This window comes from Equus quagga, chromosome 13 (genome assembly GCF_021613505.1).
Source record: "Equus quagga isolate Etosha38 chromosome 13, UCLA_HA_Equagga_1.0, whole genome shotgun sequence".
NCBI classification, from domain to species: Eukaryota; Metazoa; Chordata; class Mammalia; order Perissodactyla; family Equidae; genus Equus; species Equus quagga.
In genome coordinates, this window is record NC_060279.1 from 102,866,523 (window position 1) to 102,938,611 (window position 72,089).

Genomic DNA, 72,089 nt, shown 5'->3' on the forward strand with positions numbered 1-72,089 from the left:
TATGACAACCAACAGATGGGTGGTGGGGTTCTCTGATTGGGAAATGAAACCATGCTGTGTGGGTGAGAGCACTGAATCTTTACCACCAGACCATCAGTTTAAGGTTACAAACGTTAAAATAGGGAGAGTAGCCTGGAATATCTAGGTGGATCCAATCTAATTACACGAGCCCTTAAAAGCAGAGACCTTTCTCTGGCTGATGTCGGGTTCAAAGCATGAGGACTCAACACTGTTGCTAGCTGTGAGACAGAGGGGGCCACGCGCCGGAGGCAGCCAAGGACCGGAGAGAGGCCTCTAGGAGAGAAGGGTGGCCCCTGGCTGACAACCAGCAGGGAAATGGAATGTCCTTCCTATAAGTGCCTGGAACTGTATCCTGCCAAAACCCGAGTGAGCTTGCAAGAGGACCCCGAGTCCCAGATGAGAGCCACAGCCTCCGTGGGTACCTTGATTTTAGCCTGGTGACACGCTGAGCGGGAACCTGGCCATGCCCTGCCAGACTTCTGACCTATGAAACTGTGGGATGAGAAATGGGTGTTGTTTTAAGCTGATAAATTTGTGGTAATCTGTTATGCAGCAATAGAAAACTAATGCAACAGTACAGAGAGTTCCTGTATATGCTTCACTCGGCTTCCCCTAGTGTTAACATTGTACATACCATACATAGTGCAAGGGTCAAAACCAGGAAACCGGCACTGGTACAGTACTGCTAACTATAGACTTCGTTTGAATTTCATCAGCGTTTCCACTCATGTCCTTTTTCTGTTCCGGGATCCCATCTAGGACACCACAGTGCCTTTAACCATGTTGCCTTCATCTCTTGCAGTCTGCGGCAGCTCCTCAGTCTTTCATGACCTTGACACTTTCGAAGAGTTCTGACTAGTTATTTTGTAGAATATAACTTGATTTGAGTTTGTTAGATGTTCCTATATGATTGCAATGAAGTTACGTACCATTGGCAAGAATACCACAGAAATGTGATTTTCTTGGTGCATCATATCCAGGGGTTCGTGATCTCGATATGTCTTATTACTGGCTTTGTTAACCTTGATCACTTGGGTAAGGTTGTGTCAGCTACGTTTCTATACTATACAGTTACTATCTTTCTCTTTGTATTGATGGATATCTTTTTTTTTTTTTGAAGATTGGCACTGAGCTAACAACTGTTGCCAATCTTTTTTTTTTCTTTCTGCTTTTTCTCCCCAAATCCCCCCAGTATATAGTTGTATATTTTAGTTGTGGGTCCTTCTAGTTGTAGTATGTGGGACGCCGCCTCAACATGGCCTGATGAGTGGTGCCATGTCCGCGCCCAGGATCCGAACCAGCGAAATCCTGGGCCACCGTAGAGGAGCGTGCGAACTCAACCACTCAGCCATGGGGCCGGCCCAAATGGATATCTTTGAGACTACACAAATCCTGTTCTCTTTAAACTTTTGCCCACTGTTTTTAGCATCCATGGGTGGATTTTTTCAACAATAAGAAGGGGGATGGAAGGACTCTTAATAGTTTCATTAATATCCTTCTATCTCCCTCCCATGTTTGTGTGGTGAATACATGTTTGTATAATATATGTAAATATATATATATAAATAAAACAAATAGGATACTCTACATGCTATTTTGTAACCAGCTGTTTACTTAGCAAAGTATCAGGAATATTTTTCCTTCTCAATAAATATTTTTTGGAACATGAGTTCTGAAAGTAGTTAGTAGTAGCAGTTAGATAGCAATTCATTTTATGGCTCTGTTATTTTGCTAGCCAGTTTACAGTTTTTGGATGATTGGTTTAAATTATTTCCTATTATAACAGGGTGTAGTGAATATTTTTGTACACACATCTTTGCACACATCTTGCTATTTCCTGAGGATGGTTTTCTTGAAGTTGAATTGTTGGCTCAAAAGGTTTGCACATTTTAAAAACATTTGCTACACATTGTAAATTTTCTTCTCTCTGACCAAAAATGCAGATGTGTAGCAGATCCTCCCATCCCTCTTATTTCTAGCAGTGTTTTATATCAGGATTTCAGCATTCTTGCTCCTGGTGTAATAATTTAGTAATAATTATATTCTACAGAGCCAGCTCTCCGTTTCCAGAACCAATGACTGTGAGGGGAGGCACAGGTCACTGCGACACCAGCCTGTGGAGTGCTGCGGGGCAGCAAGAGGCTCAGCTCAGCCTGAGGCTGGTATTAGGAGTCTTCTCTGAGTAAGTTCAAGCTCGCGGTCAGTGGGCTGCCCATTGGTCCTCAATATCTGGTGGCATCAGAATCACCTGGGAGACTTATTAAAATGTAGATTTCTGGGTTCAAATCCAGATCTGAAGATCAGAATCCTTGGGGGAGGGTCCCAGGCATCTGCATTTTTCATTAGGGATGTCAAAAGTAGGTGGTCCTTGGGGCCACACTTTGAGAAACACCACTTTTGGCGGTAAGCAACCTTAGAAGATGATTCTTTGGAGGCTCTGGGAGGAATAAACTATGTGAACTTGTGCCTTAATTTTCACCGTGTGCTAAAGCAGGCTTTCTCTAGCCTTCCTCTCACAGTTATCCATTTTTCAGTTAGTTCTTCTTTTTTTCTGTCCAGGCTCTTTTTTGAGAAAGTATACTTCTCCAAAATAGAAGCACTTTCTTTGTATCAAATAAATGATCATATCACTCTCACTATTTCATCTCTCCTCCACCTCTCTTGCTTCGGCGACCAGGCTGTAGTATGGCTGCCCTTCATGTGTGGGATTTCCCAGGATGCTGGCAGCAGCCCTGCAGGGTAAGGGGAGCGGTATTAGGAGCCATTGCATTTGTAAAGATTAAAAACAGGCTTAGAGCGGGGAAGTAATAATAATAATTACATTCATCGAGTCTGTTGTGTCCCAGCACCCCCGCAGAGTGGAAACTAATATCCTTAGGCCGGAGGAGGTAATGAGATTGACCTAAGTGAGCCGGTAAGAATCAGAGCTGAAGTTCACATCACGGCCTGGTCCCCACCAGGTTCTCCTTGCAGTTTATCAAGCCCGCTGCTCCTTAATGGCAGGACTGGGATGAAAACTCAGAAGTGCTGGCTCTTGGTCCAGTACAATTGCCCTGAACCACAACATCTGCAGGTGTATTTAACACAATCCTATTGTGTGTGTGTGTGTAGTGGGGGTGGGGGGCAGGGTGCACAGGGCTCTGGGGTCTTGGTTCTTGGTTCTTGACGCAGTTTCTGTCTGCAGGTGGGTTTACTTATAGTGTGTGCATATCGTGGGGAGGGGTAGTGGGCGACTTATTTGTCCTCGGCTCTTACAGTGTCTTGGTCCCCTAACTACACTCCAATCAAGGTGAGAACATCCACTCAGAAGCATCATATTTTTGGAAGCTGTTCATACCTCGTATATGAATGGACTGTAGAGGCAGGGCTGGTGTGGAGGAAACGAACCTTCACGATTGATGTTGAGAGCTGCATTACCTACTCCTGAATTTCCAGGCTGTTACATAGCTGCTTATGTGAACGTGATGCATTTTAAGGTGTAATATTTAAAATGTCCTTGACATTAAGTCATAGTTCTGCTCTTAACGTACTTTATGGGGAAGTTGAGATGTGATTTCATTCACACAGATTATTAGGCTCATCTCCTTAAATGCGACTAGCTTCTTAAAGTAATGGATTGGATGTGTACAAGGATAATTTCAGTGTAAGTAGCTCCTAAACTGTGCAGCTGAGAGCAGAGAGAGTGGGGAGTACAGTGTAATTACTTTATGTAAGGAAGGTTCATCATTTCTCTTATCTCATAGTAAAGACTGAGTATCTACATGAAGTATAACATAAACACGTAAGAACTCTTTTCATTAGATAATATACTGAGAGCAGCAGGTCCTTAAAATGACTCAGTTTCTCTGGATTCAGAGTTGGGGGAAGAAAGCCATGGATTTCTCTGAGATGACTCTTTAACAACTTCTCTTTTTCCCCGAAACTTCACATGCCTTCTCTCTCAGTCTCACTTTCCACAGTCAGGGAGAGCCCGTGGACTTCCCCTCACCACATCCACACCATGACGGCCTCCCTCCAGGCTTACTTGGCCTTTTTCCCTCCCGTTAGTTTGGGAACCCGCTTCCTTTGCCTCCTCCGGCACCCTACTCCGGTTTCTCACTCTTCTGTACCATCGAGTTTTCGCTATCTACTGGATCACTCCCATCAGCACGCACATTTGCTATAATGTCACCCACTTTAAAGTTTAAGAAAAGCTTGTTTACGCTATGTCATTCTCTATTGATGACTTTTTTCTCTCCTCCCTTTGTGGCAAAGCTCCTTGAAGAAGTTGTCCTCTTCTCTCTTGAATGCACACAGTCAGGCTTTCAGCCGCCCCCTCCCCTCCACTGAAGTGGCCCTTGCCAAGGTCGTTGATGACCCTGTGTTATTAAATCCGGTGGTCATTTCTCAGACCTCATCTTACGCGACCAGCCTGTGGCATCTGACACGTCACTCCCGCCTTCTTCAAAGTCTTTATAAACCCTTGCTTCAGATAACACCCCGTCTCGGCTCACTTCCTTCATCACTGTTCGCTCCTCTCCAGTGTCCTTTGCTGGTTATTCCTCATCTCCCTAACCTCTAAATGTCGGCTACCCCACAACTCAGTCTTGGAGCGCCTCCTCTGTATTCCTATTCTTCACATTACTGCTTCCCAAACTTTTTCACATCGGGGCCTGCACGGAAGATGACTGCTTGTTTTGTCACATTGGGGTCAGTAAGGCTGCCCATGGCTTGAGGTGATCAATCCAGAGGCTCTTGCAACCCCAGACTGCCACATCTTGAGTCACCTGTATATTTTTATACAGAGAAATGTCAGCAGAAATCTCTTCATTCGATGATTCCATCTGCTTCCTCTTCCAGACTTTAGATGGCATCTACACTCTGATCTCCAGATGTGTATCTTTAGCTGAGATCTCTCTCCTAAAGCTCAGACTTGAATATCCAGCTGCCTCTACATCCCATTTGGATGTCTGGTAGTCTGTTAGCGTGACCTCAAAATGTATCAAGATTCTGACCGCTTTCCATCTCCATGGTCCATCCTTGTTCTAAGGATCATCATCTTGTGGATTTAATACAGTAGTGACCCCACTAGCCTCTTTGCTCTAGCCTTTGTGCTCCTACTACCTATTTGCAATACAGCACTCCGAATTATTATTTTAAATAGAAGTCAAATCAGGTCACTGCTGTGTTCAAAACTCACCAGTGATTTCCTATCTTAGCGTAAAGCCAGAGTTTTTACAATGGGCTACAAGACCCTGCACGATCTGGCTCCCTCCTCGCTCTCTGACCCTCATCTCGTCTCTCTTTACTTATACCGGCAGTCACCCCAGGACTTCTGCATATGGCTCATTGGCCTGACTGTGTCAGATGGTCACCTCTGACCTCAAGGCTGGGAATTCTGGTAAATAAGTATTTCCATATTTCCAGCCTGTACTGTAGAGCAAGGTAAGGGAGAAGGGAGCTGGACTCAGTGTTGAGTGAAGTAAATGACAGCATGTGAGTGGTGTCCTAGGTGGTATCAAGAGGCATTGTCTGGGAACAATCTATAAAATGTGGTGGCTGTTTGGATGTGGAGGGAAAATTACAGCGCAATTCTAAGGTGTGTGGCCTGAGTAACTGAGAAAGTAATGATAAAATTCACAGAAATACGAACATGCAGAATACTGCCTTGTTTTGGGAAAAAGATGAGTTTGGTTAAAACCTATCGAGTTTGAGGGATTGGCAGGTATAAAAAAGCTACTGATTTTTTACGTTGGTGTTGGATCCAGTCATCTTACTGGTACTGATGGTTGGTTTTTCAGTTGATTGTCATGGACTTTTTAGGTAAGACAATCACAGTATCTGCAAATGATGATAATTTTTCACTTTCATGCCACTTTTTATATTAGAATAGTTTTTAAGGCATTGTCTCTTCTACTTTACAGTGTTGTGGTAAGAAGTCATTCTGATCCTTAATCCTTTCGTGTGTTATTTTTTCCTCTCTGTAAGCTGTTATGATTTTCTCTTTATCCCTGGAGTTCTAAAATTGTGTGACTTGGTGTGAGTCTTTTTTTTCCTTCCAATTATTCATTGAGATGGGTACTCAGATGGGTCTTTTCAGTTTAGAGATCTGTGTTTCCTGAATTATGATATCCTTCCTCAGCGGTCTCTCATTTCACTTTCTGGAACTCCTCTCATTTGAATGCTAAACCTCATGAACTGATTTTCAATCTTTCTCTGATTCTCGATGTTTCCTTCTCTCTCCTCTTCTGGAAAGTTTCCTTGACTTCTTTCTTTTTATTAAATCTCTCCTACTGAATCGTTGAATTGTTGATCTCCAGGAGCTTTTCTTATTTTTTGAGTGTCATTTCCCTATAATTCCTAATCTTGTTTCATGGATGAAATATCTTTTCTCTCTGAGGACATTAGTTATAATTAAAATTTTTTTTTCTGCTCCATGAGTTATATTTTTTTCTTGGCTTCTTTCTTTCCCAGGTTTCATTTTTTACACTTTTCATTCAAAGTTAATACTTCTGCAAGGTTCACTGTAGAAAACAGCATCCCCTGCCACCTCTCCCTCTGTCTCATTCCTCTTCTTCCTCTACCCCAGGCAAACACTTTCAGTTCTTTCAGCTGATACTCTAAATACCCTACCTGCATTGCTACTTCTTGAGTTTTCAGCTTTAGGCACTATCTTTTTCATTGGAGAGTGAGAATTAACCCTCCTTCCTATCTCTGCCGCCATAAACATGCTCTCCCGTCATTTCTCTATGCTTCCAGTGTTATCAGGTCATTATTGAGCATGAACACTATTCTTCATTGCCTACTGCAAATTGGGTTCATTGTCTTTTCTTATTGATTTGTCAGAGGTCTTCATGTCGCTGGGGCATCATTCCTCTGTTAGTCGTCTGTGTTGCTGAGAGCTCCCATTCTGAGCCTGTCTTTTCACTTTGTTGATGGTGCCTCTGTCATACAGAGCTTTAAATTCTAATGTAATCACACTCAGCAGTCTTCTTCTTTGTGGTTCATGCTTTCCCCCCTCTTGTTAAAGAAATTACCTTGAGGTTATGACACTATTTTCCTATATTCCTTCTAAAAATTTAAAATCTTGCTTTTCACATTTAGAACTTTAATTCACCTGCAAAATTAATTTTCTGTAAGATGTGAGGTAAGGATAAAGTTTTTATTATTTTCCATGTGGGTTATCTGTTGTCCCAACACCATTTATTAAATAGTGCTTCTTTTCTCCGCTGATTTTTAATGCCCCCTCAATCATTTGCCAAGTTCACACACGTTTGTCTTGTACTCTTTTTATTGTATTCCATCAGTCTACTGCTTCAATAACACTATAACACAATATCATAGTTTAAACGGAAGTCTTGATATCTGGATGTCCTGGTTCTTCTTCAATAATTTCTTGGCTATTCTTAGCCTTTTGCTGTTCCTTATGAATTTTAGGATCAGCTTACCAAGCTCCATGAAAATCTCTTTTGGGATTTTGATTTAGAATTGCTTTGCAGGGGCCGGCACGGTGGCGCAGCGGTTAAGTGTGCACCTTCCGCTTTGGCGGCCCGGGATCGCCGGTTCGGATCCCGGGTGCAGACATGGCACCACTTGGCACATCATGCTGTGGTAGGCGTCCCATGTATAAAGTAGAGGAAGATGGGTGTAGATGTGAGCTCAGGGCCACTCTTCCTCAGCGAAAAGAGGAGGATTGGCAGCAGTTAGCTCAGGGCTAATCTTCCTCAAAAAAAGAAAAAAAAAAAAAAAGAATTGCATTGCATTTATATATTAGATTAGAGAATTATCTTATTTTGGCTATGGTATTAAGTATTCTCATCCATGAATGTGGCATCTATTTTCCACTTATTTAAGTTTTCTTTAATGTCTTTCAATGACATCTTACACCTCTCTCCATAGAAGCCTTACACATATTTTGCTAGGTTTGTTTGTTTATATGTTTATTACTACTGTAAAGTGATATTTTTTAAGTAAAAATTTCTGATTATTGTAGGCGAGTAGGGATGAAATTGATTTTTGTATATTGCTTTTGTATATAGCAAAACTTTGCTGAATTCTTTCTTTATTTTTTGCTGAGGGAGATTCACCCTGAGCTAACATCTGCCTCCAATCTTCCTCTTTTTGTATGACCGCTGACAGATATGTGGTGTAGACCATGCTTGAGAACCAGGCCTGGGCCGCCGAAGCCGAGTGCACTGAACTTAACCACTAGGCTACTTGGGCTGGCCCTGCTGAATTCTTATTCTAGTAATTTATGAGTAGATTTTCTTGGATTTACTATCTAGACAATTTTATCGCACATGATTAATGACAGTTTTGACTTCTTTTCCAGTCTCTGTTCCTCTTACTTCTCTTCTATGTTTTACTCTGCTGACTAATATCTTCAGTACAGCGTTGGGGAGAAATGAGGACGCACGTGTCTTTGTTGCTGCTTATTAAGGAAATGCTAATATTTGAATTCTAGTATTTTGTTTGGTAGATTTCTTTTCTGTTCTCACTTTGCTAAAGAGTTTTTGTTATCAAAGGGTCTTGAATTTTACCAAACGCTTATGTGTGTGTGTGCATGCATGTGCCCACATATGAAAGCATCATACTTTTTATCCTTCAATCTGTTATGTGGTGAATCACATGATCCTAGTTAGTTTTTATTTTTAAAAATATGTTCCTGGGTTTGGTAGTATTTTATGAGAGTGGCCTATAATTTTGCTTTCTATTATTGCCTTCTCTTATGTCAATATAAAAGTTATGCTAGTTTCATAAAATGGACTAAGTATGTTTCCTTTCTTTTTTTTTTTTAACAGAAGAGGTTGATAAAGTTAGAATAATCTATTCCTTGACTGATAGAATTTACCTTCAAAATGATTTTGGACATTCTTTAATTTTTATTTTTTTCCTCGTGGGTTTAATTTTAATGACAGATTAAACTTCTTTAATACTGGTAGGACTGTATAAATTTTCTTTTTCTTTCTGGAAAAGTTATATTTCTCTGTTAAAATATCTGTCTCATGTAATTTCCAGAGATATTGACATTTAATTGCAGATAATAGCTTCTCCAAATTTTTTGAATCTCTACTTTTTTCCTAATATTATTTGTGCCTGTTTGGTTTTTTTAGTTAGTTGTCAGAAGTTTATCCATTTTACCAACTTTTGATTTTGTTGATCCTCTCTGTTATAGTTTTTTCTATTATATTATTACATATATTGTTATTTTTAGGTGTGATAATGGTATTAAAATTTTATATTTTAAAAAGATCTCTTAGAGAGTATTTTTGGATGAAAAGATATAAATTCTGGAATTGATTTAAAATAACCCCATGTATATTTACGGTCAGGGGAATGATTGAAGGTTCTAGACAAAGCAACATTGGCCACTTGTTGATAATTGTTGAAGCTGAGTGTCAGGTAATAAAAATTAATACTATAATCCTCTCTACTTTTGTGTTTGAAAATTTCTGCAATAAAAATATTAAAATATATAACATTTATTTCTTTTTCACTTAAAATTATTCTGATATTCTTTTTTTTAACTTTGGTGAGAAACTTAGTTTATGAATTTTCAGTCTTTTTTTTCTTTCCTACTGTAAGCATTTAAGGCTAAAAGTTTTCCTAAGTATAACTTATCTGCATCCTGCAAGTTTTTAAAGTAGAGGTGTGTTTTACACACAGTGAAATGCACAGATCCTAAGTATACGGTCTGATCAGCTTAGATAAATTCATATATTCTTATAACCTACACAGTATCAAGTTATAGAACATTTTCACCAACCAAGAAAGTTCCTTCATGCTCCTTCCTGGTCAAACCTCCCTTCCCAGAACTGTCTACTGTTCTGGATTTTGTCACCGTTGATGACTTCTACCTGTTCTTTTTTTTTTTTCCGAGGAAGATTAGCCCTGAGCTAACATCTGCTGACAATCCTGCCCTTTTTGCTGAGGAAGACTGGCCCCGAGCTAACATCCGTGCCCATCTTCCTCTACTTTATATGTGGGACGCCTGCCACAGCGCGGCTTGACAAGCGGTGCCATGTCCGCACCTGGGATCCGAACTGGCGAACAACAGCAGCTGAAGTGGAACATGTGAACTTCACTGCTGGGCCAAGAGGCCGGCCCCAGACTTTTACCTGTTCTTGAAGTTCATATAAATGGAGTATAGAACGTGTACTCTGTTATCTCTGGCTTCTTTTCATCCAGCACAATGTTTTTGATCTTCCTCTGCATTGTGAGTATCAGTAGTTCATTCCTTTATATCGTTGACTAATAGTCCCTCGGATGGATGAACCGTGGTTTATTTGTGACTTCTATTGAGGAACACCTGGGTTGTTCCATGTCTTGGCTATTATGAATCCAGCTGTTGCTAACATTCTTATACTAGTTTTCATGTGGACATATGTTTTTATTTCTCATTTCTCTTGGATAAATATCTAGGAGTGGAATGATTAGGTCACTGAGTAGGTGTATGTTTAACTTTTTAAGAAACTGCTGAACAGTTTCCCAAAGTGTGTGTGCATTTTACACTCTTTCTGGCGAAGTATTAGAGATCTGGTTGTTCCATATCCTCTCCAGCACTTAAAAATTTTAACCATTCTTATAGGAGGAGTGGTGGTGTCCCACTGTGGTTCTGAGTTGCATTTCTTTATGAAGAATAATGTTAAGCACCTTTCCATGTGCTCATCGGCCATTCACACATCTTCTTTGTAAAGTGTCTATTTTTTGGAGGTGAGGACACGACTGCTGTTTGATCCAAGAACTGGACCCAGGCAATCCAAGGCTCCTCCCCTCGCCGGGTCCTTGGAGTGTATGCTCCGCCCACTGTTCCCACAGCTGGCGCTGTTTCAAGGACGCAGCCTTTGAGAGAGTAAAGTGTCGTTGAGACCATCTGGACTGTGCATGTGACTCAACCCTGTTAAGTCCTCTGTGTAAACTTTTAAGATTCTGGCGGGCGGGTGTGGATATCTATGTACTCATCTTGGGGGGGCGGAGACAAGCCCCTGTGTAAGTTCCCTTGCTTGTTAACGCTGCCACCTGCCTGCCTCTTTCTTCTGTCTCTTTTGCCCTCCGTGCACAGTGGCCAGTTTGTGAACCAACACTATTTAGTCTTTTGCTCATTTTTTCCAATTGGGTTGTTTATCTTTTTATTAGTGATTTGTAGGAGTTCTTTCATGTATCTTCTGGATACAAATCCTGTCAGATATATGTGTTATGAATTTTTTCTTCCAGTCTGTGGCTTGCTTTTTCTTTCTTTTAATGGTGACTTTTGAATAGGAGAAGTTATTGATTTTGGTGATATCCAGTTTAGCAATTATTTTATTTTATGTTTTGTGTTTTCTTTGTCCTTTTTTTTTTTTTGAGGAAGATTAGCCCTGAGCTAACATCTGTTGCCAATCCTCCTCCTTTTGCTGAGGAAGATTGGCCCTGAGCTAACATCCGTGCCCATCTTCCTCTACTTTATATGTGGGATACTTACCACAGCATGGCTTGCCAAGCAGTGCCATGTCTGCACCCGGGATCGAAACTGGTGAACCCCGGGCCACCGAAGTGGAACGTGCAAACTTAACTGCTGCACCACTGGGGCGGCCTGTTTTCTGTGTCCTTGTAAGAAATCTTTGCCTGCCCCAAGCTTGCCAAGATATTCTCTTCTTCTTTTTGTTTTTCCTGAGGAAGATTCACCCTGATCTAATATCTGTGCCAGTCTTCCTCTGTTTTGTATGTGGCTTGGTGCCACAGCATGGCTGCTACGAGTGGTGTAGGTCCGCACCTGGGAACTGAACCGGGGCCGCTCAAGTTGAGTGTGTGGAACTTAACCACTAAGCCGTGAGGCTGGCCCCTCTTATTTCTTTTAGAAGGTTTATGGTTATAACTCTTTCATTTTGTTCTATAATCAACCTGTTTTATCTGAAAATCTCTTTATTTTGACTTCATTCTTTAAGGATATTTTCTCTGGATACCGAATTCTGGGTTGGCAGGTTTTTCTTGTTTCTTTTTTTTGTTTGTTTAGCACTTTGAAGATGTTGTCTGCCTGTCTTCTGATCTCTATAGTTTCTGATGAGAAGGGAGTGGTATTCAAATTATTGTTCCACTTTTTTTCTGGCTGCTTTCAAGATTTTCTCTTTATTCTTGGTTTCACCATTTTGACCCTGATATGTGTGGGGATGTTTTCTGTTTCGTTTTGTTTTGTTGTATTTATTCTACTTGTGCTTTGCTGAACTTCTTCAATATTGAATTTGTCTCTTTTACCAAGTTTGGGAAAGTTTCAACCATTATTTCTTCCAGTATTTATTTTGACCCTTTCTCTTTCTCCTTGCCTCTGACACTTCAATCACACATATGCTCGTCATTTTTCAAGTGTTTCACAGGCCCTGAGGCCCCACACGTGTGCCTCAGAGAGGGCGTCTGGTGATTCTCCTGCCCTGTGTCTGGTTTTCTCGTATATGTTTAGTAAAGGCCCATGGAGTGGAGCCGGCCGTAGGTGTGGACTCTTTGTGTCTGGGAGCCGTTTGGGATTCTAGTCCATCATACTCACCTTTGTTTAATCTCTAGAAATTCGTTACAAGCTAATGCTTTTCTTACCCGTCTGTGACAGCCTCCCCTGCCTCCCCCTGCTGTACCGAGGTTAGAGGCAACCATGCTTGTCTGCTTTTGGATTTTATTTCATTAGTTTCATTGCCTCCTCAGCTCTCTGATGTCCTAGCAAAGACTGCGATTTTGTGGTTGGCCACCTTTCTCTTGTTGTCAGGGTGGGAGCGGCATTCTCTTGCAACTTTCTGCATCCTAAGTGGAAGCGGAAGTATCCGACTGGTTTTGACATGCTGTATTTTAACTAAAAAATTTTTTTCCATTCTAAACACTTTCTAATTTCTGTGATTAGTTTTTCTCTGACTTCTGTGTATTTCTGGTATTTTTAAATTTACAAATATACAGATTTTTAAAGTTATTATTTTTATTATTGATTCCTAACTTAACTACATTTTGATGAGGTTAAGGCAGGTCTGCTTTGGAGTGTTTAGTATTTGCTATGATTTGCCTCGTACCTTTGGTCGGTTTTCATAATTGCCACATGTGAATGAAAAGAGTATGTCTTCTTTAGCTATGGGTTCATTAGGTCAAACTGTTGTTCAAATGTTCTTTCCAAATCTTCATTAATTTTTGTCCTCTTCATTGTAAATTGCCGAGAAAGGCATATTAAACTCTCCTACCCTTTATAATTCTATTTTTTTAAAGATTTTTATTTTTCCTTTTTCTCCCCAAAACCCCCCAGTATGTAGTTGTATATTTTAGTTGTGGGTCCTTCTAGTTGTGGCATATGAGAAGCCGCCTCAGCATGGCTTGATGAGTGGTGCCATGTCCATGCCCAGGATCTGAACCTGCAAAACCCTGGGCCACCGAAGTGGAGTGCACAAACTTAACCACTCGGCCCTGGGGCTAGCCCTGTAATTCTTTAATTTTGCTTTATATATCGTAAGCCACATAATTAGGTGTGTACAAGTTTCAAATTGCACCTCTCACTGCAGCATGGCGACCCACTTTAATGTCACATGGTGGTTTTGTCTTCAAGGTTTTTCAATCTCAGTTTACACTCCTCACTCTGGTTTCCTCTTTGTCTCTGGCATGTAGGAATTCCCCTGTTTTTCTGTTGAACTCTGTCATAGACTAAGCTCTCCCCTCCCATTTTGTCTAGGATGTCAGAGTGTGTGTATGTGTGTGTGTGTGTGCATGTGTGTGCGTGTGTGTGCGTGTGTGTGTGTGGTTGCAGCTGCTGGGCTTGCTGCATGAAGTCTGTTTACCCTCTGGCCCCACCCTCCATCAGGGTCTCTCCAGCCTCTCCTTTCATCATGACCTTTAACCTTCCTCTCCCTTTGCTAACTGCTTTGTTTTCATGTCCCCATTCACATTCCCCAGCAAGGGACCCTGATTGGCCTGGCTTATCATTTTGCTCCAGATCCCACCATCAGAGACCTGGCCGGCCCAGGAGTTAGCTGGCCCTTGGGACATGTGCCCATTCCCAATTCGATTGGGTCTGTATGCTGAGTGGTTCCACGTACAGAGGGCTGTGGAATGGCAAACTGGCCAATTTGGTCCTTCTGTCTGTGGGCTGTTGGTGAACTGGTCCTCGTTGGTCGTCACCTTCAGCTTCTGTAGCAAGGAGTGTCTGTCCAGAAGCTGCTACTGCATCAAAGTGTAGTGTGGTGCCTCAGTGCATTTGCAGAGCCCCGTCTGGAAGCCAGGGCCTTTTGCTAGGCTCTGAGGAAGCCTTGAGATTCACGTCTAGGGAGCACTGATCAGTGCCCTGGCCTCTCAGGCCAGCTCAGTGCTCATTATCAGGCCTTCTCCCCATCGCTCCTGGCTCCTACCCCAAAGTTCCTTTATCAGAGTTGGAACCTGTTAGGTCATGTTGGAAAACTGTTCTGTAGTGTGCTGCTGGGCAAAGTCTATAAAGCAGAGCATGGGAAACGGGCTCTTATGATTTTTTGTGTAAGAGAAGTCTTGCCTGTCTGGGACCAGCGAGGTCTTTAGTCTTATTTCATAGCTATGCTGATCTTAAGAACTGGTCCAAGTGTGGGAAACTTTCCCCATTAGAAATACTAGGATCTATTATTTATTTCAACTCTAAGAACGTCTGGGAGCAAGTCTTGGATGTGCATCTCATTTATGCATTCGTCAGCATCCTTGGTGAGTGACAGGAGGTTCACTAACGTCACAGAGCAATGGGTTGTCAGAACTGGAACGAGTCTCAGGAATCTCCTCCAACCTTCTCACTTTACCATGACATAACTGAGCTCCAGAGAGGGGACGGGGCCAGCCCGCTGTCCCCCATCAGCTGGTGGCAGAGATAGGACAAGGACCTGGTCCCTCGACCCTCCCAGCCCGTGGCCGCCTTGCTCGTGTCTCACACTGCTCAAAGGCAGAGCGCTAAATCATGCTTGAGGTTTGAATATTGTTTTGTCAGAGTTGATTTAGGATCTGCAGTGAAGGAATGTCTAGAAATCAAAGCGTCGGAAGACCTGTGGTCCCTTGATGTGCAACTGTCGACAGGGGGAAATGACTTGAGTAGGGGCGGGATCTGAGCACAGGGCCTTCGGGCTGCGTGGGGAATTATAAATGCTGCCCGAAGCCTCGTGTTGTCTGCTCCGAGTGAGGGCAAAGGTACCCACACCTTGTTTTCAAAGTTAGGGGTTTTCCTTCCCCCTCATAGTCAGTCCATCTCCTGCCTTCTTCCCTTCTTCCACCGCTTCTTACATCCCATTAACCCCTCGTTTCTGTAATCTTTGTTTCTTTCTCTACTAACCTCTGACATAAAGTATTAATTTTTGGCATTTTTCCCCTTTCTTTGAAGTGCTCCTTCTGGCTACAAAAACTTCCAATTAAGTTTTTTAAATAAAAGATAGAAGTTAAAAGCAGCCGCTGCCTGGGGTTAGCAGGATGGAAACTTGTAGTTGCTCGAAGCTGCACTTCAAAAAGAGAAAACTCAATTTTCAAAGTGTAGAAGTTTATTCATAAAATACACTGTGTTCAAAAAGTGACTGTGGATACTGTCGGCTGTGGAGGAGTCAAACTGCAGGTCACCTGTTCTGTTGTATTTATTTACCGAATATTCGTTTTCTGTGTAATGTTTTTATTCTAGATAAAAGTCAGGGGAAATTTTTGAGCATCTGGATTCCTGTTTATTCTGTTCTCAGTAATGTTAACTTACTATGGAGATTCACATCTTTATTAACTAAAGAACTTACAAAGTGCTTACATATATTTCCTTTTGTGTGCCTTTTATTGGTATGTATTTATGCATACATACAAAAGATACATGAATGTATTTCAAACTTCTCTTTTTTTTTTAAAAACAATTTCTCTGGTTCTTAAGTTCCACTTATCATAGATGCCCCAGAAAGTGTGGCTGAATTCTGAGAGAATCACAAGTGGTTTACTTTTACGAGAGCAGCCTCCTACAGGGGCAGGATTCCGGGGTGCGGGAGCGCTCCGATCGCCAGGAGGAACCGTCTGCCCGACTCTCTCTCCCTCTGGCTCCGGGCTATTGTAGCCAGAAGGTTCTAGCCACTTGTTTAACTCAGCATTCAGAGGCCCCAGCAAATCAAAAGTGTAAGCTTCCTAGAATAACTGGAGCTGACCAGCAACATGGACAAAAGAAGGGAAACTTCTGAAAAATCACTTAAAAATTTTTCTTCTTCTAAATTCAGGGAGGAGAAAAATAATCACCACTAAATGCATTATTTTTTAAAGTGCAGGCTGTTTCATGTTGGTAGATAATGAAAGCAATGTAAAGGCTCATGACCTGCGTTAAAAAGAAAGGAGCAAATAGAAAATACAAAGATGTGGCCCAGTGACAGTGAGTATTGTCCTATGACTCTACATATGTGTCTGTGTGTCAATCACCCTATGACTCTTTACATATGTGTCTGTGTGTCGATCACTCCATGACTCTTTACATATGTGTCTGTGTGTCGATCACTCCATGACTCTTTACATATGTGTCTGTGTGTCGATCACTCCATGACTCTTTACATATGTGTCTGTGTGTCAGTCATTCCATGACTTTTTGTATATGTGTCTGTGTGTGTGTCTATCGTTCCATGACTCTTTTCATGTGTCTGTGTGTGTCTATCATCCCATGACTCTTTACGTCCGTGTCTGTGTGTGGGTATCTCTGTACACACATACACACTGGAACATGATGCAAAACGTATTTCTTACCAAGGGTTGACCTGAAAGACGTCTGAGAAGCAGACTGGCTTAAAGGGTGTGGAGCTTCTCCTGTATGCCATGCCCTGCCCTCTGGGTAGGACTTCCCTGTTCACCACAGGAGCCCCACTTTTCACCTATGGTCTGCAGGGCCTGCTGACATTGTGTCTTTTGAGGGACACTACCATCTTTTCCTCGTTTCCTTATCTGTGTGCTAACGTGACCATTCTTTTCTAGATCTGCCTCTGGAGCTCCAAGCCCATCTGCCTTTCCCCATGTCCATATCCACCCTCTCTAGTCAAGCCGCTGTCATCTGTCATCTGGGAGACTGCCTCCTGTAGGGGTTGCGGACTGAGTGAGGAAAATGGCATGACCACAAGGTGGCGGTAGCGCACACAAGCTTTATTGGGCGGTGGTTTGACAGCTCCCACCTGAGGAAGCCGCTCTGGGTGCCAGTCGTCCAGAGGCCGGAGCCGGGGGTTGCTGTTCGGACGCAGACGCGGGCAGGGAGACTTCCGGGGGAGGGCGGGTTCAGTGTCTAGGTGGCGTCCCTCAGCAGCACTGCGGGGAGCCTCTGGGTCAAGCGCTCTGAAGGCCAGTAGCGGCTTGAAGTCTGGTGACCATAAGGCTGTGTCTTACCCATGGCCTTCAGATGCTGGGTGTCGTTTTGTGGACTATGCAAGGCAGGGAGGCCCTAAATGGCTAAAAATCTGCTTCTTTGGGCTACTTTTAAACGATCCGATGTGTAAAAATTTGAGCTTGGTGCCAGGGGTCTTTTGAGCTGCTGGGTCTCAGCCTGCAGTGAGGAAATACACAAGCTGGGGGCCGCTGTGCAGAGGCCATCTTTGGCTCGTTTATCTTACCACCTCAGTCCATTCTCCACGCAGAAACCTGAGCCGTCTTTCAAAAAGGCAAATCAGGCCTTGTCCCTCCAGTGCTCTCTTCTTGTTTCCCTTTGCCTGTTTTATCGGTGCCCACCCCTTTCTTTAGCCTTTCGCAACCCGTTTGGTTCGCTTGTGTCTTGTATACGGTGTATAGTTGGGTCTTTCTTTGTGAGCCAAATTGGAAATCTTTTTCTTTTAATAAATTAGTTAATCCTCTCAATGGACTTAAGCCCATTCACATTAATTAATGGCATCAACTCTGTCATATTATTTTATAATTACTTGTGTATTGTATTTTCTGTATTTTTTCTTCTGCTTGATACTTTCTTTGTTTAAATTTATTTGGATATTTCGGAAGGTTGATATTTTTCTTCTAGTAATTACCTCTGTACTCGATATTTTTACAAAACCCAAAACATGTGATTAGGATATGTTTTCTTATTTAACCTTTTAATATCAGGTTTGTTATTTTTAAAAAAACTTGATTGACACATAGTTCACGTACCATACAATTGACTCATTTAAAGTATGTAATTCGGTGGTTTTTAGTATATTCACAGATATGTGCAACCATCACCACAATGAATTTTAAAACATTTTCATCATCACAAAAAGAAATCCTATGCTCTTTAGCTATCACCCCCTGCCTCTCCAGCGTCCTCCTCCAGCTGTGGACAACCCCTAATCTACTTTCTGTCTCTCTCTATTTTCCTGCTCCGGACATTTCATATGAATGGAATCATATAATATGCAGTCTTTGTGTCTGGCTTCTTTCACTTAGCATAATGTTTTCAAAGTTCATCCATGGTGTAGCATGAGTCAGTCCTTCGTTCCATTTTATGGCCAAATAATATTCCATTGTATGGATACACTGCATTTTATTTATCTATTTGTCAGTTGATGGAAATTTGGGTTGTTTCCACCTTTGGCTATTATGAATAATGCTGCTATAAGCATTCATGTACAAGTTTTATGTAATATGTGTTTTCATTTCTCTTGAGTGGATGCCTAGGAATTGCTAGGTTACGTGGTGGGTGGTCTACATTAACCATTTTGAGAAAATACCAAACTGTTTTTCAAGGTGGCTGCACCGTTTTACATTCCTACCCGCAGTATATGAAGGTTCTGATTTCAACCACATCTTCACAAATGCTTGTTATCATCTGTCTTTTTGACTATAGCCAGCGAGTGGGTGTCAAATGGTATCTCATTGTGGTTTTGATTTGCGCTTTCCTGATCACTAATGGTGAACATCTTTTCATGTGTTTATTGGTCATTTATGTATCTTTCCTGGGTAGATGACTATTCAAGTTCTTTGTCCATTTTAAATTGGGTTGTCTTCTTACTATTGATTTGTAAGAGTTCTTTATATATTTTGGGTACAAGTCCCTTATCAGATTTTCAAATACTTTCTTCCATTCCGTGGGTTGTCTATTCACTTTCCTGATAGTGTCCTTTGAAGCACAAAAGATTTTAATTTTTATGAAATCCAATTTATCTATTTTTCCCTTTTATTGCTTATACTTTTAGTGTCATATCTCAGTAGGCTTTGCCTAACCCCAAATCATAAAGATTTATGCTTATGTTTTCTTCCAAAAGTTTTATAGTTTTAGCTTTTACATTTAAGTCTCTGATTCATTTTGATTTAATTTTTGTGTATGGTGTAAGGAAGGGGTTCATTTTTATTCTTTTGTGTGTGTATATTTGGTTGTTTCAACACGATTTATTGAAAATACTGTTCTTTCCCTTTCTACTGTCTTGGCACCTTTGTCAAATATCAATTGACTATAAATATGGGGGTTTACTTCTGAGTTCTCAATTGTATTTCTGGATTTTCAATCGATCTATATGTCTATATGCCAATACCACACCGTCCTGAGTACTGTAGCTTTGTACCAAAGTTTGAAATGGGGATGTGTGAGTCCTCCAACTTTGTTCTTCTTTTTCAAGGTTGTTTGGAGTATTCTGGGACTTTCCATTTCCATGTGCCTTTTAGGATAGCTTGTCAATGCTGCAAAAGGAAAGCAGCTGGAGTTTTCATAGAGATTGCATTGAATCTGTAGAACAATTTGGGCGAATTTGCTCCCATCCTGCTGCAAAATGGGTTCCCCAGCAGCAGATCCGGAGACATGGATTTATGTGCAAGTGAGATATTATTAAGGAACTGCTCCCAAGGGACACTAGTAAGGGATTGTGGGAAGCAGAACATGGAATAGCAGGAAGGCAAGCAAGAGTGCGTCTCAGGCCAGAGCCCCACAATGGATGGGCTTCAGCCTGGTCTGACAGGGGCATTCGTGCTTGTTTTTGTGTTTGCCTCAGAGTTGTGTGAACTTAGGTAAGGGAGTAGGGGGGCCTTCCTGCTCCTGCATCGGTCTTATTAAAGGCCCTGAGGTCGATGGAAGCTCCCAGGCACTCATCACTCTGCCAGTGAACCATGTGATTTTGGCAACCAAGGGCAGCCCTCTAAGCAAGAGGCACAGGTGCTGCCATGGGGATCAAAGGCACATTACAGCTGAAGGTGTGTGAAGAAGCAGTATAAGGGAGTCTGAGGGACCTGGGCATCCTCCTCCACAAGAGAGAATGCGGACTGAGAAGAAAGAGGCCCAAGAGGAGACACGAAGGAGAGGCCAGTGGGGGCAGAGGGAAAGCCCAGAGGGTACTTCAGGAGAGGTCTGCTGCCCTGCGTGGTGCCTAGTGTGGCATCCAGCGCTGATGCTGGGCCTTCTGACTTGGGGGACTGGGTGGGCGGGAGGACGGGGACTCAGGAGGGGTGCTGGTTTGGATTGGGATGTTGATGCATTGACTTCATTTTTATCTATTGGTTAAGAAAGACAAGGTATTTATACTCAATCCCTAAAACTTCTTAATTTGCAATGAAATAACCCCAAAAGAAAAATATCCCACAGCATCCAGAGATGCTCCTACTGTTTAAAAAAATAGATTAAGTTTCACTCTTCTCTGTGAGCTTTGTTTAAAATCACAGTAGCAAACCCATATGTCTTGATTCCTTATGATTTATCTTAGGTGACAGTCTGACTTAGTAAATGATTATAGGAGCCCTACTCTGTGTTAAGCATAGGCGATGAAGCATACTCCCCGTCCTTGAGGAGGTGGCAGGGTGGCAGGGAATTAGATGTGCTTGCAAAGCCCCATCACACAGAGAAAGAGTAGGGGAGCCACTCTACTGTGGCCTTTACAGACGGCTTCACAGAGGCCTTGGCTCTGAGCCTCAACTGAGGAGCAGGGGTTTGCTGATCCACAGGTGAGGGAGAGGCCATTGGGCAAGACAGTGGAGGCAGTGAGCAAGATGCTGAGTGTCAGTGGCAAGGGGGCAGGGTGAGATAAATCTAGAAAAGTATGCAACGGCCAGGTGGAGAGCTTGGTGTATCTTTCAAGGAGCGGGATCTACAGAAGTGGCAGTACAATGAGGGCCCGCACGGCATCTCGTACCTCTTGTACTCAGTAGGCTCTCCCCAGTATTTGCTGATTAATTAGCCCTTATGTAAGTTCCTTGTTCTGGCTCTTCTGATTGAAGCTTGATCCTCACATTGAGCGGAAGGAATATGGGGGAGGAACCAGGCATCATGCCTAGTGCCTGAAAACAGCGTATTTGTGGGATGTGTTCAGTTGTTATTGCCCTAATTATTTATTCTCAAAAGTTACCTTTTGTGCTTTAAAATATATTAAATGAAAACCTTTCTTATTTTATAATTGATATTTTAACATTTTAAAATTCCAATTTTTTTCTAATTGGTGATTTAAATAGAAAAAAATTCTCACCAGTTGAACCCTCATTTTCCTTTTGTCTTCCCTTTTTCTGTATTCCAATTTTCTATTTTGCCCATTTTTATAAGTTAATTTCCTTCTATAATATTTTCCCTTTTTGAAATCTTCTGCTTCTCATGGTTGATGCTTTTTTCTCTATTAAAAAGTGTGACTTCATTTTGCTCATCCAAATAACATAATAACAGCAGCCCTTTTCCCTTTTTCTGGTGGGTGAGGTGAGGTAGGAGGAGACCATGCCGCTGTCCACCCGCTGGTCGGGCAGGAGAGTATTGCTGCAGATTGAGGCGTGCAGCTGTGGTTTCATGAGAAATCGCTCAAAATGAAACTTTGACCCCAGGCCTTGAGTTGATCTAGTTTACAGGTTGCGAAGACTCATAGGCCTTCAATGCTTGACAGAGTAAGTGTGAGCATTGCTTATAGTTATTTCAGAATCTTCGGAAAATATTTTTATACTTTTAGAATATTATTACATTAACTTTTTTATTCTTAGTTATGTTTTTATCCACTGTTTTTCATGTCACCAGTTTTATAACTCTGGGGATGGTTTCTAGAAACTTTGTGACAGCAGCTAGTTCTTTTTTCAAATAACTTGGAGTTCCTAAAAAGAACACTTGCCTTTTTTTTTTTTTTATTAAGTTTAGCACCCGAGCTAGTGTCTGTTGCCAATCTTCTTCTTTTTTTTTTCCTTCTTCTTCTTCTCCCCAAAGACCCCTGGCACATAGTTGTATATTCTAGTTTTAGGTCTTTCTGGTTCTGCCATGTGGGACGCCTCCTCAGCACGGCTTGATGAGCGGTGCCATGTTCGCACCCAGGATCCGAACTGGCAAAACCCTGGGCCACTGAAGCAGAGCACATGAACTGAACCACTCGGCCATGGGGCCGGCCCTGAACACCTGCCTTATTTAGGAGGAATTATACTTTATGTCACATTATTTGTAATCTAAGTATCTGAAATTCTTGCAGTCCCCCACCCCACCCAGTGTGGATGGATGCGCTGAAGCCATTTGGAAGGACGGGGCTGAGAAAAAGAAGCTGTGGAGCCCTGGCACACCTGTGAGGTCACGGGGGAGAGACGTGTTCAGATGCATCATCTGGTATCATGTTGACTTTCTGTGTTCTGAAAATGTACGTTTGTTTCTATATTAATTGAAGATAAGCGTCAGAACAATCCAGTTCTCCACTGTGTTCAATGAAGTTTTTGGTAGAATCTGTTCACGTGAGGGTGGGATGAGGGAAATGTGTGCTGTGACGGGTTGAGGTGCCCACACCTCTGGAAGGGGTCTGGGTGTGACCCCACCTTTACACACCTGGAGGTTGGAAAATTGTCCCTGTGTAGATCCTCTGTGGCTCCCAGTGCGAATCTCCTGGAGGGGCCTGTATTAGTTAGCAGGTCAGTGTTTCCTCCTTGCGAGTGGCTTCTTTTCATAAGGTTGTCCCCTTTGTATTTGCAGGGAACAAAGATGAGAGAGATTGAGGAGAACTCTGGTTCCAATCACCCCTTGCTCATTCGGTGGCCGTTTTTCCCATCCCAGAGCTGTTTGTTGGGGATTGACTCCCAGTCACTGACATGATTTTCCAGTTTATTCTGAAAGTGTGAATCAGGAAGAACTGAATCTAAATACACTTTAAAAATATTTGAAGCTAAACGTGTATGTGGGTCTAGTATTAGTAAATATTTTTGTCTTTGTGTATATATATATATATATATAAAACTAATTGTGTTCTTAGGAGTTACGTAGTAGTCTTGGTTCATAACATTTTTAAAGTAAGACTTGGAAACATTTGTTCTTCAAACATTTACTGGATGTGTGTTACGTGCTGGATGGCGCATACAGGCTTCGGCGTCAGGGAGATGTGAATTCACGTCCTGGGTCTTCATTTGCCAGCTCTTGTGGCTTCGGGCAGATCGCTTAACCATCCTGAGTCGTGGTGGATAACGTAGGCTTCCTGATGCGTAGCTTGTGGGATGTTGGAAGGATTAAATAAAATACTACATATGAAACAGAGCTAGATTTCTAGTAGGCACTCACTCATTGTTAGTTTTTCCTTCCCCTGAAGGATTTCAAACTTTAAAAATGACTCCTTTTATAAATTTAAAAATCAGACCACTTACCAGTATTTTTAAAAATTAGTTACATAAAATAAGTTTTGCTCTCAATAATTTTTAAGTTTTTAGAAACACACGTGCACACACATACACTCATGTGCATTACATAACTGAGTTCTTCTGATTGATTCTGAGTTGGAAAACCCCTTTGATATGAAAAAATATAGTTGCAAATACTCATTTTCCCAAATATTTATTGTATTTGTGATTGTTATATAAGTATAATTGGCAGACGAATCCCGCCAATATTTGCTTAAGATATGAAGGAAAAAACTGTGTTCCTCTGACTTTGGAAATAACTTAGAGCAAGACCTCAAGGTGCGGGGTTTACCGTTCTAGTAAACTGAGGCAGGCTGTGCTAGGAATTTCGTTGTCCTTCCCGACTGGAAGCACAGGGGAGATCTTAAAGTGTGACATTGGCAGGCTTCGTGTTCTTTACACTTCCTTGCTGCCTGGGGAGGCAGAGGATTTCGCAGTTTTTCCTACCTTCGTCACCATTTCATAATTCCTAATTTACCAAACTTGCTCTCTTTTTATAAATCTATGTCAACATAATGTGACATATTCCTGATAAACTCTGCAAATGTCTTTGCTTACTTATTGATTGACCCACCTGAGTCCCTCCTTTCCTTCTGCAGTCTGCATTCTGTGGGTGAGCTCTCCAGATGCTGAAACCTGGACGCTCTCTCGGGGTTCTGATTCCTGCTGCTCTTGAAGTTGCCAGGCGTTTTTCTGAGAGCCCCGAGCACTGCGTGCTGTGCAACTCCCGATAGAAGTGTCTTTGAGTCTGGAGAGGGTGGAAATTGTAAGAAAGCAAACCACTGAGTTAGGAGTTTTTACTTCAGGCTAATGCTAAATTATAAACTCAAAGTTCAGGCCTACGCATGGACTATCCTTGATAATTCTCTATGTGAATTGCCTGTAAGACATTTTTCTTTTGCCCAAAAGAATGACTACAGTTTCATAATTTCACTTAAAGTTACATAAAGTAAAACTTGGAATATTTTTCAGTATGTCACAGTACCATTTAGGATAAGAAGCAGGAAAATAATGGAAAAATGAGAATATCCTGGGCTTTATCTGGGAGCCTACTTCAGAATTAAAGCTTTTGGGAAAAAAAGAGAGTATACAAATCATTTATTTTGAGGCTATGTTGATAGGTGTTTATAAGATCATGATATTTTTCTGGTGAGTTGTTGTTAAGTAACAATAATGCTTTTGGCCTTAAGTCTCATTTTCTCTTATGTTATACTAGCTCTGTGTGGGTGTTTGGTTGGAATTTCTTTTCCTATCTCTTTACTTTCGTTCTCTCTTTGTATTCTTAGATGTCTCTCTCTCTCTTTAAAAATTAACATTTCTTTTTTTTTAGTACAGCTTTACATTTACAGAAAAATGACAAAGGTCGTACAGAGTTCCCATATACTCTGCACCCAGTTTCCCATTATTAACATCTTACGTTAGTGTATTACATTTGTTACACTTACCGAGCCAATATTGATATTATTAACTCAAGTCCATACTTGAATTAGCTGACCTTAGTTTTGACCCAATGTCCTTTTTCTGTCCCAGAATCCCATCCAGGACACCACTTGACGTTTAGTTGTATGTCTTTGTAGACTCCTCTTGGTTGTGATAGTTTCTCAGATTTTCCTTCTTTTTGATGACTGTGACAGTTTTGAGGAGTCCCAGTCAGGTATTTTGCAGAATATCCCTCCACTGGGATTTTTCCGATGTTTTTTCATAATTGGAATGGTGGGTTTTAGGGAGGAAGATCACGGAGGTAAAATGCCATTTTCATCATGTCATATCAAAGTGTATACTCTCAATATGACATCACTGTTGATGCTGACCTTGATCGCCTGGCTGAGGTGATGTTTGTCCGGGTTCTCCACTGTAAAGTTACTTTGTCCACCCTCCTGTCCATCCATTCCTTATTGTCGTCTTTGGAAGGAAGTCCCTGTGTTCAGCCCACATCTAAGGAGTGGACAGTTATTCTGCACCTCTTTGAGGGCGGAGTGTCTACGTAAATTATTTTAACTTCTTCTGCATTGGAAGATTGTCTTCTCTTCCATTTATTTACTTAATCACTTGTTTATATCAGTATAGACTCTTGGATATTTATTCCATACTTTGAGCTGCAATCCAATCTACTTAATTTTGTTGCTTAAGTTGTTCCGTCTTTGGCCACTGGGAGCTCTTTCAGTTGTCTCCTGTGTGTCTTGGACATGCTCCTATTGATGTAGGCTTTTTTTTTTTTTCCTGCCCCAGCCCTGGAGTCAGCCATTTCTCCAAGGAGTCCTGGTTCCTTCTGCTGGAGACTGGTATTAGAAACCAAGATCTGGGTGCTGGGTGTGCTCATTGCTACTGGGATGTCATTGCTTCTAGGCCCTCTCACCTGCCAGAGCAAAGAATTTTGTGTGTATAAATATGTCTCTTTTGAAACAGCATATAAAGGAATTTTTTTCTTAAAAAAAAATCCAGTCTGAGGACTCTGTCTTTTCTATGCAACTGTAGTCGGTTTACATGTGTTATGAATCCTGATGGCAGCAGGAGCTCTGGGATGCCCTGCCTCACCGTAGTTATCCCTGCCGCCACCTACATCTCTCTGCCTGGAGTTTTCTCTAACAGCTGAAGTCTGCTCAGCCACGAGCAGTCTACGGTGAAGGTGTGTGGGAATGAATACCCGGCAGCGTCTCTCAACCAGTGACTGATAAATATGCACCCCAGCTTCTTCGCTCCTTTTTCACTCTCAGCTCTAGTTCCACACTGGACTCTACGCAGCTCTCAGAAACCTCCAGTGGGACTAAGCTGCGCTTATCCACGATGGGAACCTGCTTCATGATGCTTGTGACTGTCTTCCTTTCCCTGTCTCACTTTCCCATTCCCCAACCAGTATTTCTTGGGATCACTTCCCAGATAAACTACTTGCACTTGAATCTTTGTTTCAACTTCTGCTCCTGAGGGAACCCAAACTAACCCATGGACACCTTTGGATGTGTTTCTATGTTGTAATGCTTCCTCTGCGTAATCATGCTGCTCTCGCCCTGCTCCCTTCCTGGCGCTATTCATCTAGTTTTCTGTGTTTTCTCCCTATCCTGCCAATGGTTTGGAAGTTTTACATTCTATTTCTCTTCCTTTTTAGGTTACTTTTATCTTTTTAACATGCTTAGTAAGCAATATCTATGCTTTCCTACAGAATAATATAAGGACTTTAGGAAACTTTTAAGCTGGTTTCCTCCTATCGTTCATACCATTGAGTAGGTTTTAAATTCCACCTTCTTTTAATTACCTCTTCTTGCCCCAAGTTGGACATTACTTTTAAAAAATATGTTGTTATAGTCAATATTTATTTAGATATGTTTGTGAATTTCTTTGCTAACTATTCTTCTTGCATCAGCCTTTGGAGTGTACTTTCCTTCCCAAAGTGCAGCCCTTACTAATTCTTCCAGCAAATGTCCATGAGTCATACACTTCCTCAATATTTGTTTAGAAATGTCATTACTTCACTCTCACTCTTGATAATTTCACAATTATCTCACAGATAATTCAGCAAAGTACAGAATGCTAGATTGAATTGTTTTCCCTAAATACTTTCATACTTCCAACCACTGATTTTGATATCTATAATTTTGATGAGAAGTGTGCTGCTGGTCAGATAATTTTTTTTTGAGGGAAATCTGAATTTTCTTCATGGTAGATTTTTAAGATTATATTTTTATATTCAATATGTTTTCCAGTTTAACTAGGTTTTTTTTTTCCTGGGGAAGATTAACCCTAAGCTAACATCTTGTTGCAAATTTTCCTCTTTTTTTTTTTTTGCTTGAGGAAGATTAGGCCTGAGCTAACATCTGTGCCAATCTCCCTCTATTTTGTATGTGGGTCACCACCACAGCATGGCTGATGAGTGGTGTAGGTCTGCATCCAGGATCCAAACCTGTGAACCCGAGCCACTGAAGCAGAGCATGCTGAACTTAACCACTAGGCCATGGGGCTGGCCCCTTAACTAGGATTTTTGTGTGTGTGTGTGTGTGTGTGTGAGGAAGATTGGTCCTCAGCTAGCATCCATTGCCAATTTTCCTCTTTTTGCTAACATTTGTGGCAGTCTTCCTCTATTTTGTATGTGGGATGCCATCACATCATGACTTAATGACCAGTGTGTAGGTTGGTGCCTGGGATCCATACCTACGAACCCTGGGCCGCTGAAGCAGAGTGTGTGAACTTAACCACTACACCTCTGGGCGGGCCCCTTAACTAGGATTTTTTGATGGGCTTTGTTTTTCCTTATCTTACCTAGCAGTAAGGACTCATAACTTCATCATTTCAGCCATTGTACTTGAAATATTGCCTTCTCTCATCTCTGTGAATTCTTAATTTGTGGCTTTTCTATTAGATATATGTTAGATCTTATCATTTTATTTTTTATTACTTTTCTGCACTCTCTCTGTCTTTATCTCCCCCTGCCATATGCTGGGTGATTTTTTTGTATGTTTCCAGTTTGTTTATTCCTTCTTTAGCTTTGTCCAACCTATTTAATCCAATCACCAACTTTTAAATTTTAATGACTATATTATTATTTCTAGAAGTTTCATTTGTTTTTTTAAAATCGACCTATTTTTTTGTAAAAAAAATGGATCTCTCTTTTTTAAAGAAGTATCTCCTTAAATATTTTTAAATGTATTTATCATATAGGGTTTACCCCTCTCCCCCATGGTGACTTGTTTTCTTGTGCACTATGTAATCTTTTATGGTGAGTTTATCTTCCATGGGAGCTGCTTTTTGAAAACGTAAGTGATGGAGTGTGTTCTGGGCTTGGAGGCCTCTGCGGGGTGGTGGCGTGTTGGCCGTGGTGGAGCTTTAGAGTTCCAGTGACCCTGGAAAGTCTGTGTGCTGGTCACTCCTCCTGGAGGTCCCGCACCACTCCAGAAGTGCCAGTTCGGACCTGCATCTGTCTATGGCACAGACCTACGGCTTATATTTCCTGGGAATTGTTTTTTCTCTTCATTACTCTTGGTTCAGGGTGAATGGCATGCTTCCATTGAGGCTTCTCTGTCTGGGGTTGGAGAGGGATCTTTTTTTGATCTACTTATCATGGAAGAGGGAGCCTGTGGAGGCCTAGGGTGTCATGCAGGGGAGCAAATTCCAGCCCCCTGCCTCAAGTGATCCTAAGGCCATACTTCCTATCCATGTTCCCTTAAAGCCCAATGTTGCATCTGAAAGTCACTTTCAGTTCAGCTCCTTCTTCCAAGCCTAGCTTTGAGTTTCCTCTATTTTTGGCACTTGGACATTTCCATCTTTGTTTTGAGCTTCATTTTGTGTTAAAACATTTAAATTATATTTTATCCATTTTTTTGTTCACTTACTTAACATAAATTTATGGAGCACTTTTTTTGTGTCCAATTACTGTTCTGCATACTGGGAATACATAAATGGTGAACAGAAGAGTGGCATGATCATAACATTTTACAAGGATTAATCTGTCTGCTTCATAGGTAATTGACGGTAGGAAAGCAAAAATAAAAGCAAGGAGAAGAATTATGTGCTATCGTAATAAGCCAGGCAAGAGATGGTGGTGGTTTGACCAGGGTGGTAGTGGTAGAGGAGGAGAGAAGTGGTCAGATTCTGATTATAGTTTGAGGGAGGGACAACATGATTTGTTGATGATTTGGAGGTGGATGTGAGAGAAAGAGAGGAGTCAAAGAGGACTTCAAAGTTTCCGACTAGAGTCCCTGGAAAAACTGATTGCTAACATAGGGAGGGCAGCAAGAGGAGCAGATGGAGGGGAGTGGAAAATAAGGAATTCAGTTTTGAACAGGTTAAGTTTGAAGTGTCTATTACACATCCAAGGGGACATGATGAGTAGGCTATTGAATATACAAGACAGGGGAGAAGAGGTGGAAATGAGAGGTAGACATTTGGAGGGTACTTATACATAGATGGAATTCAAAGTCCTGAGATGAGAAGCAGGTATAGCTGGAGAAGAAAAATATGCAAGGACTGACCTCTTGGGCACTCCAGTGTTAAGGGGTATTTATAATAGACTGGGAGGGTTTTATCTGTTTTAGCCTAGTATGTCATGTTGCCATGAGTCCTCAATGCATTTAAATTAGTATTTTTTGTGCCTGGAACTATTTCATGCAAAAATTTTTGATGCTGTTATAAATGGTATTTCAAATTTTTAAAATCTCCAGTTGGTTATTGCTAGTACACAGAAATACAATTAATTGTTGAGTATTAAACCTGTATTCTGAGACCTTTCTAAAATGATGTATTAATTCTAGTAGCTTTTTTGTAGATTCCTTAGGATTTTACATACATGATTATGTTGATGGTGAGTATAGATGGTTTTACTTCTTTTCTAATATGTATGTGTTTTATTTCATTTCCTTGCCTTATTGCACTGGCTGGGACCTCTAGTACAATGTTGAATAGAAATGGTAAAAGTGGACATCCTTGCCTGTTCCTGATCTTTGGGGGGAAGTGTTCAGTCTTTCTTCATTTCATAAATGAAGGTTTTTCATAAATGCTCTTTATCAGATTGAGGAAGTTTCTCTGTATTCCTAGTTTGCTGAGGCTCTTTTTCTTAAATGGATATCAAATTCTGTCTAATGCTTTTCCTGCATCTATTGAGATGATCATATGATTTGTTTTCTTTTATTTTGCGAACATGGTGAATTACATTGATTGATTTTTGAAAAATAAGCTTCCCTGCCCTCTTGAAAAAACTCCATTTGGTTATGATTATTCTCCTTTATATATATTGCTGAATTTGCTATCACTTTCTTAAAGATCTCTATGTCTATGTTTATGAACGATATTGGCCTGTAATTTTATTTTCTTGTAATGTCTCTGTCTGATTTTGGTATAAGGGTAATGTTGGCCACGTAAAATGAATTTTAAAATTGTTTCCTCTAACTTTGTTTTCTGAAAGAGTTTGTGTAAGATTTCTTCTTTTAAAAAAGTCTGGACTTCAGTTTTCTTTGAGGAACAGTTTTTAAACACAAATTCAATTTTTAAAAAATAGATATAGGTCTACTCAGATTTTGTTTCTTCTTGTGACACTTTTGGTACTTTGTGACTTTCAAAGAAATTATCTTTTTCTTCTAAGTTGTCAAATTTATTGGTATAAACTTGTTCATGATATTCCTTTACTATGCTTTTAATAACTTTAGGATCTATAGTAATGTCACCTCTTTTATTCCTGATATTGGTAATGTATTTCCTCTCTTGATTTCTTGATCAGCCTAGCTAGCAGCTTATCTCTTTTATTAATCTTTTCAAAGAACAAGTTTTTTTGTTTCATTAATTTTTTTTGTATTATCTGTTTTCTATTTCATTGATTTCTGTTCTTATTTTTGTTATTTCCTTCCTTTTACTTACTTTGGGTTTAATTTGTTCATCTATTTCTATTTCTAGCTTCTTAAGATAGAAGCTTAGAGAATTTGTTTTAAACCTTTCTTCTTTTCCAATATAAGCATTTAAAGTTATGAAAATTTCCCTAAGCACTGTTTTAGCTCCATCCCACAAATTTTGGTACATTATGTTTTCATTATAATTCAGTTTGAAATATTTTCTAATTTCTCTTGTGATTTCTTGCTTGACTCATGGGTCATTTAGAACTGTGTTTAATTTCCAAATAGTTTGGAATTTTTCAAATATCCTTTTGTTTTTTATTTCTCATTTAATTAAGTTGTGGTCAGAGAATATGTTCTGTATATTTCCAATCTTTTTACATTTGTTGAGACTTGTTTTATGGCAGCATATGAACTATCCTGTTAATTTTCCATGTGTAATTGAAAAGATTGAATATTCTACAGTTGTTTGGTGTAGTGTTCTATAAATATCAGTTAGTTTGAGTTCATTGATAGTATTCAGATTTTCCATATCCTTAAAAGTTTTATCTGTTTGTTCTATCAATTACTGAGAGAGGAATGTTTAATTTCCAACTGTAATAGGGGATTTGCATATTTTTTCTTTGTCTGTTGGTTTTTGTTCTATGTATTTGGACATACATAGTTGTTAGTTGCATACTGGTTCAAGAGTGTTTTGTCTTCTTGATGATCTTACCTTTTTGTCATTATGAAATGTTAATCTTTATCTCTGGTAACATTCCATATTCTGATCTCTACGTTACTTGATTTTAATATTGCCATTCCAGTCTTCTTATGCTTAGTGTTTTCATGGAGTATCTTTTCTCATCATTTTTCAACCTGTGTCTTTATATTTAAAGGGAATTTCTTGTAGACAGTATATAGTTGCCTTTTATCCTTTCTAACAACCTCTCACTTTTATTTGGTGTGTTTATGTCATTTCATCTGATAGAATTATTGATATGACTCATTCAAATCTACCATCTTGCTAATTGTTTTCTATTTATCTCATCTGTTTTCTTATCCTTTTTCTTTTTTCCTCTTTTCCTACTTTCTTTTGGATTATTTAAAAATATTCCATTTTAACTTTTTTATTGACTTATAAGCTCACCTCTTTTTTTGTTTTTAGTGTTTGCTCTAGAGTTTACAATATACAACTTTGCTGTATTACTGTCTACTTTAAATGTTACACCACCTCACATATGATATAAGAATCTTAAACCAATACTTCTATTCCCCACTTCTCATTTTTCAGCTATTTTTATTATTTTACGTGTTACTTCTGCATATTTTATAAACTACACAATATATTGTTATTACTTTTGCTTTTAAAGGTCAATTAGCTTTTACAGAAATTGAACAAGAAAAATCTTTTATGTTTATTCAAATATTTACCATTTCTGATTATCTCCATTTTGCCTTGTAGATTTGAGTTTCCATCTGGAATCATTTTCCTTCAGCTTGAATAATCTCCTTTACTATTTTCCATACTGTAGGTCTCTGGCAACCAATTCTCTTAGGTTTTGTTTGTCTGAAAAAAATATTTGTTTTCTTTTTTGAATGATTTTTTGGGTGGGAATTTTGAATGATATTTTCTAGGTTGATTTATTTTTAGCACTTTAAAGATGGGATGTCGTTGTCTTCCAGCTTAGCGTTGTTTCTGAAGACAAGTAGGTGATAATGCTTGCCTTTGTTTCTCTGTCCGTAATGGATCTTTTCTCTGAGTGCTCTTAGGGTTTTCTCTTATTGTTTTTCATAATTTGATTATGATGATTCTATGCATTGTTTTCTCTGTGTTTTTCATACTTAGAGTTTGTTGAAATTCTTGTGTCTGTGGGTTTATAGTTTCAGAAAATCTAAGAAATTTCCCACTATTTTTTCTGCCTACATTCCTTCTTTTAATTACATATACATCAGAATATGTCATAGTATCTGAGAAGGTCACAGAGGCTCTGTTAATTTTTTTGGCTTTATTACTCTGTGCTTCGGTTTGGATAGTTTCTACTACTTTGTCTGTAAGTTTACAGATCCTTTCTCCTACAGTATCTAGTTTGCTCTTGAGCCCACCCTAGTGAATATTCCCTTTCAGATATTCTATTTTTCATCTATAGATGTTCCATTTTTTTCTTTTAAATTTTTATTTTCATCATGTTGAGGTTTTCCTTTAAATCTTTGGACATATTTATAGTATCTCAATTTTTTACTTTTATTTTTTTGAGATTCATAATAGTTTACATCATTGTGAAATTTCAGTTGTACATTTTTTCTTGTCTGTCACTGCATAAGTGCTCCCTTTCACCCCTTGTGGCCACCCTCCACCCGCTTCCCCTGGTAGCCACTGAAATTTTCTTTGTCCATGTGTTTGTTTATATTGCACATATAAGTGAAATCATGTGGTGTTTGTCTTTCTTAGTCTGGCTTATTTCACTTAGCATAATACCCTCCAGGTCCACCCATGTTGTTGCAAATGGGATGATATTGTCTTTTTTATGGCTGAGTAGTATTCCGTTGTGTATATATATCACATCTTCTTTATCCAATCATTGGTTGATGGGCACTTGGATTGTTTCCACGTCTTGGCTATTGTGAATAGTGCTGCAATGGACATAGGGATGCATATGTTGCTTTGGGTTGTTGATTTCAAGTTGTTTAGGTAGATACCCAGTAGTGGGATAGCTGGGTCATATGGTATCTCTATTTTTAGTTTTTTGAGGAATCTCCATACTGTTTTCCGTAGTAGCTGCATCAGTTTGCATTCCCACCAGCAGTGTATGAGCGTTCCCTTTTCTCTATCCTCTCCAACATTTGTTGTTTTTGGTCTTCGTAATTACAGCCATTCCGACTGGTGTAAGGTGCTATCTCATTGTAGTTTTGATTTGCGTTTCCCTAATGATTACTGATGTTGAGCATCTTTTCATGTGCCTGTTGACCATCTGTATATCTTCCTTTGAAAAAGGTCTGTTCATATCCCCTGCCCACTTTTTCATTGAGTTGTTAGTTTTTTTTGTTGTTGAGTTGTGTGAGTTCTTTATATATTTTGGGTATCAACCCCTTGTCTGATAAATGATTTGCAAATATTTTCTCCCAGTTGGTGGGTTGTCTTTCCATTTTGTTGATGGTTTCCTTTGCTTTGTAGAAGCTTTTTAGTTTGATGTAGTTCCATTTGTTAACTTTTCTTTTGTTTACCTTACCTGAGTAGACATGGTATTAAAAAAGGTGTGGCTAACACGGATGTCAAAGAGTGTACTGCCTATATTTTCTTCTAGGATTTTTATGGTTTCAGTTATTACATTCAAATTATAGTATCTCTTTAAAGTTTTCATTTTTTTATTTCATCCTCCCAATAATTTGCAAGTCTGTTTCTATTGACTGATTTTTATCCTGGTTAAAGGTAACATTTTTCTGCTTCTTTGCATGTCTAGTAATTTTTTATTTACTGCTAGATGATGTAAATATCATCTTGTTTAATGTTTGGATTTTGTTTTATTTTCTTTAATTCTATATTGAATTTTGTTTTGTTTTGGAAGCTGAATGATTTATCTATGAGTTAATTTGATCTTATTGAATCAGTTTTTAATATTTGTGAGGGTGAGTCTGGAAGAACCTTTACACTAGGACTAGTTTACCCCACTTACTCCTTATCTTACCACTTATCTGTGACCTTTCTGGTGTTTCTGCTTCATGCCCAGAGTTTTCAACAAGGTCACTTCTTTCAGTTGATTGGTATTCAAACATCAAACATTCAAACACTGGGAGTTCCAATAGTTTTTCAGTTTATATATCCCTGGTAGCCATTCTTTCCCAAGAACTTTTTCATTGTCTTGCCTTGTATCTCACTCTATGCCTGCATGGTCTGGAATCCAGCCAGCAATACAAGGGAAACACTATGCAGATATCAGGAGCTCTTTCTCTGTACAACTTTCTCCTCTCTGGTACTGTGCCCCATACATTCCAGCTACCTCACACTTTTAAAATTCTGATATCTTTCTTTTCAGTTCACTGAGTTTGCTATAAGCTTTTAGGGATCTCCCTACCTGTATCATGGTCTTGGTAAATACCCAGAGGCAGAAAATCAGGGTACTTGTAAGGCTCACACTGTTTGTTTCCCTTCTTTCTGGGGTCACAGTCTTGTGCTGCCTTTGTTCATGTCTGAAAGTAGTTAGTTTATATATTTTGTCCAGTTTTTTAGTTGCTTACAGTGGGAGGGCAAGTCTAATTCTAGTTACTCTATCATCTCTGGGTGTGGAACTCCCATCTTGCTTTTTTAATTATTCTAAAAAAATTGTTTGGTCAAAGAATTTGGTACTTTGAATAATCTTATAGGAAATGTTTATTGTTAAATTAATTTTCTTAGAAAGGTGTCCTTTATGCATGGATAGAAGTAATATTAAAATTAGTATAATATTTCAGTGTAATCTAGAGCCTATTCTTTATAGAATTTGTCCCCTTTATGTATATATCTATTTATATATGTATTTATTTGTAGATGTATGCCTAAGTTTTGTATGTATGCAAATTTATTTAAATTTACATGTTCAAAATACACACATACACCACACAGAGCCCATTTGTGGGAAATTAGAAACTCTCAAGAACTTGAAATACCACTGTACTGGATTGAATTGTGTCTCCCTAAAAAGATATGTTTAAGTACTAACCTCTTGTACCTGTAAATGTGACCTTATTTGAAAATAGAGTCTTTGCAGATGTAATCAAGTTAAAATGAGGTCATACTGGATCAGCGTGGGCCCTGAGCCAATGGCTGGTGTCCTTATAAGACAGGCATTTGGACACAGAGTGACAGAAACAGAGGGAAGATGGCCACGTGAGGATGGAAGCAGAGATGAGTTATGCTGCCACCAGCCAAGGACAACTAAGGATTGCCAGCAACCACCAGAAGCTGGAAGAGCCAAAGAAGGACTCTTCTCTAGAGGTTTTGGCAGGAATATGGCCCTGCTGACACCTTGAATTTGACCTTCTAGCCCCTAGAACTATGGGAACATAAAATTCTGTTGGTTTATATGCAGTTGGTGGTACTTTGTTATAACACCCTAGGAAATTAATGTAGTCACCTTACATAGGTTCTTAGCAGCTATGCCAAAGACATTCAAGTGGAGATAACAAGGAAGCCAGGGGATATTGACCCTTGGAATATAAGAGAAAGGTCAGGGCAAATGATACACATTTGGTAACTGCAAATTCTTTTCCTATCTTCCTATTGGGCTGTGTTTCTTACGTATTTGTAGGAACTCTGTAGAACTCTAAATTCTGGATGTTAATCTTTTGTTATATATGTTGTAAGTGTAGATAATTAGCTAATTTTATATTGTGTCCAAATTTGGGTAACAGTTTGTACAAATATCTCTTCCCTGGTGATCAGTCCAGCAGAGCTAAGAACACAGCTTCTGGGCCGGATGCCTGGGTTTTCATGCTACTGCCCATTTTTCAGCCATATGATCTTGGAAAAATTATTAATCTCTGTGTGTGCCATTTTCCTCCTCTATAAAATAGGGCTATACCTTCCCGATGGAGTTTGCGGTGATTAAATGGAACGATTCTGGCAAAGTACTTCTTAGTGTTAGTGATACATATTAAATATTCAATGAATATTAGCTATAATTAATATTATTATCACTTATCTCACAAATTTATGTCAAAAATTCCTTTAGTTGATATTTTTATTAATTTGAGTAAGCATGTTGTTTGTTAAACATTTATTAATAAGTTCTGAACATAACGGATAGAATATGGGAAGAATTTGGTTGCAAAATAATTGCTCCAAAAATGGTGAAATTTAGGTAAATATTTTTTTCTAGTATTATATACTATGAATTCTAAGTCTCAGATCTGACATATTAGAAATCTTAGCTATTTGAGCTTGTTTTATATATATATATATATATCTCTCCAGACTGAGAAGTAGACACTGTAAACTCTATTTATGTGAGAAAATTAAACATTATTTCCCTGTCTTTAAAATAACCTCTTTCCTTGTCTTTAAAATAACTTTTTCTGCGGCCAGCCCCGTGGCCGAGTGGTTAAGTTGGCGCGCTCTGCTTGGGTGGCCCAGGGTTTCGCCGGTTCGGATCCTGGGCGCAGACATGGCACCGCTCATCAGGCCATGCTGAGGCGGCGTCCCACATGCCACAACTTAGAGGGACCCACAACTAAAAATACACAACTATGTACCGGGGGGCTTTGGGAGAAAAAGGGAAAATAAAATCTTTAAAAAAAATAAAATAAAATAACTTTTTCCTTCAGAGTTTGTCTTTGGCTCGATGGTTACACAGTGTTACTTGTACTTAATTACTCTTTTGAATTTTTTTGCTGAATTTGCACAGGTAATTCCCGGGTGTTTAACCATCAGAACCTCCTTCCTGAATGGTCTTCTTGAAGTACCTTTAGGAGGGGATAAGATATTTGATATATAGATAGTTATTATCAGCGTCTTTGTTAATGTTTTTGTTTGTTATGCATAAAAATTGTCTAATTTTTTAAAGACTTCTATAATATGTAGTATATATAGTATCATATTTATTTTTGTTCTTCCTACCAAAATTAATAGAAATTTTCCTGTGAAAAATTTCCTTGGTTTATTTTCCAGAAACCTGTTCCCAGCAGAAACTCTTAACACTTTATTTTTTTTCAAAGAGACAGGTGAATGTAGTTTCTAGAGAGAAGATTCTCTGATATGAACCGGCTAAGACAGCTTGTAATAACAGTACTTGGTATTTTTCGGGCACAGCAGGGAAGTGTCCACAATATATTCCAGTAAAATCCTGTGGGATTTTGTGTTCAGATTTTTGCAAGCCAGAAACACAGGTCCCTGAAGGTAGTGGTTTTTACACTTAAAGAAAGGATTTTCTTTTTTCTTTTTGTGTTATGTTAATAAACGTGGAATGACCTCAACACCAGAGGGCAGTATTTTATAGTAGTTGCCCAAATGGCTTTATGGTCTGTAATTATCTGATGGATTTGAAAAGATGTCTTATGTATGTTTGGTGTTTTCCCCATGTTGCTGTATGATACACCTGGTCCTGGAGTCATAATGACTCTAGAATTCATAAACCGCAGGCTTTCTCCCCCTTTTTTAGTCATTCTGTTTTGTGGAGTTAAGGCTCCCTGAATTAATTTTCATTCTAAGCTGTGCTGATTCTGGTGGTTCATCCGGTTGGCACAGCCCTTGCAGGCCCCCAGCCCAGCCCAAAGGAGGCTCCGCCTTGTTAGGGAGTAGAAGTCAGATTCGTGTGTAGCCGGCAGACTTGGTTTGGCTTCAGGGATGGTCAGAATTTATGAATTTTGTTCCAGAAGAGTATCTTCATCTTACCGAGAAGAAAAACTTTCATAACATTTATTTTTATTTTATTTTTTATTTTTGAGGAAGATTAGCCCTGAGGTAACATCTGCTGCCAATCCTCTTCTTCTTTTTTTTGTTTTTGCTGAGGAAGACTGGCCCTGAGCTAACATCCATGCCCACCTTCCTCTACTTTATATATGGGACGCCTTCCACAGCATGGCGTGTCAAGCGGTGTGTAGGTCTGCGCCCCGGATCTGAACTGGTGAACCTGGGCCGCTGAAGCGGAACATGCAAATTTAACCTCTGCGCCACTGGGCTGGCCCTGCATAAAATATATTTAATGCACATTTATACTTTTTTGCAGTTTAAAAACAACAGACAATAATGGGGACATTTCAATAGAGTGCATTTGATTCCCCATCTCTTCTTGTTTGCTAGGTTCCATTCTATATAACTGTATGTATTAAAAAAGTTTAAAATGCTTTTTAAAAAACTTTTCTGGTATCCTTGTTAAAACAGGAAAGCATTCTTATATTGACTAGGTAATTCCTATTTTCTCCCTTTAAAAAACTTTTCGCCGGGGCTGGCCCCGTGGCCGAGTGGTTAGGTTCGCGCACTCCGCTGCAGGCGGCCCAGTGTTTCGTTGGTTCGAATCCTGGGCGCGGACATGGCACTGCTCATCAAACCACGCTGAGGCGGCATCCCACATGCCACAACTAGAAGGACCCACAACGAAGAATATACAACTATGTACTGGGGGGCTTTGGGGAGAAAAAGGAAAAAATTAAAAAAAAAAATCAATCTGAAAAAAAAAACAAAACTTTTCCCCTGCCTGCTACACATGTAATGCATATTCATTGTGGAAAATAGATATGTACAGCAAAAGAAGAAAGTAAAAACACTTGTAATCTCGTAAATAAGATTTTGTTATATATACCCTCTGCTGTTTCCAGTTTAAAAACAAAATATACAGTGGAAACATACTGTACATGCTATTTGATAATTTGTAATTTTTGCATAATAGTGTAACGAGCATTTCGCCACATTGTACATCACTTTTAATGATTATTTAGTGTTTTGTAGTATGGCTATATGTGGTTCATTTCGTCACTTTACCCTCCTATCAGCAGTACATGAGAGAGTCTGGGTTATTCACACGCTCACCTACTATGGGTCTTATCATTATTTAAAAAAACCCAAACTGCGTTAATCTGCTGTGTCGTTCAACAGATGGGTGTGGGTTGCTGGCCATGGACCAGGTATTACTCTCAGTGCTCAGGACAGATTCATGAAAGAGAACAGCCCCTGATCTCATGAGACTTATGTTCTAGTGGAGGAGACAAACGTAAATAATAAATGTAGTAATTGAGTAAATCTTTTCATGTTTTAGAAAGCAATAAATACTACAGAAAAAAGAAAAAACAGAGCAGGTTAAGGGGTAGGGAGGAGGGTGCAGTTTTAGTCAGAGAAGTCTGGGTGACCCGAATTGAGAAAGTGATGTCACAAGACTTGAATGCAGTGACACATATTTTAATTGGAATTTTTGTCATTACTAAGGCTAAGCAGTCTTTTTATGTTTATTCTCATGTGCGTTGTCTGCTCATGTCCTGTGCCACTTTTTCTGATTGGATGTTAGTTTTTCTGTCTTGATTTTTTTTTTAAACTTTTCATTTGGAAATAACTTTGCATTTACAGAAAATTGACAGTCTAAATGTAGTACAAAGAAGACCTGTATACACTTTACCCAGATTCACATATTATTAACATTTTGCCTATTTTTCTTTTCGCTATGTATCTAATTTTTTTCCTGAACCATTGGAGAGTAAATTGCCTGTCTCATGGCCCTGTTCCTCTAAATGCTTCAGTGAGTATTACCCAGAAATAAGAAGGTTTTCCTACATTACCCAGGTACAACTATCAACTTCGGTAAATTTGCGTAGTACCTCCATCTAATCTACTGTCAGCATTCCAGGTTTGTCAATTGACCCAATAACATCCTTTCTAGCACTGTTTCTCCTCAAATCAAGATTCAGTCCGGGATCAGATGTTGCAGGTAGCTGTCCTGTCTCTTTAGGCTCCTTTAAGCTGGAGCATTTCCACAGCGTTTATGTCATTGACATTTTAAAAGACGATTGTCTTAGTCCATTCAGGCTGTTACAACAAAGTACCACAGGCTGGTGGCTTAGAAACAACAGAAACTGACTTCTTGCACTTCTGGAAGCTGGAACCTCAAGATCAGGCTGCCAGAATGGTTGGCTTCCCCAGAAGGCCCTGCAGACTCTGGCCTTTGCTGGGTCCTCACATGGTGGAAGGAGGGTAGGGAGCTCTGTCAGCCCTTTAAAGGGCACTCATCCCGTTCATGAGCGCTCTGCCCTCGGGACTTAAGCACCTCCCCGAGGCCCATCTCCTAGTGCCATCACCTTGGGGGGTAAGTTTCCAACATAGAATGTGGGGGGACAAACATTCAGACCATAGCAGTTAGGACCTCTCATTTTTTTATTAGAATGTCGCACATTTTGAGCGTCTCTGATGCTTTTTCATGACTGGATTTAGGAAATGCATTCTTGGCTAGAATATCACTTACATGGGAGGTGTCCTGAGCATGTCCATCTGGAGACCCTCGATGTCCGTCTGTCCCACAATGGTCATATTCATTTTGATCATCTAATCAAGTTGTTGTCCTGTTTGTCCACTGGATAGTTAACTATTTTTCCCCTTAAAACTAATAAGCCAGCTATGAGGAGACCCTTTAAGGCTGTGCACATCCTGCTTCTCATCAACGTTCCCTCCCGTGTCTGCCCCCATTGAGGACCGTGCCTTGATAATCTTCACTATGGTGGCCGCAGGGGAGGAAAATGTTTTCCTTGACCTCCTTAGGGTCTCTGACTGGGTCTGAAAATTAAACTGACAGACAGATTAACGGAGAAAAGCATACACATTTTATTGAATTTTTACATGTATGTGGGAGCCTTCCCAAGAGAACGAAGACGCAAAGAAGTGACCGGAGCAGGAAACGTTTATATATTTTGGACAAAGAAACAACGAATTTGTGAAGAATTGACAAAGAGTTGGGGTTGGGGCTGGGGCAGTAAATGGTGAAGAAGTGACTAGGAAGCTAAGGGTTAGTTTAACAAGGCTGTTTATACAGCTTTCTTGGCCCTCAGTTCCTGCCTCTGCTGATAAGAATGTCTTCTTTCCTCCGGGTACAGGGAGCACACCTTTCACATGGGACATTTATGGCCTGTTTCAGGGAAGAAGGGCGAGGTAAGGAGGTCAGAGTGACCCTCCAGCTTCTGCCATTTTCTCAAACTCCTTCAGCTTAGGATATTCCATATGCCGAGATGCTGTATTTTGGGATAGAGTGTCTTGCACTCCATCACTGTAAAATGATGATTTTCCAACTGTGGTGTTTCCTCCGTGTTTTCTAGTTGGTGCTAGGCATCTACTGTAAGCAAGAATCCTCTCTTCTCCTCTGTTTGTCTCTCTCTCCATCCATCATCCGTCTGTCTGTCTATCTATCTAATCTATCATCTATCATCCATATGTACTTATGGATTTCTACTTTTATTTTATTTTCCCCCATGCCTTTTTCTCCCCAAATCCCCCCAGTACATAGTTGTATATTTTACTTGTGGGTCCCTCTAGTTGTGGCACGTGGGACGCCACCTCAGCAAGGCCTAATGAGTGGTGCCATGTCTGTGCCCAGGATCTGAACCCTGGGCCGCCAAAGCGGAGTGCACGAACTTAACCATTCTGCCACAGGGCCTGCCCCCAGATTTCTACTTTTCAATGGTTTGTGATTTATTTATATTTATTATTTTGGCACTCACATTGTCCCAGTTTTGGACTGTGGGAGTCCCTTCAATCTGGCTCCTGTGTCTTTGTGAGCCTCTATTAATTTTGGGGGGGCATTCTCTTACTTTCTGTTCTAACAAGATATTCCAGGCTCATCATACACCTTCCCAGTCCAAAAATTCATTCATTTCTCCAAGGATCCTAATTCTTTTTTTTTCTTTTTGCTGAGGAAGATTTGCCCTGAGCTAACGTCTGTTGCCAATCTTCCTCCATTTTTTATATGTGAGCCACTGCCACAGCATGGCCACTGACAGATGAGTGGTGTAGGTCAGTGTCCAGGAGCCGAACCTGGGCTGCCACGGCAGAGTGTGCTGAACCTGACCGCTGGGCAACTGGAGCTGGCCCAAGGATCCTAATTCTTTTGAACATGGAATGGTATTAGAGACCAAGATATGGACACTATGTGTGCTCATTGCTACTGGGATGTTTTGCTTTTAGGCCTTGTCAGTAGACATTGCTAGACAATATGTGGATGTATATACACACGCACCCACACATTTGCATGTATGCATTTTGTCTGGATGTTTAAGAATTCTTTATATGTATTAAGGAATACATTAGAATCTCATCTGTATTAGAAGTAACCTTCCCAGCTTATAATTTGCATTTTAATTTTTCTTGTTATTTGGTTTGTGATGTTTTGAACTATAAAGTTTTGCTGTAATTTTCTTTTCTTTTTTGTTTATGTTTCCGCTCTTGGTCTTGATCTAAGATTCTACAACTATTCACATATTTTGGTCCTTTCATTGAAAAAATTTAAACCTCTAATTCACCTATAATTTACTTTTTGCATGTGGTGTGACATAACAAACATTTTTTTTCCTGTTTATTTAGCAGGTTAATAGCATTTATTAAGCAGTAACAGCTTGTTGGCAATGTCACTTTTATCATATTTGTGTGTGTGTATCACTGTGCAAACACACACAACACTCATATGCACTTGGGTTTGTTTTTTAGATTTTTTATTGCACTGATCTGTCTGTTTTGTCTTGTGCCACTACCACATTGTATTAAAACTTCTAGCTTTACAGTTTTTCTAATGTCTGCATTTGTTTACGTTCACTCATTTTTCCGTTGAGCCATTCACCATATGTGTTGGTACTTTCCCTGTGCCAGGCTTTGTTCTGAGTGCTGCTGACCTGATGCTGATCAGCACGGTGACTCTCACAGGTCTTAGAGAAGCACACAGGCAAACACGGGGTAATTACAGCCCTGCCTGGTCAGGGGTATAATGAGGAGGGGCAGAGGGCAGTGGGACGCACTACCCACCCTCTGGCCTTTGTGCCCAGGCACTCTGCCTTCCCTCCTACCACTGAGGACAGATGTTCTGGCCCTTGTCTGAGTCAGCCTCCACCGTGCGCTAGATTCTGTCCCCTCTCACCTTCTGAGGCATTTGTTACAGCATCTCTCTCCTTTCTTTCCTTTATCATCAATTTTTCCTTCCCTACTGGATTATTTGCATTATGAAGAGTGAAATTCGTTCATAGCCCCATTTTCTCCTCCAATTACCACCCATTTCTCTGCTTACTTTTATGGCCCAAATCCTTGCATTATCTATATTCACTGTCTCCGGTTCCCCTCCCAGTCTCTCCTGAAGCCATTCCAGTCAGTCCTTCACTGCTACCACTCCACCAATACCTCTCATGCCAAGGTCACCAGTGACCTCTGTGTCACTAAATCCATTAGTTAGTTCACATCCTGACATTACCTGACCTACCAATGGCATCTGACACAACTGATCACTCCCGATACCTTTTCATCAATGGCTTTGGGGACACCACTCTCTTGGTTTTCCTTCTACAGTATTGGCCACTTCTTCGTGGAGTCCTTTATTTCTCCATCTCTAAATGCTGGAGGACTTAGACCTTTTCTCTGCCCTCACTCCTTTGATGATCATATCCATCGCAGGTTTTAAATATCATCTCTCTAATGGAAACTCCGAATTTATAACCCCTGCTCACACTTCTCCTCTGAGCTCCAGACTTGTGTGTCTACCTGCCTCCTTACATCTAACTTACCACCCACTAACATACTCCATTATTTTTAACCTATTTATGTATTTGTTTATTTCCCGCTAGCCTGAAAGTTCCAGAAGGGCAGAGACTTTTGTCTGTTGTAGTCAAGGTTGTTTACACAGCTTCTAAAACAGTGTCTAGTGCACAACAATTGCTCAATAAATACTTGTTGAATGAATGAATGTCCTAAATATTCAAACTGATGTTTTCTGAAGTTTCTCCAATTTCTTACAATGAATTTATTTCTTATTTTAAGCTATTGAATTTCTTATTCTTAGATAATTTTTGGTTCATCTTTATAGAGGGAACTATGTTTGGCCAATGCTTAAATAATAATAGGTTTGATCAGTTATTCTATGATGGGTACCTGTTTCAAGTATTTCAGGTCAAGGTGAGAGGAGAAGAGAACAGTTTGCATTTGCCAGGGATTTATTTTTACAGACAGAGTTACGATTGTCTGTGTAGAGTAGAAGAGAGCTCACCCAGAAGCAGCCAAGGGCAGGGAACTTCCCTGTGGGGCTGAAGCGTTTTGCTTTGTTTTTTTTCCTTTTGTTATTGTTGTGGAAGTAGCAGTAGTAGGAATAGCAACAATGAGGTCAATAACAGATGCTAGCATTTATTGAGTGCTTCTCTGAGTGCCAGCACTATGATAGGGCTTTCCATGCATTCTCTCAGTGAAACCTTATAATTACCTTCTGAGCCAAGGACTATAATTATTCCAACTTTATAGACGATAGAACTAAAACTTGGATAACTTAGGTAATGCAGTAGCCAGCCTCCAAGATGGTTCCCAATGATCCTCACCTCCTGGTATTTACATATTTGTATAGTCTCCTCCCACATTACACCAGGGCTGGTCTGTGGGACCAATAACATCCAAAAGAAGTGAGGGTAAGTTTCTTCTGAGATTAGGTTATAAAAGACTAAAGCTTCCTTCTTGGCCACTGTCTTGCTCACTCGCTCTCAGATCACTTGTTCTGGGGAAAGTATTATCAGTTCAGTCAGGCAGTCTACAGAGAGGCCCCTGGGGTAAGGACACTGTCTACTAGCCAGCGAGGAATTGAGACTTGCCAGCAACCAAAGGAATGAGCTCGGCAGTGGATTCTCCAGCCCCATTCGAGCCTTCAGATGGTTGCAGACCCGGCTGGCAGCTTGACTGCAACTTTGTGAGAGATCTTGAGCCCAACCACCCAGCTGAGCTGCTTCTGGATTCCTGATCTTCAGAAACTATTTGAGATAATGAATGGTAATTATTTTAAGCCACTAAGTTTTGGCATAATGTGTTACACAGCAGTAGGTAACCAATATAGGTAACTTGTTCAAGAGCACACTGCTGGGAAGTGGTGGAGCTAAAATTGGAACTTGGGTTTGTCAGACCTTAGAGCCTGAGTTCTTGGCCACTGGGCTCCACTGCCACAGTGAGAGCCACAGTGTCTAGCCCTCTTACCTGGGGGCCATTGTGAACTGCAACTGAGTCTTGGGGTTCACTGCAGCCTGTGGGACTGATGGTGGTGCTGAGAACTGACCCCATGACTTTCCCTCATTCCCAGTATGGATTTAGCTTTTTACCTATTTGAAATTCCCCGAACCCTTTCTGTAAGCATTTGTGGAGAGCACCTCTGAGATATGGGTTGTGATCTCCATCTTAAACTGACCACCTAGACTTCCTTTTTAGACCAGGAGCCAGCAAACTTTCCTTTAAAGGCACACATAGTAAATATTTTAGGCTTTGCAGGTGTAAAAGACTTTGTAAAATGCTGTCTGGACCCAGTTTTGAGACCCCCGCTAGGGGCTGGTCAGTTCTTTTCCTTGAGCAGCCGTTTAAGTCCATGCCCCCAACTACCTCCCTCATGGGGCTCTCACCCCTGGGCCACTCTATACCCACCCCGGGCCAGATACTTGGCAACCAAGGACAGCCCCAATGCCCCCCAGAGCCCTCTGAAATGATTCAAATTAGCCTAGCTTAAGCCTGCCTACCCTGTTTTCATCGTTTCCTTTCTGTGGAAACTATGATGAAGGTACTTGCCCTCCGTTCCCCTTGTCCCTCTGCCTTGTGATCAACCCTGGTGCTTCCCTGAGTGGCCCTGTGTGGTTTGCTGTGTCCTCCCCCAGGGAACTATGAGTGACAAAATTGTGGAACTCTTTCCAGTTTCTCTCTTGATCTGCATCTGGCCTCACCATACCTCACCCAAGACAATATGGTAAAAACAGTAGGCCAGACGGTTTTGGTCACAGCTACGCAACTCTGTCAATGTCTCTCTCTCTCTCTAGTGCCAAAACAGCCGGGGCACTGTATCAATGAGCGGGTGTGACTTTGTTCCCGTAAAACTTGATTTGTAAAAATAGGTGGTGGACCAGACTTGACCCACGAGCTATAGTTTGCTGACCTTTCCTTTCAAACATCCTCATAGATGTTGATTTTTCTGGTCAATGGGTAACACTAAAGAAAGTTTAATATATATTACTTAACTACTAATTTTTTTTAAGCTGTCAGTTGATACTGAAAGACCCTGAAAAAAACTTGAAAGGTCCTTTGTACTCTGGGAAGTGTTTCAGCTCCAATGCCTGTCCGTGTTGTAATCCATCATCCTAGAATTACACATCGTGTGATTTTAGAATGACAGTAATAAAAATGGAACCGCCACAGCAGAAAGTTGATGTATGCCAGCGACCGTGACAAGTGCTTTATATTCATTATCACTTTTCATTCTCCTAAGGACAACTGCAGCTCTCCATTTTATGGATGACAAAACTGAGGCTTAGAGAAGCTCAAGAGAATGCATCTGCTAAGTGGTAGAGGCGGCAGTCACTCCAGGTAGTCTGACTTAAAAAATTATGTTCTTAACCCAGTTATGCAATTGCATTTCTGAGATTCCCTTATCTCCTTTAAAACATGTCAAAGCCATCCTTTAAAAATGTCTATTGGCTTCAATTATGGTTATTTAATACATTATTTCTTTCGTTAAATAACTTTTAATTTTAGGTATCCCCAAAAGAATAGAAATAATTTTTCATAATTGGATGTTGTACAAAGTGACAGGATTGATTCTTGCATTCGTTTTTGTTCATAATAGAATATGTTAGTTTAGTTGGAATTGTTCATTTTCCCTTGGGCAGAATCCAGTGCCCAAGGCGCTGATTGATAAATCAATAAATCTTCAGTGAGTCTTGGAAATCACCTCTCACAAGTATGTCAACCTTTTCGCCGGTGGATAGATTTTACCCAGGACAAGTGTGTTTGTTCCTTTCCATTGTTTTCTCCCTCAAAATTGTATTATACTGAGGTATTTAAACAAATCTCTAAGATTGCAAGCTTTTTTCCTTTTTTAAAAAAATAGCAGTAGGGATCGTGCTTTTTCCAGCTATCTTAGGGAGAGAACTCAGTTGCTTGCATATTTGCATTTCAACCCCTAACCTCTCCCGAGGACAAATGACCATCTGACTATTAAGCCCACAGGCACAGCACTGGGAGTGTGGGTTAAGCCTCTGAATGCTGACTAGTTTTGCGCAGCATTCCCAGCATGTGTGAAGAATGTGTTTGTAGCTGGGAGGCAGACAGAGCATCCAAAGCCGGGCAAGAATTTTGAAAAATAGTTTTCTTATGTATAAATTTATTTTGCTCTTAGTGTTTTATTCTTGCCTGTTTCATTATTCCTTATGTCTACTTTCTTTTAAAATAGCTTAGTTTTGTTTAATGTCCTCATGACCGAAGTTTCGGTCACTTGTTGTTGAATGCTGCCGTTTTGATTTTTAAATGTTCTTTGTTTCTTTATCATTTCGATACCAAGCCATTGATGGGTGGCTCAGATATCCTCCCCCTGGGAGAGAAGGCCTGGTGGTTTCCGCACAAGATGTCTGTGGCCTCCCCTCTGTACAATGAGGGCTCGGTGGGGAGCATCGGCAGGTACTGCAAGGCGGCAGCTTAGGTTTTACAGCGCGTATAATAGAAACAGCACAGCTTTGGGCTGTGGATTTATTTCTCTAACCGTTTAAGTCATTATTGTGCCTACTTTTGGGTAAAAAAAAATCCAAATGTATTCTCCTAACTGGCTCTTTATTCTTTTAGCAAAGAGGCATATATCGAAGAAGTGTGAATTATATTTGGGTAGCAAAACCAAACGAATTTAATGAATTGGCACATTGACTTAAAGGGTCACCAATTAATTTCTGGAGAAGCTCCTTTTTGCACAGGAGGTGGGGAAGGTGAGGCACGATGCCAAGTGAGGTAAAATCCAGCCTCTGCCCTCAGGAGGACAAGATGCAATAAAGACAATTTACCCAGCAGTGAAGGAATCCAGTTTGAGAGGTTGTGGACAAGGCGGTGTTGGAGATGAACCTTGAAGGACTGATGGCATTTCAACAATGTAGCTACATTTATCCTGGCTATAAAAGCACAGGATGGAGCGTGAGCGAGAGGGAGAGAGAGAGAGTGAGAGTGTGTGTGTGTGTGTCTTTGGGGAATAATTAGCTATTCACTTCAACTGGCACAAGTATAGGGGAGCGATGGGAGATGATTTTTCTAAAAATAATTTAAATTTAAGTCTTATAATTCATTAGGTCTTTAGGAGAATAGCAATGCATATTTTCCTTTCATATGTAGTAAAATTAGATCCTTGTCTGTAGGGAGGATGATTAAATTTATTATAAAGTTAATGCCAGATCCATTGTGAGCTGTTTTGTCAGTCGTAATGTGACTGACACATAACGAGCTCTAAGTTGTAATTCTTAAAAATAGTTACAATAATGCTGCCCTCTAGGTCAGTGTCATGGTGTGGTTAAATTCCATCACACAGCCTGTGCTTTCTCAGTCTCTTTATTAATTATTTGCCTGTACACTTAAACTGGAATTGATCCCTAGTCTAGGCCAAACATCAGGATTAGCAGCAAGCAGTTTTAACTCTATCGTGGTTGTTTGAGAGGCAACTTCAAGGTACTGCTTGAGCTAAAATAGTTCACTCATAGGGTAAGCCATGGATAAAATTAAATTGCCTTTCTCCTAAAAACATTGTGCTAGTTGGGATTTTTTTTATGTTATAAGAAAACAGATCACCTTGCATACAAGTGTGTTTACTTTCTTCTTTTGCCTACATATTTATTTCTGTGTATTTTGGGGTGAGAATCTAGTATTACTTTGAACATATGCTTTATAGACATTCTGCTGTGTTGACATCAGAGAGGCCAGCAAAATTAATTGAGTAAGAGAGAGATTTCAAAAGCAGATGCGTTAAAATATGCTGTTTATAAGTGAAATGGATTGGGATTTGACGGGTGGCTTTTACTGGCTTGTAATTGAGGAGTATTATTTAGCAGCATTCCTAAGAAACTATTAGAAGTAACAGAATTGTAGCGTTCCTCTGGAATCCATCATAATGGTTTAGTACACCAGTGAATCACTGGGAAATTTGAAGAGTGAAGATTCCCAGGTCTAAACTGTAGACGTTTTGATTTTATAACTCGGGGGTGGGATCCATAAATCTACATTTTTAACCATTGTCTCAGGTGATTGAGAAATGCTTCACTGGAACATAGGTGTTTTAGCAAAACCCCGTGTATAGTATTGAACACTCGCTCAATGAACATGTGTAGAGGTTGGATTAACGATGGTGACGGGCTGTGTCAAGTGACGGTGTAACCTGCCACAGTGCTCTAAGCTAAAATTCTTGATGTCAGTGCTTTTGGGTTTTCTAAGTATAGATCATCTGTGGTTAATGACAGTTTTGTTTCTTTCTTTCTAATCTTTGTGCTTTTTTTTTCTTTTCCATGACTTTCTCTGCCGGCTATAGTACAGTACTGAGCAGAACTGGTAATGGCGGACACCAGTGATTTCTTCTTTTTTCCTTCCAGTTTTACTAAGATCTAATTGACGTACATCACTGTGTGGGTTTCAGAGGTACAGCATAGTGGTTTGATTTAGACATATTGTGAAATGATTACTACAGTAAGTTTAGTTAACACCCATCATCTCATATAGATTTATAAAAAGAGAAAGCTAAAAAAGAAAAAAAGAATTTTTTTTTCCTTCTGATGAGAACACTTAGGATTTACTCTTTTAACAACTTTTAAATATATCCTACAGCAGCGTTAACTATAGTCATCATGCTGTACCTTATAGCCCCAGAATTTATTTATCTTGTAACTGGACACTTGTACCTCTTGACCGCCTTTCTCCAATCCCCCACCCCCCATCTCCCCACCTCTGGTAACCACAAATCTGATCTCTTTTTCTATGAGTTTGGTTTTTTTTAGATTCCACATATAAGTAAGATCATATAGCATTTGTCTTTCTCTGTCTGACGTATTTCACTTAGCATAATGCCCTCAAGGTCCATCTGTGTTGTTGCAAATGGCAGGATTTCCTTGTTTTTTTTTTTTTTATTTATTTTATTTATTTTATTTTATTTTTTCCTTTTTCTCCCCAAAGCCCCCCGGTACATAGTTGTGTATTCTTCGTTGTGGGTTCTTCTAGTTGTGGCATGTGGGACGCTGCCTCAGCGTGGTCTGACGAGCAGTGCCATGTCCGCGCCCAGGATTCGAACCGACGAAACACTGGGCCGCCTGCAGCGGAGCGCCCGAACTTAACCACTCGGCCACGGGGCCAGCCCCTCCTCCTTGTTTTTTTTTAATGGCTGAGTAGTATTCCATTATGTACATGTACACCGCATCTTCTTTATCCTTTCATCCCTTGATGGACCCTTAGGTTGTTTCCATATCTTGGCTGTTGTAGATAATGCTGCAGTGAACATAGGGGTGCAGATATCTTTTTGAGTTAGTGTTTTCATTTCCTTTGACTATATTCCCAGAAGTGGAATTGCTGGATCATATGGTAGTTCTATTTTTAGTTTTTTGAGGATCCTGCGTACTGTTTTCCATAGTGACTGTACCAATTACATTCCTACCAACAGTGCACAAGGCTTCCCTTTTCTTCACATCCTCACCAGCGTTTGTTATCTCTTGTCTTTTTGGTGATGGCCATTCTAAGAGGCAAGAGGTGATGTCTCAGTGTGGTTTTGATTTGCATTTCCTTGATTATTAGCGATGTTGAGCATCTGTTCATGTACTGTCCTTTCGTATAAGTGATTTATTCCTGATCCTAAAAAGAAACCTATTTTGTCACTGAGCATGTTACCTATAGCTTCTTCATCATAATCTCTATCTAGTGAAGGAGCAGCAAACATCGCACTTAATGGTGGATGTGAAAGCTTTCTCTGAGGTGCCCTATTTTCCTTACAATAACAATTTGTGCTTTAAATTCTATTTTGTCTGACAGTAAAATAATTACTTCAGCTTTCTTTTGGTTTTTATTTACATGCTATATAATTTTCCCATTCTTTTGCTTTCAACATTTCTATATCTTTATGTTTTAGATGTGCCTGTTATGAGCAGTGTATGGTTAAATTTTATTATTTTATCCATTTTGACTTTTAGTTCATTTACTTGAGAGTGAATGCTGATATATTTGGGCTCAAATCTGGGCTTTCTGTTTGTATCACCTCTTCTCTATTTTTTCTCGTCTCCTGACTTGTTTTGGATTGATTTTTTGAAAAAATGATGTCATCATTCCCCTACCACTAGATTGGAAATTATATACTATTTTCTACAGTGGTTACCTAAAACTTCAAAATTATTCTCTGATTTATCAAAGTATAATGTTAATCAAAGACCTCACTGTATACCTTCAAGCACACTAATTCCATCATTTCCCATTCTGAGTTACCTGCTATTGTTGTTGTCTAGCTCAATTTTATATTTTTAAAAATCCCCACAAGGCATTTTTATAATTATTTTATGACGTCAGTGTTCATTCACCCTTACCCACATGGTGACCACTGCATTTACTCTTCACCTCTTCTTGCTTCTCTGACATTCCATATGGGATCATTTTTCTTCTGCCTAAAATTTATGCTTAGAAATTTCCTTTGGTTCAATCTGCTAACCATTCCTCCCCATTTTTGTTTACCTAAAATGTCTTTATTTCAACTTTATTCTTTATTTTGATTTTCCATCTTGGGATAGGTGCAGACTTACAGAAAAGTTTTAAGAGTAGTACAAAGAATTCCCAACAAGCTTTACTCAGATTCCCCAAATGTAATATTAATACCTTTGTTTTATCCTCTCTGTCTGGATAGTGTGTGTGAGTATTTTTCCCCCACTGTAATTTCACCCTTTTGAATTAATAAATATCTTCCGGAGGGTACGTTGAATCCATATAAATATCCTATTACTCACACTTTTACTTTCTAGTTTTAGTCCCTTGATCATTCTTGCCTGAATCACCTATTATTATTATGACTCTCACATGGTGATTTCCCAATTCCACTATTCTTTATATGGTTATTAGTTGTATTTCTACTATTTATTTATAGTTATAGAGGGGGTTTTTTTGGTAGGCTGTAATTCTTGATTATAAATGCTATTTATTTTGATGCTCAAATTATCCCAGATTTGGCCAGTAGCAACCCCCCAAGCTGGCTCCTGTGTCCTTTTGACATATCCCTATGATTCTTTGAGGACTTCCTTACTTTTTTTGAATTGTGGTAAAATATATATATACATAAACACATATGTGAAACATAAAATTTGCTATTTTAACCATTTAAGTGTACAATTCATGGGCATTAATTACATTCACGATGTTGTGCAACCATCACCACTATTTGCAAATTTTTTTCATCACTCCAAACAGAATCTCTGTACCCATTCTCCTCTCCCACGCACCCTCTTAACCTCTCATCTACCTTCTGTCTCCACGACCTACCTACTCTAGATTTTCATATAAGTGGAATCATACAATATTTGTCCTTTTGTGTCTTCCTTATTTCACTCAGCATAATGTTTTCAAGGTTCATCCATGTTGTAGCATGGATCAGACTTCATTCCTTTTTATGGCTGAAGAATAGTCCATCATATGTGTATACCACATTTTATTTATCCCTTCATCTGCTGATGGACAATTGGGTTGTTTCTACCTTTGGCCCCTATGTTTCTGTCTTAGAGTTTTATAGTTGTAGCTCTTTGGTTTACATCTTTGATCCATTTTGAGTTAATTTTTGTATATTGTGTGTGGTAAGGATTCAATTTCATTCTTTTGCATGTGGCTATCCATTTTTACCAGCACCATCTGTTGAAAAGACTGTCCTTTTTCCCATCGAATGGTCCTCACATCCTTGTCGAAAATCAGTTGACCATATACATGAGGGTTTATTTTTGGCCTCTATTCCATTCATCTACATGTCTGTCCTTATGCCAGCATCACACTTTTGTGATAACTATTCCTTTATAGTTAATTTTTGAAGTCAGAAGGTATGAATCCTCCAACTTTTTCATTTTTAAGATTTTTTTGGGCTATTTGGGGTCCCTTGAATTCCAGATGAATTTGGGGATTGGCTCTTCCTGTTCTGCAAAAAATGCAGTTGGGATTTTGATAGGAAGGGATTGCTTGCATCTGTAGATCACTTTGGGTAGTACTGTCATCTTAATGATACTCAGTCTTCCAATCATGAACATGAGATGTCTTTCATTTTTTTGTATCTTCTTTAATTTCTTTCAGTGTTGTTTCATAGTTTTCAGCGTACAAATCTTTTTCCTCTTTGGTAAAATTTATTCCTAAGTATTTTATTCTTTTTGACATTATTATAAATTGAATTGTTTTCTTAATTTCCTTTTCAGATTGATCCCTGCTAGTGTATAGAAATGCAACTGATTTTTATGTGTTATGTTTCATATCCTGCAACTTTGCTGATCTCATTTATTAGATCTAACAGTCTTTTTGTGGAATGTTAGGATTTTCTACATATGAGATCATGTCATCTGTGAATAGAGATACTATTACTTCTTTCTTTCCATTTGGATGCCTTTTATTTCTTTTTCTTGCCTAATTGCTTTGGCTAGAACTTCCAGTACTATGTTGAATAGAAGTGGCCAATGCAGGCATCCTTGTCTTGTTCCTAAGAGGAAAAATCTGTTGAGTATGATATTAACTATGGGTTTTTCATGTATGGCCTTTATTATGTAGAGAAAGTTTCCTTTTATTTCTAGTTTACTGAGTATTTTTATCATGAAAAGATGTTGAATTTTGTCAAATGCTTTTCTGCATCAATTAAGATGATTATGTTTTTTCCCCCTTCATTCTATTAACGTGGAGTATTACATTTATTGATTTTTATATGTTGAGTCATCCTTGCATTCTAGGAATAAATCCCACTTGGTCATAATGTATAATCTTTTTAATATACTGCTGAATTCAGCTTGTTATACTTTGTTGGGAATTTTTGTATCAATATTGATAAGGGTTATTGGCCTGTAGTTTTCTTTTCTTGTAGTATCTGTGTCTGGGATTAGGAAGTGTTCCTTCCTCTTCAATTTTTTTGAAGAGTTTAGAAGGATTGATGTTATTTCCCTCCATTTTTAAGGCATATATTAAAATTAGGGATACTGTTAATTTATCTGTGATACATTGCAGAAGTTTTTTTTTGTTCTGTTGACTTTGTTTATGGTAAAAAATGCAGGAGTTTTTAAAAAAAATTCTTATATGGTCAAATTTATCAATTTTTTCTTTTATAGGATCTGGATTTGGGGCCATAGTTAGAAAGCCTTTTCCTAAACTCAAATTCAAGCAAAATTCATCCCTGTTTTCTTCTGGTACTTGCATGGTTTCATTTTTATATTTAGATGTCTGATCCTCTTAGAGTTTATTCTTGTGTATTTTTGGGGGCATGAATCTAATTTAATTTTTTCTGAGTGATTAATCAATTTTCCTAGTACCATTTATTAAAAACTCCATTTCCCCACCTGTGATTTGAAATGCAGCTTTTACTATATGCTAAAGTTTTATGTGTACTTGGGTCTATTTCCAGACTTTCTATTCTATTCCACCCTTCTGTCTATTCCTATGCACCATACTGTTTCAAGTATAGAATCTTTATAGTACATTTTAATATCTGGTAGGGCTAGTCCCTCGTGTAGCATTTGTCTCCCTCTCTCTCTCTTTCTTTCTTCCTTCCTTCCTTCCTATCTACCTACCCACCTACCTGTCTATGTATGTAACTACTTATTTTTAAAGCCTTTGTTTTTTAGGTTCACAGCAAAATTGAGAAGAAGATGCAGAAATTTCTCATATATCCCCTGGCCCCATACATGTACAGCCTCCCCTATTACCAACATCCCCCACCAGGTGGTGAATTTGTTATAATTGATGAACTTACATTAACACATTATAATCAACCCAAGTCCACAGTTGACATCAGGGTTCACTCTTAGTGTTGTACATCCTGTGGGTTTGGACACATGTATAGTGATACGTATCCATTATTGTTGTATTGTACAGAGTGTTTTCACTTCCCTGAAACCCCTCTATGCTTTACCTATAGCATGTATTTTTTTCAGTATTTTCCTAATTCTTTTACATTTTAATTTTTTCAGATCAAGCTTAGTATCATCTTGCCTAGTTCCATAAAAAATCTTGTTGGTGTTTACTGGGACTGCATTAAAATTTTAAATTAACTTAGAGAGAACTGACATCTTTATGATATTTATCCATCCTTTCTAAGAACAAGGGATAATCTTAGAGAAGATGTCTTTCCATCTGTTCAAGTCTAGTTTTATGTCTTTCAGGAGTGTTTTATAAATTTCCTTATATAGGTTTTACATATTTCTTGTTAAATCTGTTCTTAAGTATTTTATCTTCTTTGTTGTTACCATAAATGGAATTTTCTCTTCTATTCACCTTTATTCTTGAAGGCTATTTTTTTGCTGGGTATAAACAGAGGCAGTCTATGAAGATATAATGGCTTTATACCATTATGGCAGGTTGCTAATTATCTTCTTTCAGTATATTGATAATCTCATTCTACTGTTTCTTGGCATCCATATATTCTCTTGAGATATTAGCAGTCAGGCCAGCTGTTGCTCCTTTGAAGATTCCGTCTGTTTTTTTCTGGCTCCTTTTAGGACATTTTTCTCTTTGACTTTATGTAGTTTCACTATGATATGTCTAGGTGTGACTTTAAAAAATTATCTATCCTATTTGGGATTTTTTAAGCTTTATGAAGGTATGGTTTGGTGAATTTCATAAGTTCTGGAAAATTCTCAGTCGTTATATCTTCATATATTGCCTCTATTTATTCTGTCTTCTTATATGGAATTCTGAATAAATGTACATTAAACTTTCTCACTATTCTCTGGCTCTTGTTCCTTTTCATCTGTATTTTCCATATATATATGGAAATATTAAATATATGTATATTTTCCTTCATGCTTCATCCTGGGTAGTTTCTTCTCCCTTATCTTTTGGCTTATCAATGATCTCTTCAGCTATGCCTAATTTGCTGTTAAATCTGTCCACTGAACCTTTAATTTTGCTGAATGCTTTTCAGTTGTACAGCCGCCACTGGATTCTTTTCACTTCTGTGATGCCACTTTTTAAAGTATGCAGTTTCTTGATGACGTTTTCAAGTTTTTCTTTTATTTCTTTGATTGTAGTAAAAATAGTGATTTTTATAGTCTGGGTCTGAAAACCTTAATATCTAAGGTTCTTGTGTTGAAGTCTTTCTGTTGTCTCTCTTTTGTTTTTTTCTACTGCTTCTTATTTATAGGGTCTTTTAAAAATTCCTTGTATGCTTATGTCTCTTTGACTGTATTCTGGTCATTGTATTTGAAAACCTATTTGTAGGAAAATTTTGAGACATTGAGATAATTGAATCTTCTTCCAGAGAGAATTTTTGTTTGCTTTTACCAGTAGTCTGCAGGCCCTACTAGTTTAGGACCACCTTACAGCAAGTTCAAGGCTTGAGATCCCCAGAATCACCCAGATGAAGCAAAGTCTTGAGGTCTTGTCCCAGCTTAAGGTGAAGGAGTGTTTATCAGACTTTCAGCTGTGTGTGGATCCTGCAATTTCCCTTTTATCTCCCTCATTTCATAGCTATAACTCAGTTTGTGTATTTTTACCTTATGGATTGTTAAATGTCACCCACATAAAAGGTGTATTGAATGTTGGATTACTTCTCTGGATTCTAACCTCCTAGATTTTGTTTCAAGAATTCTTCATTCTCTTTTTAGCTGGTATCTGTTTTTTTTTTTTTTTTAATATTTTATTTTTTCCTTTTTCTCTCCAAAGCCCCCGGTATATTGTTGTATATTCTTTGTTGTGGGTCCTTCTAGTTGTGGCATGTGGGACGCTGCCTCAGTGTGGTTTGATGAGCAGTGCCATGTCTACGCCCAGGATTCGAACCAACGAAACACTGGGCTGCCTGCAGTGGAGTGTGCAAACTTAACCACTTGGCCACGGGGCCAGCCCCAGCATCTGCTTTTAAAAAGATTTTTACAAATCATGTTTAATTCAGCTTTACTAGTGGTCCTTGGAGGATTGTTTTGAATTACCTAATCTGCTAGTACTTCATGGATCAATTTTGGGGACTTTTTTTTTTTTGGAGGAAGATTGGCCCCAAGCTAACATCTGTGCCAAACTTCCTTTATTTTATGTGGGATGCCACCACAGCATGACTTTTGATGAGTGGTGCTAGGTCCACGCCCGGGATCTGAACCTGTGAACCCCAGGCTGCAGAAGCAGAGTGTGCAAACTTAACTTCCATGCCATTCCAGCCCCAGGGACTGTCTTTTGTTATGAGCATCCAATTTTATTGCATTGTGGTTGGAATGTGCTTTATATGATATTAATTCTTTATTTTTTCAGACTGTCTTTGTGATATAGTATATGCTCTTCTTTTTCTTATCTATTTCAGGTTGGTAGAAAATAATATGTATTCTGTAATTGTCAGGTGTCTATATCTTCCCATTATTTCAACCTTGCTATTTATGATGTTTGAATCTTCTGTCATTACAAATTTCTTTTGTCTTCTTGATCTGTCAATTTCTGAAAGTAGTGTTTAAATCTCTTGTTATAATATTTGCCTTATACGTTTTATACATTTTTATATGTATTGTTAGATATAAATAAGTTACAGATCGTTATGTCTTCCTGGCAAATTTTTCCTTGTATTATTATTTGATGCCCCTTTGTCATTTTTTCTTTTAATATCTGTGTTGTTTATTTATAATACTGTTGCTCTAGCTTTCTTTTGGCTTTTCTTTTTTACGGCTCTTTATTTTTTATCTTTTTGTGTTCTTTTGTTTTAGGTATATCTCTGGGAAACAGCATATAGCTTGATTTTAATTTTTATTATTGTGGTAAAATATACATAGCATAAAATTTACCATTTTAACCGTTTTAAGTGTACAGTTCAGTGGCATTAAATATATTCACATTGCTGTTCAACCATCATCACCGTCCATCTCCAGAATTTTTTGGTCTTCCCAAACTGAAACTCTGTACCCATGAAACAATAATTCTCCTTTGCCTCTCTCCCCTCAGCTCCTGACAACCACCATTCTCCTTTCCGTCCCTAGGAATGTGACTACTCTAGGTACCTCTTGTAAGTGGAATCACACAATATTTGTCCTTTTATATTTAGTTTACTTCTCTTAGCATAATGTCTTTAGGGCTCATTTATGTTGTAGCCTGTGTCAGAATTTTGGATTAAAATTTTTTTTTTCTAGCACTCCAATGAAACAGACAATCTTAAAATCTTAAAACAAAACCCATTAGCTGGGCTCCAGCAAAGGACAAATGCTGTAGTAGAGGCCCCACTTTTGTAGGAGAGAGGAACAGGATAACTGGTCCCTCTTTCTGGAGACAGTGTGCCACTTAGCCATCAGGATTAGGGCCTCAGGTCATGTCGTGTCTGAATGTTTATTAGTATTATGAATATTATATAAACACTATTGATAGAAAATATAAATATTTCTGTAGTCCATGAGTTTTATTAAATTGTGGTAAAATATACGTGCAATAAAATGGGTGATTTTACCCATTTTTAAGTGCACAGTCCTGTGGCATTAAGTACATTCACGTTGTTCTGCAGTCATAGCCACCATCCTGCTCCAGAAGTTTTTTATCTTTCCACATTGAAACTGTGGTACCCATTGAGCACAAATGCCTCATCTTCCTGGGGCTTTGAGTGGACACTCTGAGCGCTTTCTTGAATGTAACTACAGTTTCATATCCCCCCAAACTTAGCCTTCTAGCAGTGGCTTTCAATTTTTTAATTCAAACCAAAGCTAGACAGCCCTGGACATACACAGCATACAAATATAAATACATACAGAAAGAACTGAAAAAAAAAATCTATATTTATCTTTACTACATATAATAAAATCTAATAGTTTCTGGCTTAATCTGTTTTATTTTGCTGAAAGATGCTATTTGAGATGGTTTACATTCATTTTATGATCTAGTCACAGGGTCTCTACTTGCAACCTAAAGAACAGCCCCTAACATGATGAAGTTGAAATGGGTGAAAGTGAGGATGAATTTAAATGGCGGTGTTAGCGGTAGGCTCTAAAAAGAGGAAGCTCTGACTTGTAGCGTTTGCTGATTTCCATGCGGTAAATACTCCCACCATGGCCAATTTCAAGCTACCAAGGGTTTAACTCATAAAATTCCTGATCTTGCACAATCTGCTGTTGTGAGTTGGTGCAAGCTGGCTCCCGCTCACCAATGGGCTGAAAGCTTCAGTTCTGACTCAGAAAGTTTTCTCTGAAAATCTGAGGAATGGCTATAGGATATATAATAATATCAATAAGAAATTCAGCTTAAAAGCCTAAAAAGAGAGTGGACATGAAATAGATTAGCATAGGTGGAACTCAGGGGTCAGCTTCTCCTGAATCCTTCCAAACTCGGCATTCACTATGTTCACACACGGCTCCCTGTGAATGTGGCAGCTTCCTAGAGAATCCTTTCTTGTATATCTTGAAAATCGAGGCATACTAAGTTGTTAGCAATGACAAAGTCATCTTTGAGTACAGATAATTCTTTGACGCTTTTGTTTTAACTAAGAAAAACTGCATCAAGTCAAACATTCGTCGTGGGATATTTTTGTTTTATGAAAATAAATTTCACCTGTTCCTTTAAAATTTTGTTTGATTTGGCGACCAGAACATTAAAATTACACGTGAGCTCACGTTATGTTTCTATTGGACAGCACTGGTGTGAAGGATGTATCTTAGACAAAAGTAAAGTGATCCCAGATAAGAAGTCTGAGATACACTAAGAAATGAAGATCAGAGAAAATAATAAATACGTGGTTAAACCTGGACGAAGATGATTGTATAAAACAATGATAATAATAAGGGTTTGGGGAGTCAAAAACAAGATAGAATAAAAATACATGGCAACAATAGCCTGTGAGTCTGGGGCAGAGATGACTAGGGTAGAATTGATCTGAAGTCCTGTGTTGTTCCCGAGGAGGCTAAAGGTATGGACCAAATTCGCAGTGGATAAGTGAATCATGCAAGTTAAAATATCTAGGGTTTCCTCTAAAAGAATATAGAGCATGTAATTGCCTAACCAGTAGGGGAAAAGAATGGAATAAGAAGATAGAAAACAGTTCTTTAAAAAAGGCAAAAATGAGAGAAAAAGCATAAGACAGCATAAACTAAGAATCTGGAAATAAACTTATCTCTCTATATAATTACAATAAGTGTAAATAGAGTAAATGTTCTCACGGAGAGAGAAAGATTATCTGGCTGGATTTTTAAAATTCCTTTACAAATTAGCTATTTATAAGAGGTACATCTAAAACAGAAGGATGATAAAAAATATATGAGGCAAATACCAAAAGGAAGATTACTAGCAGATAAAACAGACTTTTAAAAAAATCATTAGAAAAGGACAGATCATGGGGCTGGCCCCATGGCCGAGTGGTTAAGTTCGCGCGCTCCGCTGCAGGCGGCCCAGTGTTTCGTTGGTTCGAATCCTGGGCGCGGACATGGCACTGCTCATCAGACCACGCTGAGGCAGCGTCCCACATGCCACAACTAGAAGGACCCACAACGAAGAATATCCAACTATGTACCGGGAGGCTTTGGGGAGAAAAAGGAAAAAATAAAATCTTTAAAAAAAAAAGAAAAGGACAGATCATTACATGAATTATATGATGCAGTATCTGTCCAGTCACAACTTTTCCCCCTGGTTGCCTTTATGTTTTTGAGGTTTATCTAATTGGTGTCTGTTTTATTTGGATGCAGCATTCCCTGCTGGATGCAGGGCACCCCCTCCCAAGAATTTATGGATATTGGGGTGCCTACGTTGACACAGAGCTTTCAATGGACATGAAACACGGTTTATTCCCCACATTGTCAACATCAGAAATATTCCCTGAAGGAGAAGGGCTTGAGTTTGGTCTAAAGTGGAAAAGAGAGAAGGTGGGCGTCATGGCTCTGGTTTTTGGTGGCTAGGAAGCGAGGTGGAGGACGGGTTCCGTGGAGGGGTGTGCTGGTTTGAACTTCCCTGCCGGCCCCAAGGGAGGAGTGGGGTTGGAAAGCTGTCAGCGGTCAAACATCAAACAGACTCTAGTACCATACCCACAGGTCTAATGCATTGATTTTAACTAGTATATAGCAGTCTACCATGTGGAAAAAAGAATTATTTTTCAGTTTTTCTACTGAAGGACATTTATGTCTTTCTATTAGAAACAATTCTGCAATGAACATCTCTGTATAGAATCTTTGCATGAGATTTCTCAGGGAGATGCGGGATGAGGAATGGGGGTCAAAAGATGTCCTGATCTTCAAGTGTACTAGGCATTAGCCAGATTGTTCTCCAGGGTAGTTGTATCGATTTATATGCCCATGTCTTGAAGTGGTGGAGTTCGCACTTTGTTCCAAGGGTGGTGGGAGGCCACTGGAGGACTGAGTGGGAGGACGATACAATCTGATTAATAAAGAAGTAACTCTGGCTGCTTTGTGGGGACCTAGGGGTGGTGAGTAGGAGAGGAAGCAGGAGACAGTTCCGAGGCTGTTGTAGTAATCTGGGTGAGAGACAACAGTACCTTGGATGTGGGTGGTGCTGGTGAAGATGGTGATAAATGGTGGGTACACTCTGAAGATAGAGTTCACAGAACTTGTTGATGGATTGGATATGGCCCGTAACAGAATGACTCCTAGTCTTTATTCTCACTCATGAGATGGGGAAGACAGGACAACGAGGGCATTGGGAGAATCAAGAGTTGTTCTTGCCGTATTAAGTTTGAAATACCAGTTAGACATACAAGTAGAAATGGAATGGGCAGCTTGTTATGCGTGCTGGGAGCTCGGGGGGTAGTGGGGTGCGGAGGGGCTGGAGACACTTAGGATCATGTTTAAAACCACAGGCTCGGGTGAGAGTACTCAGATCACCCAGGCGTGTGGAGAGAGACGAGAAGAGGTTTTCAGACTGAGCCTGTGGAACTCTAAGAGCTAGAACTCTGCTAGAAGGGCTAAGGATCTAGCAAGGGAAGGGGAGGAGGACGCCAGTGAAGACTGAAATAAAACCAGGAGGAGTGCGGTGAGCCAGGGGCCACAAGAAGGCAGCACGTGAAGAAGGGAAAATCACTGTGTCAAATGCTGCTGTAGGTTAAGATGAGCTCTGAGAGGAGACCAAAACCGTCTAAACCCTTTGGTTCCTTTTTATCTTTGATTTTCTTGTATTTTGCTATCTTAATTATAGTTCTCAGTATTTGTTAATGGTCTTGGGGGGAGGAATTAAAACCCACGCCACAACCCCCATCCCATTCTAAGTGTATCATTAGGCCTAGAATGAAAGAGATTAAAGAATTGAAACGTGCTGGAGGCCTTGTGTCTGTTGGTAGCCATTTAACCTACCCCATAGTGGCATCCTGGTGTCAAGCAGCTGTGTATATTTTTAAAGAGCCCATCCGAATGCTCTAGAGGGCTTTTTATATCATGAGTTAGAACTGCGTGGAAGATCTGATTGGCCCAATTCCACAAACAGAGTTCCAATAGGTTTTAAAAGCCTTCTGTCTCATTTCTCTGTGCATTTGTTATTAGCTCAATAAATAATAAATAGAGGAATTACCCAGTCACTAATTTGCTTTTTTTATCAAGCAGAGTTCATGTTTTAATAAATTGCTACTTTTTGTATTATTGAACATGTGCTATAATATGCCTGTAATTCAAACAGAAGACTATTTTTATTATAGTATCTGTTGCTTTACCCAGACTTATTTTCTTCAGCTCTAGTTTTTGTCAGGACGTGCGTTCATTTATTTCTTCTCTGATCCTATCTTATGATGTCTTCTAGTAAAACGGTTCCTTTCTTTCCTGAATTGTCGCATTTTAAAAATCAATATTTATTTTTCTCTAATCATAATAGTGATAAATGATGCCCTTTTCTTAAATTTGCCCTTTTTTTGGTGTAATGTTCTTTTTGCTACTGTCATGTTTTGGGTTAGTGTTGCCTTTTTAATAGCTACCTACATTTTCAGGAAACGTTTAATGGGTTATATGAAATTGCTGACGTTTGACTATTTTTGGCTACAGAAATGGCAATTCCAAATGGTTCAACCTAATACTTCTGTTTGCTTTAGTAATATTTCTTAACACTCACCCAGCCTTTTAATTAAAACTCTGGCTCTTAGTTGTCGCAGATTAATTTGATGAGAGCTGGGGTAGTTTGCTGGAACATGATCCCCTGGGCTCTGTTGCCTCCCTGGCTTACTCCCCTCTCCTTTAACTGTTCAGGCCACAGGCCACGTCTTAGCCTTTTTTGTACCGTGTTCTGAGATTGCTAAAACCACACAGAAGTAGCAATGAGACTTCCCTGTTAGAAAGGGTTGTGTTTGGCTATGAATGTTGGAGGTGCTTTAGTTTACAGCCTTGCGAATGTTTGCAGGTTGTTTTCCACTTTATTAAAGCTGTTGCCCAGCTAGCCTTCCTGCCCTCCGGAGAGATCTTGTCCGATCTGCCCTGTGCTTTCCTTCTCTTCTCTCTCTTCTGCAGGCTCCTTACTTCAGGCCTCTCCTCTTCTTTTCAGGGGTGTAATAATAATAACAGTAATAAAATGGCTTCCGTTTATGGAAGATTTTGTGCCAGACGCTGTGCTTTCTCTAAGCATTTGCTCATTTACTCTTCCCAATAAGCTGTGCTCATCATAGGTGCTATTATTACACCTACTTAGAGGTGAGGCAGAACTGGTGACATCATTTGCAGGGTCCAGCGCAAAAGGAAAACGTGGGGCTCGTTGTTTAAAAATTACCAAGAATTTCAAGACAGGGACCACAGAGCATTAAAGCAAGTGCAGAGCCCTTCCAATGGTGGGGCCATCTGTGACTACCCAGGCCAGACAAGCTAGTCCTGAGGTGAGGAATCTGAGGCAGACGGAAGCCAAGTGAAAGTCTCACATTATGACAATGAACTTGACGTTAAACGGAGGTCCGCAGACTCCCAGGGTCGGCTTGTCTAAACGTGCTGCTGCGCTGTAGTGACCTCCTTATTGGTCTCGCTTTCTCTGGTCTTACCTGACTCCGTTCAGCCAACAGAGTGATGTTTCTACAACTGAAATCTGACCACACTACTCCCCCACGGAAACTCTTCTGTGCTGCTGCCTTCAAAGAAAATCTACACTCCTTGGCACAGAACCCAAGACCACGTAGGATCTGGCCTCTGCCGGTCCCCTGTACCGCACCCAGGCTCTCGTCCCCTCCTCACATATACAGTATATGCTTTGGTCATCCTGACCTGCTTGAAGATCTAGAACACGCCATGCTCTTTCACGCCTTCTTGGTTTTTCACATGCTAGTCTCTTCTGCTGACATCCCCCCACCCCCAAGTGCCTAGCAAATTCACATCCATTCTTGAACATCCAGTGTAAATATTTCTTTCTGTCCGAAGCTCCTTTGAATCCCTCTGGCAGAGTTGGCACCCTCCTCCTCTGTGCTCTCGGTGTCTTTGAATCATGTCTCTTGAGGTGCTTACTGCACCTGTGGCAGTCATTTCACATCTGTCTCTCCAACTAAACCGAGCTCTTCACGGGCAGGAACAGTGTGTCTTACCTGGGGTGGTGCCCACCCCAAGGCTTGACATGAGACATGTGTTAGATCAATGCTAATTGTATTGACTTAAATTCAGGACTGGCTAAGTAGAGATATGAGGATAGTTTAACAGGAACAGGAGAAGAATTGAGGGCATTGGCTGTTGGTGACAGACCCAAAGTCTTACCAATTACCAGCCTGAAGAGGTGAGGTTAGATGGGTACCTATAACAGTTGCGTGTTTGTGCCCACCTGGAGCCAAGGACGGGTATGAACCTGAAGGTCCAGGCCTTTCACTGCTGTGAGGGCTCAGCAGATTATGGCACGTGAGCCTGTCAGCACCTGGGATGGTCCGTTGGAGAGACTGTTGGAAGCTCCTGTCTCTTGAGCTCATCATGAGGGAAGAGAACATGCTAGTTGCTCAAATGTGGAAGAAAATTATTTTCCTTTATTCCCCCTTAGGTAGATGATTAAGCACTTCAAAGAGAATTTCAGCTTTATGCAATGATTTATTTTAGAGCCTAAACAGAAAATATAAAGGCAGTAGATTTGCTAAATAAACCTAAGTAATTAGCAGTCTAACCAGTATTGTGAAATTTATCATTTTTGTTTCATAGGTGTATGATTTTCGACTTCTCATGCTGCCGAGGCTGCTGTCTGTGTGAGGCCTGGTGGCTTGAGCATCATCACAAGCCGTAGGGTGTGTTGCTATTGGTGAGGAAGAGGCACTGTCATTTCTCTTTGGAAACCTTCTGTAGAGGTCTTTTCGTGCTTCTTATCCCAGGAGAATTCCTTCCCTATCAGCCTCTTTCACTGAAAAGCATTCTCTTGAAAAAGGTGTTTATTCCTAAAATAGATCACAGCTATGCAGAAAGCCCTGACCACGCTCTTTTTAAGTTGTGGTTCTGAAGGTTTGTCTTGCTCTATTTCCTGAAAAGCAATATGGACTCTTGTCCTTCTTCCTTTACCATGTGTTCGCATAGACTCTTTCCCAGGGTCCCTGGCTTTGCTGGGTGTCGGGCACATTTGGAATCACGTTCTGGAAGAACGTGAGCACCTTGCTGGTGGTTGTGACATCCTCCTTGAGAAGGGTGCTGGCCTGAGCCCAGTGGCCCTTCTCTTGTTTTCATATGTATAGTTTCTCCGTAGTCTCTCTTTCTCTCACTCTGTCTCTCTTGGTATTTCCTTTGATATTTAGAAAGACACCCCCCCCTCCTTTTGGTACAGCCAGAAGGACCTACAACTATAACATACAACTGTGTACTGGGGCTTTGAGGAGGAAAAAAAAAAAGAAGATTGGCCACAGATGTTAGCTCAGGACCAATCTTCCTCACCAAAAAGCATACCCTAAAAAAATAAATAAATAAAAAACAGACATTTGCCCACGTAATCTCAATATTATTAGGAAAGTTGCATTGATATATTACTAACGTCTAACCCTCAGGCACAGCTGAAGTTTCACCAGTCGTTCTGGTAATGTCTTTTATACGTTATCCAGCCCAGATCCAGCCAGGAACATGCATCGTGTTTAGTGCTCACATCTCTTTACCTCCTTCCGTCTGAAACAGTTCCTCTGTCTTTTCTTGACTTTGATGTCCTCGATATTTTTGAAGATTACAGACCAGTTAGTTTGTAGAATGTCCCTCAAGTTGGGTGTCTGATGCCATCTGACAATTAGACTCAGGTTATCCATTTAGGCGAAGAATATTACAAAAGTGCTGCTATGTTCTGAATGCGTCCTATCAGGTGTCATGCAATTTTGATTTGTCTCCTTACTGATGTGTTCACGGTGCTCACTTGATTAAGGAGATGTTGCCAGGCTTCTCTGCTGCAAAGTGTCTCTTCCCCTTTGTAATTAATTAGTGCTTTGTGGGGAGGTAATTTATAACTGCATAAATACGCTGTTCTTCATCAAACTTCCAATTTATTCATTCATTCATTTATATCAGACTCAAGGTTTTCTATTTTATTTAGTAGATTATATTCCATTGTCATCATTATTCAATTTAATGCTCAATGTGTCCCAGATTTGGCGAGTGGGCGCCTCTTCAAGCTCATTCTTGTGTTCTTTTGACATGTGCCTATCATTTTTTGAGAACTTCCTTACTTTCTGGTACAAGATATCCAGGCAGATCTTGTTCCTGTCCCAGCCCTGGACTCAGTCATTTTTCCAAGGAGCCCTGGTTTCTTCTATTGCGGAGTGATACGCGGAAACTAAGATCTGGGTGCTGGGTGTGCTGACCAATTCTGTGGTATAGTTGCTCCCAGGCACACTCAGTGAACAAACGAAGGGATATTTGTATGCAATATTCTGCATATATACATATTTGCATCTATGTCTGTCTATCCTCCATCCATCCATCCATCCATCCATCCATCCGCCCATCGTATACCTATGTATGTAAGCAGGAGTCACATCAGTTCCTCCAATTCCAATTAGAATCACAGAGTTCATTCTATTTCACTTCTTTTCCATGTTTGTATCCCTTTTCTTTGACAGTGAGAAACTGGTTCCTATTATCCTTAATGTATTAACTTATTTGTTTAACCCTCTTATAAGTAACAAATCTCCCATCTTGACTGCCCCCTTCAGCCCTCACATGGATGCCCTTCTCACTCTGCTTGGGATCTCACTCCCCATGCCAGGATGCTCCCTATGTGGATGCCTTTTTCACCTGGGCCAGGTGGTCCCTTACATGCCCTTATCCTACTTGGCCTCTGACTCCCTATACTGGGGTGCCTCCCCACCCTCCCTCCACACACATTGATGGTTCCTCCCCTTGCTTGGGTTTTGGCACCCCAATCTAGACTATCTTTTTCATCCCCTTCAGACTCTGACTTTCTATCTCAGGCTTTACCGCCTGAGCCCCCAAACCCCATGGCAGGCTGCCTGCTTTGTGTCAATATCTTTCTCTTCCCACCCAAACTCTGCTAGGCACCCTCCCCTGTGAATGCCTTCCTCAGCCCACTTGGGCACTGCAGCCCACTTTAGGCCACCACAGCTGCTCCCTGCCCTCACCCTCACCCCCCCGTGCAGGTGACTACCTTGTTCTCCTCCACCTACTGGCTGAGTTAGGACTGAACTGTTCAGGATGGGAAGGGGGAAGAGGAAGAAGGAAGAGGTGATATCGGATATCTGATGTGCTCATAAGAAATTGGTTGGTGACTTTATACTTGACTGTTATTCAGCAGATAATCTTTGGTGGAAATTATCTTTCCTTGAGGGCCTTAAATATGCTACTCATATGTGTTCTGGTTTTGCGGTTGTTGTTGAAAAATTTGGTGCCAAGCTGATTTTCTTTTTCTTAAAAGTCACTTTGTCTTTTTGCCTGAATGCTGAGTGCATTTTTTTCTTTAAACTTCCATTGTTTTACTAGAATATGTCTCAATATTGACCATTCTGGGTTGATTTTCCCAGATACATGGTGTATCTTATAAATATGAATGTTCAAGTCTTCTTTTTCTTCAGGGAAGGTTTTTTTAGTTATAGTTTTATGTTTTTAAGTATTTTTTCACTACTTTCTTTGGTTTTATTCCTGTGCATATGTTGGCCCTTCTATATTTATCATTTTTCTCTTACTGCTTTTTATTTCCTCATTTCTGTTTTATTTTGCCCTTTTCTTCTCATTTCTAAAATTTATTTCTTGCTGTCCATTCTGTGGTTTCTAGTCTTTCCTTCTAGTTTAGTCTTCATTCCTGAGAAGTTTTTCCTTTTCCTTAGAGTTGGTCCCGAGGTCTGCCAGCTCTCTTCCTATCTGCCTGCTGTCTGGCCATCTCAGTTCTCAGCTTTTAGTTCTGGTTTATGCTGTTCTTTTTTAGCTTCTACTATTTTCTTAATTTTATTTAACTCATTTTTGAAAGATTAGCTGTTTTCATTTGCTTTGTAGTCATATTTTTCTGAAAAACATTTATTTTCTGAATATAGGTTATTTGGATAATTTTTCTCTTTTTGGTATTTTCGAATGGAAGATTGACCATAGTCTTTTTTCTGTGGCTGAAGTTGTATTTTCACAAGGAAGTTTCTGTGTAGGGGATGAGGGTAGACCAGAATCTCTTTCTTTTCCAATTTTATCACAAAGTATCTAATGGGTCCTGTGCGTTCATCTCTTTACGCTTTCTGATATTTGCTTCCTCTTGTCCTCTCCCCACTAGTATAGGAACATTTTCTGTCTTTTCTGCCCAGATGTCCTGCCCTGATCGACTTGGGTTCTACTCCCAGCTGTTTCTCCTCCATGTGGGGTTCTGCCTTTGCAGAAGGTAGCCCTACTGGGTGTTACTCAGAGTCCTAATGGTCAGCTGCCTCACCGCTTTTCAATCTTCCTGTAGTGGCCTCACTCTCACCGTGAGGCCTCTCCCAGTTTCACCTTTGTGCCCGCATCCACATTTCAGTGGGAGCCCCTCCTTTTGGGGCTGACTGCTGGCCATCTCTCAGTCCCCCAGCACGTAGGACCCTGGCTTCCGCTGCGTGTGGCCTGCTTCATTCTCCTGTGGGTCTCCTGCTGTCAGTGGTTCAGCCCCACCCACTTGCATTCCAAGATTATTGGGAATTCTTTGTGATCTAGTTTTGTTGATGATGTCCTCCATCAGTTTTGTCTTTTGCTGTCTTACTTGATCTCTATTTTATGAAGGGATTTGGGGGAAATTACAAAACCATGCTGGCCTCATTTCCAGCTTACCTGTCTCTTCCTTTTGTCCATTTTCACAGCCTGGACCCCATCCATCTCTGTGTGCTTTTCTGATTGGGGCTTAAAAGAACCCTCTAAGGACCATTCTATATAGAAATGACTCACCTCATTCTCTCGGGGTAGATTCTTGGCTCTTGTTCATGTTGGAGGTATAGGCACAACAAAGTCAGATGAGGGATCCGCGAGCTCTCAGCTTTCTTATGAGGAAAAGGAAAAGCAAATAGGTTTTTAGAATGTGATAAAAACTGCACATTAGTTCTTTTGTGTGTTTTGTTTTGTTTGAAGGTGATCATGTTGCAATGTTTCACTACTAAAAAGCCTGATTCAGTGTCACATACCCACATGTGAGATGAAGGAAGCATTCTGCTTCTTTATGTTTTTGTCCTTTATCCCCTCTTACATATTCAGTATTTATTTTATTTTATTTTTGCTTTATTAATTAACTGTGGTACTTTTAGTAGCATCATGATCTACAATTTTCTGATGCATATGTTTTATTCTGGACTTTAGTTCAGAACTTGCTTTAGGGTTAGTATTGGTTATAATTTTGTATTTTGGGTGAGACTGTCATCAGAGTCTATTTCAAAAGCCTCAGTTTATTTGTCAACTGCCACTTTCTTGACTATAGTAGTAATGAGTGTTGTTCTGATATCTTTAAGACATTGTTAGTGTCTTTTAAAGTATGATAACATATAATCCTTGGATTATTTACAGTAAATTATGATTTCTTTTTCTTTTTTTTTTTTGAGGAAGATTAGCCCAGCTAACATCTGTGCCCATCTTCTTCTACTTTATATGTGGGACGCCCACCACAGCGTGGTTCAAGCTGATGTGAAAGGACACTGGACAGTGACCTAATCCACATGCTGAAATAAAGAGCTCCAGTAAAGATAACTAATACTATTGAAATTAAGTTGGTATTAATCTAAACTACATTGTTATAGGTTATTAATTATAATCCCTAGGAGAAACTATTAAGAAAATAAAGAAAAAATAAATATAGATAGATAATAAAAGAAATGATGAGAGAATTGAAATGATTCAATAGAAAATATCTAACATGAAAGAAAGCAATAATGGAGGCACAGAGGAACAGAAAGGACATGAGACACATACAAAATAGCTAAACGGCAAATGTAAATCTTACTTAATCAGTAATTATATTACATGTAAATAGATTAAATACTTGAAATGGTAAACTATTAGTTCTAATTAGACTGTGAAAATTTAGGCAAGAATTATAACAACAAAATCAAACAACAAAAAACTATACAAAGAGATATAGTATTAGAAAGCAACCAGATAAATTAAAATGGAATGCTAAAAATATTTGCATAAACCAAAGAAAATAGGAAAGGGGGAGCATAGAAAATGAAAATGGAAAAAACAGAAAACAGCAAAATGGTGGACCTAAATCCAAACATATCAATGATTACGTTAAATGTAACTGATCGCCACATACTCACTGAAAGTCAGAGATGGTCAAATTGGACTAAAAAACAGAAGCCAACTATACGCTGTCTCTGAGAACTCACCCTAAATACAATGATATAGGTAAATTAAGAATAAAATATTAGAAAAGTATATATTATGCAAATACTAATCAAAAGGAAACTGGAGTGGCTATATTAATATCAAAATAGTCTTCAGAGGAAGGTAAATTACCAGGGATATGGATGGATATTACACAGTGATAAAAGGCTCAATTCACCATGAAGACACAACTCTTTAAAATATGTATGCATCTAACAACAGAGCTTTGAAATACATGAAGCTAAAACCTGATAGAACTTAAAGGAGAAATCCACAATTACAAGATCTCAACACTTCTCTGTCAGTAATTTATGTAACAAATAGACAGAAACTCAACAAGGATATAGAAGAATTGATCAACACCATCAACCAGCTGGATCTAATTGACATGTATGGAACCTCCACTTACCAACAACGAAACGCATTTGTTTTTCAAGCACATGTGGGACCTTCACCAAGATATGCCACACCTTCTGTCATAAAATGAATCTTAACAAATTTAAAGGAATTAAAATCACATGAAGTGTGTTCTCTGAGGTGGTGGGATTTAATAGAAAATAGGAAGAGAGAAATTGTAGATTGTGATTAAAAACAAATTGTATTGGTTTTCTAGTGCTGCATAACGATATTATCACAAGCTTAGTGGCTTAAAACAACACACACTTATTATCTCAAGTTTCTATGAGTCAGGAGTTCAGACATGGATTAGCTGAGCCCTCTGTTTAAGGTCTCACAAGGCTGCAGTTAAGGTGTTGGCCAGGACTGGATTCTCATCTAGAGGTTCACCTGGGGAAGGATCCCTTTCCCACTCATGTGGTTGTTGACAACATTTTGTTCTTGAGGTTGTATGATGGAGAGCTTTAGTTTTTTCTAGCTTTTGGCTCGAGGTGTCCTCAGCTCATAGAGGCTACTTGCAATTTCTTCCCACTTAGGATTCTCCATCATGGCCATTTGTTTCCTCACATCCAGCAAAGGAGAAAGTTCCAAGAGTAAGTCTGCTAGCAAGATGGAATC